This window comes from Poecilia mexicana, unplaced genomic scaffold (genome assembly GCF_051168715.1).
Source record: "Poecilia mexicana isolate PSO_F unplaced genomic scaffold, ASM5116871v1 scaffold_5, whole genome shotgun sequence".
In the NCBI taxonomy this organism is placed as follows: domain Eukaryota; kingdom Metazoa; phylum Chordata; class Actinopteri; order Cyprinodontiformes; family Poeciliidae; genus Poecilia; species Poecilia mexicana.
Genome location: NW_028263374.1, coordinates 16,971,673 through 17,043,761, shown reverse-complemented (window position 1 = coordinate 17,043,761; position 72,089 = coordinate 16,971,673). Strand labels below are relative to the sequence as shown.

General features: G+C 37.2%; 3 protein-coding genes and 1 long non-coding RNA gene across 4 annotated transcripts; 2 read left to right on the top strand and 2 right to left on the bottom strand.

Annotated features, from left to right (window-relative positions):
* The first annotated feature begins 34,291 nt into the window (after positions 1 to 34,291).
* LOC148159684 (uncharacterized) lies at positions 34,292 to 35,751 on the top strand. The gene is made up of 3 exons (XR_015762866.1): positions 34,292 to 34,582; positions 34,814 to 34,904; positions 35,238 to 35,751. It is a non-coding gene; the product is annotated as an uncharacterized LOC148159684 (long non-coding RNA).
* Positions 35,752 to 40,066: 4,315 nt separating this feature from the next.
* Positions 40,067 to 42,594, top strand: synprb (synaptoporin b). The gene is made up of 5 exons (XM_014988125.2): positions 40,067 to 40,084; positions 40,655 to 40,779; positions 41,629 to 41,827; positions 41,948 to 42,139; positions 42,223 to 42,594. The coding sequence occupies exons 1-5, from the start codon at positions 40,067 to 40,069 to the stop codon at positions 42,592 to 42,594; spliced, it is 906 nt and encodes a 301-aa protein (XP_014843611.2).
* A 4,393-nt stretch (positions 42,595 to 46,987) lies between these two features.
* On the bottom strand, positions 46,988 to 49,236 carry LOC106918407 (green-sensitive opsin). Its single transcript, XM_014988122.2, has 5 exons — positions 48,577 to 49,236; positions 48,317 to 48,485; positions 48,003 to 48,168; positions 47,664 to 47,903; positions 46,988 to 47,577 (listed from the first exon to the last, which is right to left on the bottom strand). The coding sequence occupies exons 1-5, from the start codon at positions 48,959 to 48,961 to the stop codon at positions 47,479 to 47,481; spliced, it is 1,059 nt and encodes a 352-aa protein (XP_014843608.1). The 5' UTR covers positions 48,962 to 49,236; the 3' UTR covers positions 46,988 to 47,478.
* Positions 49,237 to 60,640: 11,404 nt separating this feature from the next.
* Positions 60,641 to 66,009, bottom strand: LOC106918408 (green-sensitive opsin). Its single transcript, XM_014988124.2, has 5 exons — positions 65,496 to 66,009; positions 65,221 to 65,389; positions 63,727 to 63,892; positions 62,837 to 63,076; positions 60,641 to 61,215 (listed from the first exon to the last, which is right to left on the bottom strand). The coding sequence occupies exons 1-5, from the start codon at positions 65,857 to 65,859 to the stop codon at positions 61,117 to 61,119; spliced, it is 1,038 nt and encodes a 345-aa protein (XP_014843610.2). The 5' UTR covers positions 65,860 to 66,009; the 3' UTR covers positions 60,641 to 61,116.
* Positions 66,010 to 72,089: the final 6,080 nt, after the last annotated feature.

Below are 72,089 nucleotides of genomic sequence, written 5' to 3'. Positions count from 1 at the left end.
GTGTAGTGTACTTTTGTATTTAGCCCCACTGGGTCAATACTTTGTAGAACCACGTTTTGGTACAATTACAGCTACAAGTCTGAAATGTCTTACTACCATTATCCATCTAGACACTAGGGATGTTGTAAACAATTATTTTTCTAATTGAGTAATGTATCAATTATTTAAGCAATTAATTGAGTAGTTGAATAAAAATTTAGACAATATTTCATATCAGTGCATCACTAACAATTACTTTTCTGTTGCTTAGAAAACTTATAATAATAACAGTTCATTTTTTAAGTCTTGACCAAAATGTAATATAAAATCTGAAATTATATTAAATTTAAAAATAAAAATAATAAAGCAGCATTTTTGGGCTGCAAGAAGGTGCTGGGTTCGATTTCCCACCCCGGATCTTTCTGCGTGGAGTTTGCATGTTCTCCCTGTGGATGTGTGAGTTCTCTCCAGGTACTCCAGCTTCCTCAGACAGTTCAAAAACATGACTGTTAGCATAATGGTGCTACCACCATGTTTCACCGTGATGGCATTTAGGGTGATGTGCAGTATTAAAAATGATCAGTTGTGTGTCTCATCTAACCAGAACAAAGTCTTCCACATGTTTCACGTGCTCACCATACAAATGCTAAATCTGACTTCTTCTGGCTTTCTTTCAACAATAGCATAAAGGTTTGTTGTAATATTTACTAATTAGGTGACCGATTGCTGTTGCTTGCGCTGGATTTTACTTGGGACTGTTTAAAGTGGGTAGACACTTGCAACACTTTTCACATTCTTTTAACATAAAATCCCTACAAAATACGTTGATGTGTGTGGTTGTAATGTGACAAAATCCAAAAAACAGTTTTGCCTTGCACTGTGGGCCTGTACGATGTGCCACATGGAAAATATATAGCCTACCTGACAAGCTTGGTAAAGCAGCTGATGCTCAAACTTCTTGATGCCAAGGATATTTTGGAACATCTCATATAGCTGGTCCTTGCTCAGGATTAGCTCCGAAGCGGCGCTGGCGGTCATGCGTTGCTGAGCCTTTCGTGGATCTTCATCACCACGGTAGATGGTGTCAAATTTGGCCATCCAGGAGCTCAGCACCGTCTCCTTACTGAGGCCGTCGATCTCCGGGAGGCTTCGCACTCGTTTCTCGATGTGCCTCTTGAAGACTTCCCTGAAATCGTTGGCTGAGAAGCCGCCACTCTGCACCATCTTAGCCACGCGGTCACTCTTCAGGAAGACCTGGCATGCAAAAGACACAGTCAGACTTTAATATTTGTCTTGCTGATATATGTAAATAAATGCTGGATTGTCTCTGAAGATTATCTCTGTTGATGTTTCAATAAACTTGTAGACAACACGTCCCAAATGAAACATTTAGTGCGGAGGTCATTTGGTATGACAAAATGGACACAGTATTTTATTAGGTGATCATGTAGGCATGTGTGTGTTTGTGTGCATGTTGTGATTTAGTGGGAGGCAGAAAGCCTGTGGTAACAACAAGCTAACACGGACAGAGTCAGGCAAGACAATACTGTCACTGCATCAAGGGAAGCAGCCATCCAAGCTGACAGCATTTGTCACTGTGACAGTCACATTTTGTTCTTCACTTCCATTCTGGCTACAAAGCAGCAGCTTCTGAAACATCACAGCACAGGAGTACATTATCATTACTTTTTTTATGCATCTTTTCACTAAGCAACAAAGGTTTTCTGTGTGAAACAGATGTTAGGTCAGCTGTTTTGGTTTTCTTTGTTATTAAGGTACATTTAAAAAAAACAGAAAAAAAGTAGAAACGTTAGATTTATTTAATAATAACAGTTTATTGTTATTATTATGTTATTGGCATCATAGTGCTTATGCCACTATGATGCCATCATCATTTGTTGAGAAATGTAATTAAAGTAATCTTAATGTATGCAAACTTTTGCATTTAAAGACAGCAAAAAAAAAAAAATCTCTAATAATGATTCTGGTATTTAACAAACAAATAACTTTGGTTATGCCAACTGACATAAAACAGGATACATTTACACTAATTAATGCCATAATATCATTACTTTGAATTTTTTGATACATTGTATTTAGAAATCAGATTTTCCATGTATTGCGGGAGAGAATTATTGCACATGAAGAGTGCTACTTGTGAATACAAATGCAATTTAGTCTTTTTCAGCACCCACTTGCCCACGCCCACACCTGTAGATTAGTGGTGATTTCTAGATGTAATGGGGTACTTGTATTGTGTAAAAGTAACCAAGAAACCATTACACTGTTATAAAAAAAAAACACATTATGTTCATTATGCAATGTTCTTGCTTTTAGTTTTTTTTTGATGAAGTCGTGTTATGATCTGAAGTCAACCAGTTACGTAACTGCATGACTTTTGTTATTCAGTACATTTCAGAACTTCATGCTGATCGCTACATTTTCATTTCATTTTTATCATATTTTCCAAGAAAGTGATCTCAAGCAGTAACCATGTTCAACCATGTAAAGAAATATATTTCTCTTATAGTTTAATTTCAGGTTGATAGCGATTTACACAGTTTGCAATAAATCATATTAAACTGCGGTCGTTACATATGTCTCCTTCCTGGCTCCCTCGTCTCACAGTAACTTTAAATATTTCAGGCAGGCTCCTGTTTAGTTGTCTTCCAAAAAAAAAAGAAAAAGAAACAATAACAGTGACCAGCTCTCATCATTTAGTTTAATTCAGTGGCTTGTTTTTTCCATCTTGTCATTAGCTGTTAAGGCTTTTAATGTCGTGCTTTTCGGTGGTGCATGCAAGGCAGTAACGACTTTTGCAGATCAAATTGTGAGGCTGGAAAAAATGGCTGTGTCAACCACACGCTCTGACTCATAATCTGTGCAGTGAAAAGCTTCCGCCACCATTTTACCACACAGCCCCTCTCAATTCAGGCATTTTGACAAGGAACAGCTGAAGGATGTGGAGTTCTGTCTGACGTTTTTCATTCGACAACACTTTAACATTTACTAAGAAAATAAATCAGATATAAAATACATTAACAATGGCTTAAAATATTAGAAAATTAGGTGTTTTATTGCAAAGGTGTAGAATGTTACATCAAGGGAGATGTGTAACAACAACGTAAAAAAACACAAAAAACTCATAATAGAGCATTAAGCTCCTGTGCTTAAGTGGTTTTAAGTGGACTACTGTGTCTTCCTACCTCAGAGTAGCTCTGAATGGCGTTGATGAATGCTTCATCAGCTACAATTTGCGTCTCTCCATTAAGGAAGGCCTGGAAGCGGTCCTTGGTCTGCTGGAGCTGCTGCTTGGAGATCTTTGGAAGCAAGGAGAAAACAGAACAAAAAAAAATAATACGTCAGACATATTCTCTTTAAAGTAAAAATCCAACGTCATGTTCAGAAGTGTTTAAAAAACAGCAAGTGGTTTCGCTTTTTGTCCCCAAATGGGTTTCTATATATTAGCCTTTTACATTTCATTTTAGATGATAATCATCCAGCATTTGAATAATGAATTGCCTTCAGCTATAAAACTGTGCAAAGTTTAGGAAGCTCATTTCAGCAGATTACAACCCCAAAACTCATTTTTTTAGTAATAAAAAAACTTAATTTTTTATCCTTTGTCATTTATAAGCCAGAATCCACATATTGTCCTTTAACGTAGACAGTCATACAATCAAGTTGCCTGAAATCGTCCATATGGATGATCTCTTTAACTCTATCCTTAACTAAGCAACTCAACAGTCTAAACATAAGATCCTCAGTTGAAAACAACTCTTTTGGGGCATTTTATATCATGGTCCAATGAAGCTGAAAAAAGCCACAAACAGAAGATATGCCACCCTAACATCACCCTACTGAAAACCTCCAGGCCTCAGTTGTACTTTGACTTTCTTCTCATAAGAACTGCAATCACAGGAAGTCAAGTCATGTGCAGCAGTCTCAACAGGAGAGAGAGAGAGAAGAGCAAACACATCAAATACTTGGTGAAATTATTCTATTCCTGCTGAGCCACTTTTTTCTTCCATCCAAGTCTGATTGCGGTTTATTCAATCTACTAGTTAGTAAAACTTAAATGATAGATGAAGATTTAATGTTTAAATTCTCAGTTTTTAAATCATAATTTAATATAAACAAGTTTCTGACCCAACCTTGCCCTGTGTGAAAAGAGAAAAACAACTGGTTGTGTGTGCCACTTGGTTTGCAAAAAACTGGTAGGAGGAGGACGACTTGTTTTTTTGAAGAATTGTTTTAGTTCAGCCACATTAGAGGTTTGGAGAGTTTCCAGAAAAAACAGACTTTTACGGTCACAGCACAACATCTCAAACAGAGTTCATTTATAAATTTGATTAGGCCAGCCCAAAGCCTTCAATTGTTGCAGCCAGCCTGCTAGTGCATTCATAATTCAATAACAGTTGCAATTAAAAACAGGACCAAGTTGATTTGGGTGTAGTCAGTGGGTCCTATGCAAATGTACACATAAAGGTAAGGCTATGCTCATGAATAACTTATGACGAGACAAGCGTGTTTTCCTAGATGTAGTAGCTTTTCATCCAATTTTACAAACATGTGCACCCCTTTCAGCTAAGTAGTTCACAGGAACAGTGTGACAAATTACTATTATGTTTTGAAGTGGCCCCCAAACCTCACCTGAGACTCAGGATTTTATAGATTATCACTATATATAGATTTAGCAAGGGAGACTGGACACAAAACTAGCAAATAGGGAGGGCTGCACACATAGGCGTAGGAAGCGGGGGGGATGCGGGGGACATGTCCCCCCCAATATTGGAGAGAGCCACATTCGTCCCCCCCAATAATTTCACAACAGTTGCGAAGAATTTTAAAATCTTCCACTCGCGTGCTTTTATTTTGAAGGCGCATAACAGCGCATTCAGCAGAGCGCTTCCTGCCCCTCCCCCCTCTGAACGGCTCAGAGTAAAGGCAGCAGCAGATGGAGTCAGAAACTCCGTTTGAAGGAGGTAAATGATCTGTCAGGAATGTTGCCATGAATATCGCTCGTATGATCTTATTGTCAGTTTACTTTCATATATAGAACTAAATCTTTTAGGTTAAGCCATTTAAATTCTGGAATAATCACATGTCCAAAGTGTTACCACTAACTTTAACAGTTAGCTAGTCTAGTCACAATGATTTAGACTGAAACAGCAGCAAAATGAGCCTTTTTATTATTTAAACTAAGCAATACTCGACCACTTAACGTGTGTTTATATATTATATTATATTATATATTTAGGAGAACAGCAGTGCTAGAATGATGTTGAAGAAAGGTGAAGAAGCTCTGGTGAGGTCTTCATTTAGTTTATTGAAATATGTATTAAATGTTTTTAATTTTTAAATAACCTAAACTATTTTATTATGAGAGGAGCAGGTCAGGGAAGACATAGGAGAGCCAGTTGGCGTTTCAGGGTGTGAAGATATAAAAATTATATTAATTATAATAGAACCAGAAAGGAGAACAGGAGGAGACTAATGTCAGGTTGATTTATTTCAACGTTTAAATATTTTTTCATTATTTCCACACCATAAGGTTAATGGTTAGAAGACAATAAGAAAAGTGCTTGAGGAGAGGTTTAAAAATAAATTAGTGAAAATTTTTGCTACACAGTAAATAGAGTTGAGATGTATAATAATGTATACATCTGAAAATTAAGTTGTTTAAATTCTCATTCTGTATGATAAAAACATACTTTTTATATTTAGTTCACATTCTGACACTGTACATCACTGTAGTGTCTGTTGTAAATCCATGAATCCATGCAGGAACATCAGGCTGCAGAGAGTCAGAGGGAGGCAGAGACAGAAACACATATCTGTAGATATTTTAGTTAAATGTTTGCGGCTGAAAATGACAGGAGAAAAAAAAACATTTAGTCTTTTTGCCTCTGTTTTTCGTGGATCTTTGGTAAGTTACTGAATGCAGGGCTGGAAAGTGAGACTGAGTTAACAGTGAGGAGCTAAGGTGTCTGTTAGACGTGAAAAGTATAATTTTTATTTATTTTGTAGATCAAACTGTTGCACTGATGTAGAGAGATGTTAAAGAAGAACAAAACTTGTTTTTTTAGATTTTATTTTTGTTGGTCAAACTGCTGTATTGAGTTTAAAACTGTTGTGTCTTATTTTATGAGCTGTTTTCTACTTTGGTTTTAGAAATAAGTAGAACCTGTTCAATTGCCAGTCAATTTATATCAATGCATTTTGACCAATAAGATACATCAGAATCTGGTCGGCTCTGTGCTACCAGAGTATGTAGCTTGCTAGTTGTGAGGCAAATGCTAAAGTGAGTGTTCATCCTGGAATGACAGTCATTATACTGCATAACTTTAATCTGACTATTGGATTGTAAATAGTAACGTGTTAGAATACTTGTTACTGAAACAAGGGTCAGATTAGAGTAACGCGTTACTGATGTGTTGATGGCATAATTGTTTAACATTTATGCTCAAGCTATTTACTGATCTGTCAGGTTTCCGATATGCGTCCCCCCCAATGACAGACTCGTTCCTACGCCCTTGGCTGCACATATTAAAGCATCTGCTTGGAAATGGAATTATGAAACCCAGAGTAACCATCAGGTGCGAAAGTTTTTTGAGTAAGATACATGATTAGTCTATGAAGAAAAATGAGAAAAATCCCACATCATTTTAATAGACAATAAAACTGCATAGCTGCAACTTTAGCTCTACAGCTAGTGGACTCCTACAACCTCTATTTATATTGACCTTGTTCACATGAAGGTGAACAATAACTATAAAACCATGCGAGTCAAATCATGAAACAGATGGAAGTTTGAGTTCCGTCACTGACAGAATATATTTGCATTTTACCAGCGAGTTTTACTACGTGAGGTCAAAACTATTAATAATTCGGCTTCTGCTGACAGTTTCTCTTGACCAAACGGACTTTATGTGACAACACAGCAAGCTGTTAAGTGTGTGGCTGTGTGAATGAGAGTTCAAGCAGCACGCTGCAACGAGCCAGGTGGATACTGTGCACTTCCTCAACAAAGCACACTTCAAATGCATTAAGTATTTATGACTTTCAGCTTCAGTGCTTTTCATTTCACTGCTAATTAGAGAACTGTGGTGATTAGTAACCAAGCTGATAGATGAGGGGGAAAAAATGCCTTCATTTTCATTTGCGAAAGCCAGACTCTGAGGACACACTTTCCTGCTTTGCTCATATTGATCGACTCTCTGTAGCTCTTATCAAGATTGCAGTGTTACGAAGTGATTCATTTGTCTGCAATGAAGTAGGCAGTGACATTAATCACCCTTCACGTATCAATGGAGAAGCAATGCATATGTAGTGTAATTTCTTTTAACTTTGAACTATCATTTTCACATTAAATATTCTGCTTATATGTAGGACTTAACTTGTTAGAAATGTCATTCTAGCTAAGGCAGATGCCTTAAATTCCAGGCTTTATGGGTCTGGTGTCCTGCATCTGTTTCTGCTTCAACAAGCCTGAATTGAATATCTAACATCCTGACTGGATGTTAAGGACGTAATTCCTGTGATTCAGGTGCGCTAAACATCTAAAAGTTGCAGAACACCACCGGCCTTTTATGACAGATTGAAACCTCTGGTTGCACTTCTATGAGGAGGCCTCTGTGGCTTTGGATTAAAATGGAGATCAGTCCTGATCCATGCAGCGTGCAGGCAGAGAGTAAAAACACTATAAAAACAATCCCCTCTGACCAGTTTACCACCATGCAGGTTAAAATATTTATCTAATTCCAAGTATTGTATATGTGGAGACATTTCACCACACCATTCTACGATATTGTTTTATTTATAAAGAACTTTAAAATCAGCCAAAATGCTGTGCAATAAAACGTGGTGATGAATTATTTACTGTTTTTATTTTCTTTGTCTAGTAACATACTGTATGTATATTTTCTATTTATGTAGATATAATGTAGATGTATCAATTATATGTGAAACACACTTTAAGATGCTGCTTTTTGTTTCACTTTTTTTTATTTGAAACAGTTTTTATTATTTTTTTCTTGGAAATGTAGGTTTTCTCATTTCTATTATTCCAACTATTAGCTTTATTGGCTTTCAAATGTCCATTTTTCCAGTCGTTTATGGCTTGATTAAAATTTTTGTGATTCCCTTTTGTTGACCTTTTATTATAAACAGGCTTTATCATAAAATTTGGTTACATTAAAAAAAAAGAAAACGTATTTTCTGTTGGCGTAGACAGCATTACTGTCATATCTCACATGATGTTCTAAAGTGTTCTGGTGCAACTGCAAATCTCAGTGCATTTTATTGGGATTTTATGTGACACGTCCACACAAGTTGTCAATTGCGAGGAAAAGGATGCATGGTTTCCAACTGGTCTATTGAAGTGCCAACCCGATAAAACAGAGGTTTGTTGTTGTAACCTCATATAATGTGCAAATGAGGCGTGGATACTGTCTCAAAGCCCTGTACGGTAGAGTGTGATAAACAAAAAAAGGTGCATAGTATGCTCAACATCCCTTACCTTTTTCTACATCCCCAGTTGTGTTTAAACTGTTCTCTTCTTCATTATATTATGTTCCACATCCACAGCACTAAGCAGGGTAGCGAGGTGTTTTTACATTTCTAATAATACTTAAGTATCACTTCATAATTATTTGCTGACTATTGCCAGAATTTTTTATATATATATATATATATATATATATATATATATATATATATATATATATACAAACAGCTGCATGACTCACAGGAATAAATTCCTAAGTCTGAGGTGAGGGGTAGCTTGCTTTTGCCGTTTTTGCCTGATAAGTCCTTCATAACACTGGCATGATTCATCACTCCAGAGAGCATGTCTACGCTACACTCGAGAGTCCATCGCTAGTGTGCGAAACACCACTGCAAACTGGAAGGAAGCAGCTGCTTGCCGAGGGAAACCAACTCATTAAGCCTCTATACAGACTGCTTCCGAGCTAATATGAACGCCACATGCAATATGGTTTTTACCTTTTGACTGATTTTATATTGTTCCTGACTTTCTTTTTTTAACTTTATTACAATACCACATTTAATTGGGAAATATTTAGACGCAATGATTTCTCCCATTTTCTGTAATAGAAGTCAGATTGCTATACATTTATGCTGAAAATGCTGGTAAGCTTCAAACCACAGTGAAACAACACATTTTGGAAGCTAAAAGTACCGTATTTTCCGGACTATAGAGCGCACCATACTATAAGCTGCACTTACAATTATAAAAAAAAACCCAAAAAACTGGAAAGTACATATATAAGCCGCACCGGGTATAAGCCGCTGGTATCTCCACCGCTCTTGGTTTTCTATGTGCTGGATTTATTAAGGATCCAGCCCTCCGTCTCCAACGCCTTCAACTTAAAAGATGCATCATATGAGTTTGAAGAGATTTCTCCGCTGTGCCTGTTGCTAGCATGTTTGTTCTAAATGAAAATGAGCACTTTCTTCTTTGATTTTCAATTTTGACTTCCAGTGATTCACTTCTTGCTAAAGAGCCCCCTGGCGGTTGAAGAAAAATCCATAGAAAAGCCACACCGGGCTATAAGCCGCTTGGTTCATAGCTTAGGAAAAGAAGTAGCAGCTTATAGTCCAAAAAATACGGTAGTCATCATAGCAGTGCTGAGATAATTTTTGAATTTTGACCCATATATTATTCAAGCGGCATGCACTTCTATCACTTTATCAGATGGCTTTTTTGTGATAGTGAAATTTATGAAAAACTGAAAATCGCTTGACAGTCCACTGCAGTAACATCCATGAAAATCAGGTTTTGAGCTCACAAAATTTTAGTTTAGAGAAATTTAAACCTCAATTCTTATCATACGGATGTGAAGTATGGTGCACAGCTATACATTTCTGGATTGGTTTGTAAATTAAAATGATCAAAAGTGCTTTAAAACTTTGTTTTTCTTTCTTGGTTTTGAATCCACGTGTAATGAACCTGTGAGAAAGTGTTTTCAGCTGCCCTTGCAGTGCTGTGAAGAGTAGAGTCATTAGCTAATTGAATGCAGCGAACAGGGAGCTGTAGCAACTGCATGTTGGTGCAGTAAAGCCTCTGCTGTGCTGACTCACACTTGGGGTTCTTCTGGAATTATATAACACTAAGAGGATACGTTAAATTAGGCTGTTTTCCAAAATTAATGGTCAAGATGCTTGGGTTTGCATTGGCAAATACAGCATTGACTGACTAATAGTAAATATATATATATAAATATTCAAGGTAGAATTGGAAGTCAACCTCCACAATTTATTTAGGAGAACATTAACCATACTATCTGTATTAACATCGACCAGAGGGTATCTTACAAGCCAACTGCTCCCATTGTGTGTAAATCAGTCTGCACTGGCGGTGTTCAGCAAACATGGTGTCATTGGATCGACTACACAAACAAATAGCATTTTATTGTAGACAATAGCAGAGGCCCACATCTGATTACACACTGAGTACCAGAACAAGTGCTGCACGGCAGCTGCAAAAAGTCCACCAGCAGCCAGTCTGTTCAAACAAACGCAACAAAAACACCAGGATTGTGGAGTGACTGCTTCCGCCATCAAGTATTGTATAAATACAGATGCACAAGCTATTATCCCCAGTCAAACTAGCATTGACAAAACACAACAAACGCAATGAGAGCAAATATACCTGTCCGTTTGGTTAATAAACAGCCAGGTGTATGTTTTGAGCAAAGCTCGATACACTGCAAGCACGGATAAAACAGAGAGATGCTGGCGCTTTACGACCAGCCTTCACACTGCTGTCATCGTTGTCACTGTGGCACCGCTGTTATATCCTGGAGAACACTGTGTTCATATCAAGCAAAGCGCCGTCTTATAACAGTCATCCATAATCACACCACCGACTTGCTGCCAGGAGCTCAGCGGCTTCCTCTCTATCAGCACTCAGTGGCAGTGTGCAAAACAGAAAGAAGTTCATGGAGTTGTAGAATGAAAATCTGCAGGAAATGTTGTACAAATTTGGTTCAAAACAGTAAAATCTGTCCTTTCTGTAGCAAACGTGGCATATGCAAATGAGATGTAGCCAGAGAAATTTCTAGCACACATCCATGCACTGAGTGGTTGACTGTGTAAAATGAAATTGCTTATCTAGGTAAAACTTGTTCATTTTATATACATAGAGATGCATACTAAGTATTCATCTATGTTACTTTTGATGAATATTGCTTGCAGCTGATAAAAACCCAAAGTTTTTTTTTTTTTTTTTTTTTAAATTAGAGTATTGCATTGGACCAATTAAAAACAACTGTAAAAACTTTATGTTATGAACATTTTATAAATAACACAAAGAAAGAAGATTTAGAAGGCTGTCATCCCAGGGAAAGTGACTGAAGCTAGATAAACTGGTTGTGCAGAGAATGCTATATTGAAGCAGTTTCTGTGAAGTAATGACTGGGAATCGAACCAGTGACAGCTTCATTGTGGGCTGTAGCCTCTGTATATGATGAGCCTGATCCACCACTGAGCTGTGCAGCACCCACACTTTGCTCCACTCCTTCACCTGTTCTTTTCTTTTTTTCTTCTTTTTCTCTTTAATTCATGTGGATTTGAGGTTTCGCAGAAATGCCTGCAGATTTGAAAAGTTCAACTCCCGATATATGTAAGCAACTTTTAAAAGTGCAAGCATTACCGGCTAAATTCCCATGAGCAGCAAAGCCTCCAAGCAAACATCAGAAAATGTCTCAACATTTTGCTCCTTTGATAAAAAAGAAAAAGAGGGCAGAACATTTCAGGAGTATACCGAGCATGAAACCTCAGCAGAGCAACTGCAGGAAGCTGCCCCTCGTGCAAATATCAAGAATAAAAACAAAAACAAAGAAATAAGCACACTGTTCTTTTTTTTTTTTCCTGTGGCTCCTTCATTACAACTGAGTCAGTTCTGCCGGAAGAAAGAATTTGATCATTTTTCTGAATGCATAACATAGGAAAATTGCCTTTATTTACATTTGATGAAAAAAAGTCACAGGTGAATGAACATTTTCCTAATGGGAAAAATAAATTAAACGTATATTTGTTAGGAGGAGGCAATAGAATATATACAATTACTGAGCTGTGTCAACTTTTTGGATTTAATAACATTACTTCCTCTAGAAGAGTCTTCTTAACAGCCCCTTGAAGAGTTTGTTTAATTTTGCATGAAACAAAAAGAATGATACCAGTGATACGACTGCGTTTTTCAATAAAGCATAAAGCTGACTCTGAGTTCTTGTTTCCATCGCTACCACATTACTCCGTCCTCCCATTTTTCACTTTTCTTTAAAATACAATCGATTTTCTATCTTTCCCTTCTTGTGCTCTTTGTTTTCAGGTGTGATTATCTCTAGTAGTTGCTGGATTATTATGTGAGTATTAAGAAGTGAGAGATCTGTTGGAAAAAAAAAAAACTTCAGCATTAGACTTTTTTGGGAAACGTCTTTTATATATATATATATTGATAACAAGAACTACATACTGAAAATGTTAAGACAATTTTATCCTGTGATTTAAAAAAAAAGGCTGCAGTTTTCCACAAATATGGACTGTAAAAGTTTAGCCTCTTAAATGTTTGTGAAATCATAATCAGTGCTTGAGCTATTTCCCACTGACCACATATGGACAATATTAAGTCCCTCGCTTTATGTTTTTTTGTGATTCAGAAGTTCTTCTAATCAAACAGTTAGCAGGACATTTGTAGACAATGAACCTTTTTTTTTGGTGCATGTCTCATTTTGGGGTTTATGTAGCTATCTATTAAAGGCAATGCTGATATTTCAAAAGCAATGGTTCACAGAAACCATTACCAAAATCATAATCGCCAGCTATGATAGGGTAAAACGGCAACAAGATCTGAATAATAATTCAAGCAATAGATTTACATCTTTATTCTGTAAGAGAAATCTTCTTGATCCGATCTCTTTCTCTCTCTTCCTTTCTTCCCCGTCGTTATTCCTATGTGTTCTTGGACACGTGTTTTGGTCAATAGTATTTCCTCACCCAATGCTAGAGATCAAAGCTGTGAGTCTGAGTAAAATCAAAGTGCCTCTGAACTGGAGCACTGTTATGTTAAAAGTCTGTCAGAGGCAAGAGCGTTGCTTGGTGACTTTGTTCAGAGGAGTTGTGACACGAACATGTGAAGCTCAGGACAGATGACTCTTGCTGAGCGTCTACCTGACATTCAGCCTCGTGCCAGCTCGGCAGCCGCTCTTTGTGTTCTTCATGCCTCAGTGAGAGCCATCAGAGTGAGAGGCAGAGAGGATTGCAGTAATGGCCATGTCCCGGCTCCTCTGTCTTTAATGTGGAAAATCGCCACAACAAATCTCCCTCACAATCTCTTTCCTCTTTGTCCTCTACTTTCCATGCTTTAGCAGCTTTTCTTTTGAATCAGTGTTCCACAACACTGCCCACAATCGCAAAAAGTTATTCTTGAGCCTTTAATTTCCCCTAAAAGGCGGGCGAGATGAAATTCAACTAGAAAGAGACATAAATTCCCAACAGATTCACGACTTGTAGCCAAACGTATCCATTAAGAAACCATTTGTTGAAGGTGTTGAGCACAAGTGCTTTCCACTTTTTTTCTTTTTTTTCTTTATTATCTGGCAAGCGTCAGCTCACTGTTTTGAAATTAAATGACCTTCCTTTTGGATAGCCAGCACGTGTTGTAAAATGAGTCACTTTTGCATAAACTGAAACTCTTCCCAGAGTAGAAAATTGTTAAAAATGTCCTCTTCAAAACAGGTTCTGGCTGTTCTCTGTGTGCATGCCAAGGGTTTACTCTGGCACACAAGCATCTCTGTGGACCACTAACTTTATGACATTGCATATTTTTCAGTCTAACATTAAGTTTGATGATGGACATTGAACAATCAATTTCAATGGCTTGTACCAAGCTGTGCCTGCATGGCAGGTCCGGCAAGCATCCGAATCGACTGCAGTCTAAACAGATCTCAGCATACAGAGAAAAGGAGGAGGAAGTATGAAGAAAAATATTGAGTGCTTCATTTCTAATTTATGTCTTGGACCATTGTACATTTAAATACAGATAAAGTATTGGGTCACTTTATGTATTAGTTTAAATTTGTGCAAATGTAGTCAGCTGATGTGCTGAAAGAAGCTTAATTTTATTTTTTTTTAGGAAAGAGCATCACCCCACAATGCTTAAAATGTAGTCTTATTAAGTCACTTTTACACACACAAACACACGCGTACAATATCAGATGGTTTGTCCTTTCTAAGAAATAAAAAAATGTGAATGAGAGCAGATTAATAATGAAATCTTGAGAAAATAGAGTACATGTGCTCAGAAATATATATGAGTAACATATATGAAGTCAAACAACTGTTACAAATTTGACAGAAAGCATAATTTAAATGCAAATTAAATCAGTACAAACTGGATCCTTTTGGAGCTGTAAATAAACTGAACTGTGAACACTAATTAATTCAGTGCTAACCTGTATCACATTTTGTGAAGTTAGTTCTTGCAAAGTGTGATCTTGTGTAACAATACACACAAAGTACTGCATTCATCAGGAATGATGAAAATGAGAAACCTGTGTGTTACATTATGTAAACCAAAATACCACACTGCCCATATGAAAAGATCACATAATGTGGCCACTAGAGAAAAATTGAACATGATGCTAATTTAATTCTAATTAGCTTTTATTTGAAATACGGGTTTGCCTTTTTGTATTGAGTTTGCATGTTCTGCCTGTCCATATGTGGGTTCTCTCCAGGTTCTCTGGCTTCCTCCCAAAGTCCAAAAACATTAAGGTTGACTTTACTGGTCTCTCTAATTTGCTCTTAACTATGAATATGAGTGTGTGTGTGTATTTTTGTTTGTCCTGTATGTCTCTGTTTTTCCCCATGACTGTCCAGGGCTTTTCGCCCAGGTACCACTGGAGATAACCACCAATCACATAATGTGACCACACAAGTATAAGAGTATGGTAGTTCTGATTATTAATTTCAAGCATGCACAACTAATCATACATATAAAAAGTAGTGTCTAAAACATGAATAACATCACTCTTCTCTTCATGTGGTGAAGTCTCACCACATGAAGAGAATATCTTCTTCAAACATCCAAATTCAAACAGTTTAGTCAAAGATAAATTTACCTTAGGATACGTTTGTTGGAAAAAATGTCATTTAAACAGACAGACTAATAACAGAGATGCAAGGCTACCAAATCATTCTAAGTAGGATTCACATAACTATGAAATTTCCTGTTATGTAAACTTTGATGTGAAGCTAAATGTTTTTGTCAGACAATCACCAGCTAACAGGCAGAATCAATGTATTGCAGAATTAACTTTTCCTGCATTTAATAAACGCTCAGTTTTTTTTTTTTTTTTTTTTACTTGACTAATATAAGGTCCCATCTTTTCAATAGTCGCCATTCCCCAGCAGAGCTGTCCATTTTTCAACTGCTCACTATCAGCATCTGTTGAATCAGCAATCAAGTCTCCTCTGTGTTGTTTAAAGAGGAGTATTTTCCTTTCTCACTGTAAATCTCACTTTGGATAGGAGCCCTCAAGTACTCAATGTAATTAAAGTTGGACAGGAAAGGCGGTCAGGAAATTCCTCGGTCTTTGAGGCCTTTTCTTGCTAAGCCAAGCTGTACGTTAGATAAATGGATAGTTTCTCGTGGCTTTATCAATTGCTTTGGACTGCAGAAAATAGCAACAGGTATGGCACATTGCTTGTTGCCCATCCCAACCCAATCTGATCGTCTTGTTAAGTGTTTTTGAGATAGGTGTTTTTACAGACTTTTAATTAGTAATCAATGGCTCTTTATTCTCCAAGAGCAGAGGTCTCCAGTCCTGATCCTCATTGCCCACTGCTCTGCATGTTTTAGGGGTTCACCTGCTGCTGCACAGCAGAATTAAATGAATGGGTGATTAACAAGCTTCTGCAGCAACTGAAGACTTGTTAAGAGTGTACGCGCTTAGAGATCTCCAAAATCTCCAAATCTCCAAAGCTCACTGTCAGTGAACCAAAGCAAAGAGAGACATCTTGTGGTTACCATGTCTACATACCAACCTTTAGGCGCCTCAAAATCTCTCTTAGGACTTTAATTTAGCTATCCATTATCTAACAGTCTTATTTGAAGGGTCGCGAGGGAGGCTGGTGGCTATCTCCAGTGGTCAAGGTTACACCATCTACAGGTTGACAAGCTGACGTTAACTTGATTAAATTCAAATCTGTGCACTCCAGCTATTTAGTAACACTTAATTTAGCTGGATATGGGTGCTTTTGCCAAATGAGACCTAGATTAAGCTTCTGAGAAACCAACAATGGAGTTGTGAAATTATAAATTATGCCAACAACCAAGTAAGGTGGAGGGTCTACAATACTGTTGGCCAGTTCCTCCTCCAAAGACTCTTGGAAGCATGTTAGAGTCGATGACATCATGAATTATTTGTGCCAGAAAACTAAAAATTGGTTGTCATTTGTTCATTGGACACGATGATTAAAAGCATGTGGTTGAATAAGGCAAAACTGGTTCGCCAAAAGCAAAACTATTTCTAAACCCAAGTTCTTTTGAAAAAATGTAAGCTGAGGTGAGCAGAAGGAAGAGTAAAAGGAAATCCAGGACTAGATGGTCTAGTGTAGAGAGGTTATGCAAGACTGAATGGTCAAAAATTGTGTTGTAAAACATATGATCAACAGAAGTACCTGACAGGATTTGAACCCAGGACCTTCTTGCTGCAAGGCAACAGTACTACCAACTGCACCACTGTGCAGGCTAAGCATGTTGCATAAATCCAAAATCTCATATGCAGGCTTATGTCTCTGAGATAAAGCTTTCTAATATGTGTTATTCATTCCTAAGATTGAATGTCTTTCATTACGGAAGTGTATATCCCTAGCATGTGTTGAAGTTGTTAATGGTTTGGGATAGAAATTGGATAGAACACGGTCATAACTATCATCCGCTTCACACTTACGTGTGCAGAGTAGTCAGTGTAAAATCGATGGATGCAATTTTAGAAGGATTCGTGCTGTTTTAAAAATTTAACATCTACTTTCAAGGAACCAGCCCTCATTTTGCTTCTCTTTAGTACTGCTGTAATGTGCGGCATGGGCAGCAGATATCATACGGTTCCTCATGAGGTTGTATAACATAAAATCATAAGACACAGTAGATCTATCTGTCTCAGCCTCTGAAGGCAGCATGAAGAAAACAACAACTGTTCTCGAGAAGATAAATCTGCTTCCCTTTCAATGAGTGGTGCTCTGCAGAAACAAACTGGTGTGCAATGGTGTTTTGGTCTTTCATTTTATTTCTCACACTTGAGTAAATTTTTTTTCTGAATATATGTGCAGGATTTTAAGTAATTTCTAAACATCTCACCAGCATAGATGACTCTGGAGGAAGTATTTTTATTTTTTTGTATTTTTTGCAGGGAACTGAATTCAGGCTTTTTTAAAATCCTGATGCAACATATCATGAAGGTGTTTTTGCACTCGCTCCTAAAATTAGACTACCAATGTGAAGAGAAGTTAATTATAAAAGTGCTCTGCGAGGACACGTGCTTTGGACTATGTTAACACATTCTAATTAACACATACAATACAAATAAGTCATTATTGTTGCTTTCATCAGTAGACAAAATCCTTGCACAGTGCAACCAATACATTCCTGCACGTTAACACAAAGGCTCGCTGTAATTTTTGCCTGTCAGTAGCTATTTCTGTGATCTCTACATTGGTCAGAGAGAATCAAGTTACAACAGAATATTTTTAATTGGTCTAACGTAAATCAAATGGACCCCACATCCATTTATCTTTAAAGGAAAAGACATTAAAAATTAGATCTTGCAAGCTTTCCCTTTTTAGCTGCTTCTGAGAGAGTGAAGGATGTGTAATTTGTGAAGCTGTGATATGTTTCAGGAGACTGCACAGATTGCTGGTGAGGGGGTACTTCACCTGCTGTTTTTCAGCTGTCACCCTTTTTGAATCTACTTTCATATCTGTGGCATTGTGGAACACCTTCGCTTTTCAGTATTTATGCCATAAAAGCAACAACAAAAATAAAAAAAATGTAACAGAATCACCTGTGAAACAGTAGGGAACATTTTTCTGCACCGGTTTTCAGACGTTGACTGACGTGTTTGTTGTTAACTGAAAACCTGACTTTAACAATTCCCGGCACAGCAGGCTTGGTTGATTCATTTTTTGAGGTACAACACCATTAAGACGTCCTGTATAATAATGTAAATAATTTCAGTGTCACAATGTCCCTTGGCTGCAACAAATGGAGAACGGCCTGTTTCTGTTTCTTTTGATTTATTTCAAAACCAATTTATAAATCCATATGTGGAAAAGAGAGAGGTGATATGCATTGAGGCTGTAAAATGTCAACATATGGAGATGAATTTAGCATCATGTTTACATTACATTGGTTTTCGTAAAAAAATAAAAATAAAAATAAAAAAAACTCAAGCCCAATCAAATTAAATGAGAACATCTGAGGACATCAATTTTCAATTTCAAAATGTTGTGCTTGTAAAATGACAAATATCAGAAAGTGAGCTAATGTACGTTGCTTCACAAGGTACCACAGACATTGTAACTGAGTTATCCAGGAGACCATCCTTCCTTCCCTGTCTCTCTCTGAACTGTTGAAGTAACAAGAACAGCGTCATCTGCTTTTGTCCACCTTGTAATTTACAATTTATCTGTAAGCAGCAACTCAAAGCACTTTTTGTTCTTACTCCAGATTTCCACTTTTACAGACCAAATGGCAATTTGGAGGTGAGAAAAATGTCCATATGGACAGGTCTGTTCCAAATGCAGCAGAGTCACAGCAGAGTGCACTGCAAAGCTGTTATCGGGCTTTAGCATATTAATAAACAAAGGCCACTTTAAAGATGGAACTCACTAATTTCTCTGCCAACAGTACTAATTACATTAAGGCATTGATTCAACCTGCTGGCAGATAAGTAGGTCAAATTATATTCTGAAAATTTGCTACATTGCAATTTATAAAACAATTTGGTGTTATGGATCAGATTGAATTAATTAACAGAAGTTTCTCTTTTACAGTGTTCACTTGCAAAATTTAAATGAGGCTACGATAGCTCTACATTTGTTTTATAAATACATTACTCAAGAGAAAATCCCTAACTGCTTCAGTGGTTAGGTGTCTTCACTTAAGCACTTGAGAGATTTATAAAATAGCTTTTTACAATGGAAAAACAAAATAAACAAGACATATTTCAAGACAAAGGAGACTGTGCAAAGATTTCTAAAAACAAATTTGTGCCCATAGAAAAATGGACACAATTTAAAAAAACAACTAATAATCTCAACACAAATCTTCAGAAATAATTCAGATATTTTAAAATTCATCTCCTGTGAGTTTATTTTTTCCTACCCCTGCTTCAGCTACTTAGGGAGATTATTGTGTTTGAATAACGGCAGATTGTAGCCTCCTGCACTATCACAATGATTGCACTAACACAAATCTATACACGTGCAAAGAATCTCAATAATTTACTCGTTTTCACTGTGACGAGGGCATTAGTGTAAGTATGCCCAAAGATGGTTAGCCTTGTGTTCAAACAAGCATGCCACCAGTTAATTATGCATGAGCACTTATCCATCGCTTTTCGAACTGCTTCCTTCACGTTAAATAACAAAAACATTTTTTCCTTTGCCCTTCAAAAAGGAGGCAACAGTCTGTTCCTGCCCTCCTCCCCACTCCAAGGCTTATCCTTCCACAAGGTTATGGCAATACATTTGAAGGAGCAGCATCAGCAGAGCTAGCATGGTTTGCAGCCTGGCCTGTTTCCGTGTGATAGCCCATCGATGGTGCGGTTTGTGTGCCAGAGCTTCTAATAAAGGATTATTGTGGAGCTGCTCCACATGTTTCACTGAGGCCCTTTAAGTCTTTTCATTACATAAATTGTTTCATCATTTTTCTGTGACTAATCTATAATAACCAAAATGGTAAAAAAAAAAAAAAAGGCCACATATTAAAGTGGGCATCCAATGCAGGGAGAAATTTATATGATGAATTGTTGCATAAAGACATCTGAAGCAAGGGCGTAGGTTCGGTCTAAGTTTTGGTGGGGACCTTGACACCCCCCTGGCAGCACAGTGAAATGCCCAAGAGCACCGAACATTTTTGAGAAGGGGGGGGGGGAAACCACATTGGCTTAATAACCCCCTCCCCCCAACCATATCATACATCTTGTGTATACAACCAGATACAGTCATACTCAGCAGATCAGTTCAAGAACACTTTACTTTTTCCTTTACAAAATTCAGCAAACGTTACAAGTAAGATCAAAAGAAATATCCTCTGGATACAGCAAACACAATTGCAGATAAGAAGAAATCAATAATAAAATAAAAAAGAAAAAATATTACATAATTAACAGACCTATTCTACCTCACATTCAGTGCTGACCTTACTAAACACCGGACTTTACAACAAATGCGTTGCGTGATAGATATCTAACTTATGGGTCCACTCACTGTACTTACAGCCGACGTAGCGAAATAACTTCTAATGTCTGTCCTTTTCTTTTTTTGGTGGCGACATGGTCTCGGAGACTCAGAAGGAGACGCGTGTGCCCAGCTAGCCGCCGCCTTTTGCAGCTAATCAAAGAACGTCCGACGATTCAACTGACTCCCCCTCCCCCCATCCCCCCGACAGCACCGTTCCGACACGGTCTCGGAGGCTCATAATAAATGTCAAACTAAGAAGCTTCCGTTCCGCGCACCGCCTGTTGCTGCTAATCAAAGATCGTAGATCCACGTTCTTTGAGCCAATATGGCAAAATTGGTCGGGACTTTTTCATATCCCGTGAATATTGGTCGGGACATGTCCCTACCGTCCCTACCCAAACCTACGCCCATGATCTGAAGAGCAGTAATGCTGATTCTACAGGGTGAATGGTTGTTTTTTCTAACAATGCTGAACTGTATTATTTTTTCTCATCACAACAAGTTAAAACACAAATATCATCAAGGTATTAAAAAGACTCAGAATCAAACACTCTATGCTTCAGCTGGCCTTCGCATCTTGCTGCAAACTGCCAGTCAGCTGGCTAAAAGAAAGCTCCTCATTTCAAGACACATTTGACTGTCACAGAAAAACAGACACTTAAGGGTGTGGGAAGTGTGGACTATCATAGCTATCACTCTTATACAAGTAAGATTGGTTTAAAAATACAGTTGGCAAGCTATATAAATTGCAGGCTATCATATTCTTCAGTCGTGTCGACGTTTAAATTCTTTTTATTGAGATGGAAGAGAAAGCTATTGTTTTCTCCAACTCTATGGAGTATGCAGCAAAACGTAGAGCTGTCCCCACCCCAAGAACACATACACACACACACACACACCTACACACGCACACACACACACCCCCCCACACACACACACACACACCTGCTCCTTTTCACTGCCAGTAAGCTAGCTGAAAGAAAAAAAAACACTACAATAACCCGTCACTCAGAGAAAAGACAAATGGGGGAAATGATTCTTGTCACAAAAATTACAAATTGTGACATGATGGAAGAGTGTCACCCTTAACCCTAATAAACTTAAAGCTCCTTTAAGTTGAAAAGCCGGGAACCTTAGATTAATATTTTTCAATTTATTTACATTAAAAACTGCATTTGACGGGATTGAATTATAAATATTGTTTTAAATTTGAATCAGTCTGTATAAATGGTTTGTGATGGATTAATTTGATTTGACAATATAGTTCTGATATGATTTGGATAACCACATTAGGCAGATGTCTTTATTTTTGTCGAATGCTAAAACGTATTAGTCTTACAGACATTTCTTTGTTAGTGCCATGAAACTATTGCATTTTTCCTGGAAACTATTCCATTGTAATTCTGGTCCTGCATAGTCATAAGACGAATAAAAAACAAAGAGCCATATCTACACATTAGCTTTAAACTAAAAATGCAGACTGATAATGTGATGTAATTAACGCAAACTTTTTCTGTGAATTAAATCCTCCTTTATTAACCTCATAACTCAACTCATTTCACCTTCATTGAAAAGGTTTTCTCTCTATCTAATCATGTACAAGACTCCTCAGTTTATCTCTAAGAGCTGATTTCGCACGCCTGTTTAGAGGCAAGGAGCAGACATGTGAAGCTCTTTGATTTACCGGTCTGACATGCAGCTTCGAATTGTTACCCAGATTCTTGCTCATCCACAGCAGAGGACTGTCCGTTGGCCACCAGAAATCATAGTGCATAGTGCACAAACAAACAAATAAATGGCGACGTGGTGGTTTCTGCTTCCCACGTGCAATTGCGTGTGAGTCAGCAGAAAATCCAGACCATATGGCTCAACAGTGTCTGGAGTAAGGGAAGTATGGTCTGCTGTTTGAGTAAAAAAAAAAAAAAGGAAAAAAAAGCAGCTTCAACTGCATTTATAGTGATTTAGGATAATAAACTACGTGAGGATAGACTAAGATACCCAAAATTTTCAGGATTCATGTAGAAAATAACAGCAGTTTTTTTGCGATATAAGCCACGACACTATCATGTATGCTTTTGTATTCGGCGCAGAAACAGGCACCTATTCTGGTGTAAAAGTAAGAACAGTGACAATATATGGAAGGCTCCTCCCCTACAGTAAGGCCTGTGACTTTGACAATAAGGACAACATGACCCAAAACTGGCTCCAGCATCAATGGAGGAACTCAGCAGGAGGGTAAAACCAGGATGAGGGCTTTATCTCGTTTATCTAACTATGTTTTGCTTGGAAAACAGTATTAAAATATAATGTGTGGAGTATTTTGAGGCAAATACATGACAGGATACCTTTCAGAAGTAAGGCTAATCCATAAAGGGAGAAAGCTAGTAAGGGGGCATCCTAAGAAGGTGTGTGCCTTAAAGTCACCTTGGGAGGCCAAATTAAAGGGACAAGCAAATAGCTCCGAACTGGACGGGACATGTAGCCTCTATACGGACGCATAAGTGAGGGGAGATACAGGCCAAGTAGGACAAATGACAACGTCCTGCTGTAAATCGTCATCCAGCGAATCCTGAACGCCCTTTCTGTTAATGAGCTTGCAGGGCTGGAGGAACATGAAGTGTAGTGAGTGTGCACCTCTGCAGCACCACCAGTCCCTTCACTATCCGGGGTTTTGCTTCCATGTTCCTGTCATGCTTCGAGAATTGCAAACATATTTTTTCTTTTTTTGCGTCAAACCTCCTCCCACAAAAAAAACAACAACAAAATAACCAAAGTGTGCTTTCTTTCACTGGGACAGCGCACTATCCGATGGGCCTTGTGGCCGTACCTCCCCCTCTGTTTCCCAGCTTATCTAGGTCATCAATGACAACATCTGCGGACTGGAAGAAGTCAATTCATCACCAAGTAGTTACAAACGCCGCCTTCAGTAGCGACGGAGGGGCCTTACCTTCTGCTGTCGTCTTGCCATATCAGTCGGCTGCTTTGCATTGAAGGGGTATGCAATGCATCGCATGACAAAAACATAGAGCTGCAGCTTCTTTTTGCGCTCTTCCTCCTCTCTGTGCAGCTTCTCCAGGTCCTCTTTCTCCTCGCTGACGGCGGACGGGCTCGGGCTGGTCGGACGGGCGCTGCTGCGGCTGCTGCTGGGCGCCAGTCCACCAGAGCTCTCGCTGGTCCTGCTGGGAGAAATGCGGGACCCAGCCTGAGGTGCCATCGCCTCTTTGCTTTCTTCTTCCACTATCCCATCAGACTCCTCTTCGCTGGACGACGGATCTAACATCTTGCTCTAGAAGGGATGCGTCCCTGCTACAACCTTGCAGACTGATATCCCAGATGGCAGCTGTGTCGCTTCCTTACGATCCCTTGCCGAGATTTAAGGGGAAATGCTCCCGAAGTAGAGACAGGGATCAGGCCCCGATCGTACTTAGCTGAGAGATGTCAGCAGTACGAGTGGTTGCTGGAGGAGGTTCAGTCTGCTCCACTCTCAGCTTTCTCCGCCTGCGCCGAGCACCCGATGCTTACGCGTTTGCCCTGTTTTATTGGTCGGTCGGTGCTGCGGATGTGAGAGGGGGAGGTGAGAAGGAAGCAGCGGGGAGGGGCAGGAGGGGAGTTTAGTGTAGCTACAGATGAGGGAACTAGAGCTGCCTTTTCTCTGGTGAAAGCGGGAGATGGCCTCTCCCTCCAGAGACCGAGACTGCCGAGGAGCTGTCCGTGGTGCTGGTCCGGTGAAGAGGAGCAGAGAGGCTGCATGAAGAACGCACGGCTGGTCATGTGCTGGAGATCATGTCATTCTGCGGTGGTACACCTAAGATGGCTGCCACAGGGTTTCTCATGCACTGTCACTGATTGAATTCACTGGCTTGAATGGGGAAACGTTGTTGAACGCAAGGACAGAACAGCAGGGAAGAGCAAAGAGAGCAAAATGTCAAAAATGATCCCTGAATGTTCCTCCCATGCAGTTTGTTGTTGAGGGGTGGGGTGTGTGTGTGTGTGTGGGGGTGTGTGCGCGCGCGTGTGTGTGTGAGTCAGTTGCCAGTTGACAAAAATGCCAACTGTTGGTGCTACATTTTCCTGAAAACTGATTATCCTTAATCTGAAAACCAGCATGAGGGACGTTTACATTTCCTTTTGTCTTCAGGATATTCAATTGTTGATCAAAATTATACACGTGGATTCATAATAGTATTTGTACCTCTAGAATAAAAAAATGTTAAAATAAAATCATAACCAGAGAACACAATGCAGTACATAATGATAAAAAAGGTGAATAACAATGTATACATTTTTACATTTTTACACAAAACTCTGAAATATTTGGTGTTTGTATTCAGCACCCTGAACTGGACTGGAACTACATTTCAGAACGACATTTTTCTGCACTTATGGATTGAAGTTTTTGCATGTGTCTCTACCAGCTTCATAACTTTTAAAATTAAGAATTTTGTCATTTTTTTCTTGGTATAATTGTTTAAACATTAGCAGACTGAATGGAGAGTGTCTATGAACATTATGTTCACCCTCTGAGCTATTTCAATAGACAAATGCTTCTTTAATTTATGATCTTCCTGCCTCGACTATTACTTTTAGTGGACAACTGTATCTTGGCAGGTTTGCTGTTTGGCCATTTTCTGTACATTTTCAGATGAATTATTGAACAGTGCTCTGTGAGATGTTCAAAACTCAGGATGTTGCTTTATTTCATGGCCCTGCTTTAAACCTTTCCACAACTGCATCCCCAAACTGTCTGCTGTGCTTCTTGGCCTTCGTGACGTTTATTGCTCACTCATATTCTCTTAACTAACCTGTAAACTCATTACAGGCAGCTGCATTTAACTTACAGATTGATGACTTTATCTATTAGATGACATCTAAATGTAACTCTTTGCATTTAGATGCAAAGAGTTAGGAGTGGATTTTAATTTGAATATCAAAGTTTATTAAGATGTTCATAGTGTTGACTTTTGACAATATACACTAGTTGTTGGGTAGATTAACACTGAAGTGTATTTGATTTCAACTACTGAGTGTTGATTCAACTCTATCACAAGTAACACTTTCAAAAGTGTAACTTCTACACCATCCAGAGTGGACCAATATAGACACTTTCAAAGTGTTGAATTTAACTCTGTAAGAGTTGATGGAACACTTCCAAATTTGCTGTATGCAGAGAGAAGATAGAAAACTGGAATAGTTTCTAAAAATAAAATGTTAAAGAGCCTGACACTGTTGCTTCGAAAGGGAAAAACAGTGTTAACAGTGATTTATGAGAGTCTTGCACAATTTTTTTTTTTTTTTTAAGAATCAGTAGTAAATGTGAAGACGCATTGGTTTTCTGGAAGTAGAAAGCTCTCATCGTCTTGCTTGATGCTGGACTTTTTATGTTCTGTTTTGTTTGAGTGCTTTGTGGATTTACTTAAAATAGGGAACCAATAAAATCACATTTACTGTTGACTCTGTAAGAGCCTCGGCGTTCTCAGTGGAGAGCGGAGATGTTTCCAGAAGGACAACTGTCTCTGCAGCAGTCCACCAATCAGGCCTGTGTGGTAGAGTGGCCAGATGAAAGCCACTCCTTAATTAAATGCACATGTCAGCCCATCTGGAGTTTGCCAAAAGGCACCTGGAGGATTCTCAGACCATGAGAAACAGTTCTTTGGACTGATGAGACAAACATTGAACCTCTTGTTCAAATGCCAGGCATCATGTTTGGAGGAAACTTTGCATGGCTCTTCATTGGGCCAATATCATATATAACAGTGGCAGCATCATGCTATGGGGATTCTTTGCAGCAGCAGGATCTGATCTGACAGACTAGTCAGGATAGAGGGAAGAAATGAATGCAGCAATTTACAGAGGCATATTTGATGTAAAGAAGAATCTGCAGGAGTTTCCAAATAGCACTGACTGTACATATGAGATTGAGAGTGTAATTATATCTGGACTAAGTAGTCAAGTTAAGAGAAATAAATAATTTCTTTCAAGAAAGCATCTATCTGTGGACAACAGATACCCTGAAAATCAAAGTGATTTGGGGGCTTTTGCAACACAGATTAGGTAGATATGACCAAGTCAAGATGTGGGATGGTGATAGACTTCGACTAAAGAAGAGTTTATGCACAATGATGCAGAGAGGATGAAGAGGCCTGTATGCTTTACCTCTGAGATTAAATTGATTCTGACAAGCTGGACTGACTTGGCTGCCTCTCCAGACATTCTTTTTCACACAACCTGTTCTTGGGGATGTTTTTTTGGGGGGGGGTTTGTTTTGTTTTGTTCTGTTTTGTTTCTATGGACGAGTAGGGAGGATTTCTTTCATAAAAGTATTTTTTCAGCTCCACAAAGTGCTTCATATCCTGCACCAAGATCAAACAAACCGAACATAACAAAATAAAGCAAGGTACACAAAGGTAAAAAAAAGAAATTAAAATAAATAAATAAAATAATAAGAAAAGCTTTGAACTTTGCCTTGTGTCTCTGTAGATGTTTTCTTTGGGATAGTTTAATAGAACAATGTCTGACACTGTTCGATGAGGTGATTTGTTGATGGCATGTTTTAGTTTTTTTCAGACTCACGCCATTTAGCTCCATTGGAGAGGACAAGCACTAATCCCTGCATCAGAGCTCCTTAAACCTTTTAAACATTAATAATTGACTGATCTTCTCTGCTCCTGTGAATCTGCTCAAAGTAGATTGTGTACGCATGACATGTCAGTGCTCTCATGATTCACATTGCAGACCAACGCCCTGTAAGTCTGCGTGAGCTTGCTTTGCTTGGGAAAATACAGAGCTTGTAATGTGTAAGAACCTGTTTCATGTTTCAGTTATATGAATCCCAGCAGTTAGGACAAAATTATTTGATGCATTGCTTTCTGTTTTAACCCTCCTGTTGTCATTGGGGTTAATTATATCATAAACTAATTACGCCAAAGGAAATTAAATGTTGTCACAACTCATATCATCTATTTATCTTTAAAGACTCATCGCGGACGGTTATGCTGTGGGCAAGAAGGATGTCTGATAGCAGTCAGTAATGCAACGAATCTCAAGAGGTCTCTGACTGAAGATTATTGCTGTATGATTGTCCCATGACCGTCGCGATATGGTAACAGCTCAATTTCTGGACAGCAGAGACGATATCCCACAGTAACATGTCCTAGATGACACCATCCAGCTGTTAGCAGTCACTGCTAATCCACCTCATTTGCTTTTGTCTCCACAATTTAAATTTCTTTCTGGACATATCACTAGAAAAACTGGCCAGAGAGATGTTAGGACATTGACCTATCCACGATTCTTGCCCATTGTGGTCAATGGAACAAACAGTTATTTCCTGTTTTCTTTTTCTACTGTTTCCGGGTCTCCAGTTGGTTTTGTGTTTTGAGTCTTTCTCATGCCGTGTTATGTTTTGTGTGTGCATTGTTGTTAATTTTCTGGTCTCTGTGTGATTACCTTCTGTTCTGCCTTTCATTTATTAGATCCCCTCTGTCTCTGTTTGTTTTTTTTTGTTTGTTTTTTTTTTAGTCAGCAGCAGAAAACCCCACTGGGTGCCACTCAAGTCTGTGAAGAACCGGAAACCTGAAGCAACAACAGGCTTAACAAAAAAATGACTTGATGAGTCTCGATTTCAGCCGCAATGTAAGTACTGTACCTGCCCCTACTGCTTTACATTAATAGGTGAATCTGATTGTAGTAGTATAGTAATATACTACAGCAGGAGATTATGTTCATGGATGTACACCTGGCAAATTTGCGGCGATGCTGTCATATCAATATGGACAATAAGGAGTGTTTCTGGCATTGGACAATGTTGAATCTATGCTGTGAAGAATTAGTGCTAAATGCAGTTCAGGCTCTGGGTACCTAATAAAGTGACCAGTCAATGTGTGCAACATTTATTGGAGGGAAAAACGTAAGTGTCCAATATGTCTGCTTCAGAGGGATTTTTCTGGTAATTAGACATCACATGGGGAGCCGAAAGAAGCTTAATAACTTCTCTAGATGTATGCACAAATTTAGACATAACTGTCACATGGACTTCAGAGGAAAGAAAAAAAAAACTGCACCAGAAGAAAAATGACTTCAGAGATGAGCTAAATGCTTTGAACTTCCTTTGACCCCTGTGCTAGGAATTCATTTTTAATCACTCTGATACGCTGTCAGAAATAGCCTATCTTAAGCCGATCTGAAAGTCTTTTTGACCTGATAATGTTCTTTTCATTACACCTTAGCTAGTGGCAAAATGCAATTAAAAACCTAAGAAAAGAAATAAAAGAAAATCTTCTCTGCTGGCACAACCTATAGGGTCAATGAGACACATTTATTGATTTAACATGCGTGCTACTCCGAAGCTGTCTTAAATGCCAGAGAAATGCACCAAATAGCTGCAACATCACAGACTCTGCATAATAAGATATTCATGACTTCCCTCCATCACTTTCCCTCATTTATGAAGCCTCCTGGCTATTCTTTCTATTTACGGTTCCATGCTGGATATTTTCTCAGACTGCTGAAGCATAAGTGGGAAGGTGTGACAGAAAGGGTGCAAAGTTTTTTTTTTTTTTTTTTTTTTTTCCCCAGTCACAGATTTATCTTTTGCGCTTCAGTTCAGGCCGTTTGGATCTCCATTCCTCGTTATAGACAAGTGCTTGGTCTTCAGTCATCAGCAGTAAGCTGCAGGTTTAACTGCATTAAAGTGCTTGTCAGAAGAACAACACAGAAAGAGAGGGAGAGTGTCGGAGCCTCTCTGAAGTTTACTGGGGAGCTCTTTGAAATATTTAAATGCCGGGCGCGTTTTTAATGTGAGATTGATGGAATAGGGTCAGTGTCAGCATTGCAGCTATTATGTAGCTGTCTCAGAAAAGGACTTCCCACCCAGCCAAGGATGACGTTTAACACTTTTCACCAGGAATTTGTTTGCATCCAGAGGGATCTGATACTTTGAGATATGTAATATGGAGCTATTGTTTATTTGTAAAAGCTTCAAAATGTATGGAGCCTTAGGGAATAAAAAAAAAGACTCAGAGATGGAAATAGGTTCATGTTGTGCATGGCTTCAGGAAAAAATCTATTTTAAAGAATTTACAATCTACAAATCCTTTTATATAACCCGATGTTATACACCCACACCCAACCATTTTTAAATATATACATATATATTTATTTATTTCATCATGTTTCCTTTTTGACATTAATCTCACATTGAATTTGAGGTAAAATCCCAAAAGACTCAGCAGGTTTTTCTCTATTCATAACAAAAAAACAAAAAAAACAAAAAAACAGAACTATTTCTAAAGCCCATATGTGGGACATTCATGACTCCAGGCTACAAACATTGACTAATTGTAAACATATTCATAGCTCAACCTATTCATCTTTGTCATCTTTGGTCCTGGTTACATATTAGGACTGAGTTCAAGTCCCATAAAGCAGGAAACAGAATCTACATCGGACAGTAAGACTGATACGTGGTACCAAAGACTCTCACCATATTTATGCTCATCTCTTCCCTACCAACAGTTTTCAGGGTAGAGAGGCGAGATGATGCCAGAAAAAGATTCATTAATAATGAATGCGGCGAGATGCTGGAGCCTCACCACTTTCACATGACAAAAAAAAAAAAAAAAAAAAAATCCCCTCAGCTGTAGAAGCACAATATTCTGAGAAACTGCAGAATATGATTTATCCATAGATGGAACTCGACAGCTGGGTATTTAACTCATCCTGCATGTAGGACACTCATTTTTCAACCGTAATCTGCAGCGAGGAGAAACATCAAATGCAGTGAGAAAGAAGGAAGAGAACATAGCTGTAGATTGATTCATTTTACCATATTCAGAACAGCTCAGTACTGCCCCCTGCTGGTGGAAAAAACCCGCACTAAACTACTGCTAGAGTAATTAGGAAAGTACTGTGTTAACGTGATTCTTTGTGTGTGTACAAAGAAAAGGAAGGCCAAAATCATACATTTAGTGCAAATTATTGTCAGTTAATTTTACTGAAAGAGTTTCTGATGCCTGTCTGATAAAACATGCTTGTTCCTTATTCAGTGACGTGATTCCAAGCGGGTGGAGGAGCCACAAGGTGCGAGCGTTGGATTATTTTTAATTAAAAATATGGACGTGGAACTGAAAAGTCCATGTGAGGAGAAATCTCCTGTTTTCCCCACTGTGGATAATTAATTTATTGGGGGCCAAATGATGCAAAATATGAAATAAAACTGACATTGTTTTTATTATTTCCTTTTAGCTCCTTTTTATTGCTCCTCCTCTGAGTAAACAGTGTGGAAATAAAGCACTCCTGCAGATGGTCAACTGGACCTTGATCTTGACTTTCACTGGGTCCTTTTAATTAAAAATGAAAATTGTTAGTGGTGATGGTGGCAGGAGTTAGTCCTGTAACTGGTGGGTTGCTGGTTCTGTCGGTTTCCGTTGTTCTGTCTTTGGGGAAAACACGTCACCCATCTTGATAAACTATTGTGTAACAGAATAATAATGGTAAGATAAGTACAGCACATCTACAGCTGATTGTCAAAAATAATAGCAATGAGCTAAAATGGATGTATATGAGAGACTTACAGAAGTTTTGGACCAACCTGGTCCAAAGTCTTTGGACCAGGTTGGTTCTATGAAAATATGAATTTATTGCTGCTTGAAGAGATTCTACTTCTGTGCTTTAGCTTTTGTGCATACTTTTTTTTTTTTTTTCACAATTCAGCTTGGTTTTCTTGGATTTGGTACAAATTTCGTTGCTCTCGAGACCTCAGTTTCACAGTAGAACAACAAGAAAAATATAGCGGGGAAGAACAAAGCACAATAGGTCTGGACTTTTTTGCACACTGAAGTAAGCGAGATCTATGAAAAAAAATCACGTTAGAAAGATCCTCGTCCTGCAAAGAAGAAGATTGGATAATTCATATTTTTGGCCACACCTGGGGGTTGGTGGGGTTCATCTTTCATCTCATCAAGATTGCCACATCAGTTTAATGTCCCCGTTGGCCGCAGGCATTAAGAAAATGGGTATTTAAAGAGTTCTCATGTCATGTGCCTTCAGTTCCCCTCACTGGGTGTCTGTCAATCCCATCAAGACTTTTAAACACATTCAATATGACATGTTGATGGGTCTCAGGCCGTTCTGATTCCACAGAAAAAAACTAACCTATTTTACTTCTTCCTGGTTATTGTGCACATGGGTTTATATTTGTTTTGTATGTTATTTACCTACACTCCTTTTAGACACGTTTTGATCCAGAATAAATGTGTCAAAAGGAAGACAATGGTGGTTTGCTGGTTTGAAGCCCAGGTCTGTCTTCTGTCTCAGCCATTGCTTCCTTTGGCGCAGCACTTCTCCTGCCTCGGTCTCGTAATTTCAGTATCAGTCTGAAGGATTATTTATTACATTTTTTATTAAGTAATCCTTTTATCACATAAAAATAAGACATCTGCTGGCAAGCTTGTTCAATACTTTGGTGGTTCCTGACTTTTGATTCTGAACCTAATTAGGTACAATTAAGAAAATACTCTGGAGAGAGAATATTCAGAACACAAGTCTGAGGTTCATGGGGGAGAAATCAGAATTTTGCATAAAAACCACACACCAAAGTCTACCATATGATGCAAAAATAAAAATATAAAGAGTTCATCTGGTTTGTTTCGGCTCTAGTTGGGGAGTAATCAAAAGCGATTGATCAAAAATTTTTAATTTAAAAGCATACTTTGTTATAACTCTTTGATGTTCTTTACAGGCTTTTAGTGCTTAAAGAAATAAAAGCTAGAGGTATGTTGTTGTCAAGTTATCATAATCAGCAAAAAAGCAAGCATTGGATTAATCAGATTAATCTAGCCTGTATATAAGGTAAATAGAAAATATATGCAAGTCAAACTGATATGATCTGCCAGAGTTAAGCAGAACTAACCTCGGATTACAGCACTTCAGGTTGGAGCTCAGATTGTTGCAACAGTTTGGGATTTATAAGATTTGGTGATGACCTTTGGAGAAGAGCAGCATGTATCTTTAGCACCGTTTAATCAGGTTCAGTTATTGTGATGTGTCTTAAAGTTGCGAGCTCTTCGCCCTGATGTGTTCTTTTGTAACCTTTTCTGGGCTGATTAGCAGTAACGTTCCCTGTTTTTCAGAGTTCCTGCCACAAACACCTCCACAGATCCATTTGCTTTAAATAGCAGCGGGCATCCAGTCACATGTAATTACCATCACAGCGATTGAAAACAATAAACCTAAATTTCATCTGTAAATAGCCTGCTGATCCTGATACTTACGTAACTTCATCCGTTCAAGTCTTTTGTCTCAGGACATTCCTGTTTTATGCAAGTTAGTAAAATGTAGAAGGATTAAAAGAATTTTTACCACATCTATATTTCTCTGTTATTGATTTCTGGTGATGCAGGGCGAGGAGGTAAGGGCTGGATAGAGCTGGATATGTCTTTAAAGGCGTTTTTTTTCCCGTTTTTAATCAAATCCTGTGGTAATACTTGTAATTACTTTACCTTCACACTGGCACCTGTGATTAGATCAAATCAAACTGTTGAAGCTTCTGCCCTTACCTCCTCACCCTGCATCACCAGAAATCAATCACAGAGAAATATAGATTGAAGTCATGAACATCAAAAGCACTTTGTACACTGAAAAAATGAGAATTGAGGGGTTTTTGAATTTGCACAAACTAAATAAGTTAATACTACACAATTCAGTCATCTTTCTTGTATTTACACAATTGAATTAAGAACAATTTACTTAATAACCAACAATAATGAAACTACACATTTTTCATATGTTGATTTAACGTGATTAAATTAGATTACTAAAACCATTGTAATCATGTTTCATCATTACCGGAAATGATGCAATATAACAAAGACAAGGATTAAATATGATTGGACAATAATAAGAGCGGGCTTTTGAATCTTAACCAATAAGAAGTGAAACAAGATAATTTTAAAGATATCGCGATTGCCGCGCAGTTTCTTCTGACTATTCAGCCACAAGACCACAAGACAAGTCTTTGGAGGTGGACCGATTAGGTAAGTGATTTAAATATTATTTTTTGTAGTTGGGAATGTTTCCACAAAAATATCATTCTGTATGAGAAGTCATTTGTAAACCGTCTGCATGTTCTTTGGTTTTCACTTTGCTAGCTACCGTTATTAGCACCGGGGCTTAGTTCTAGTACAGATCAGTACATCATCGTTTATCAAAGTAGTTCACAAAAAACAGTTGTTACTGATTAAATTTGTAAGTAACTGACTCAGTAGCAATGAGGAAAAAAGCAACATGAACACTTTGCAAGCTAGTGGCTTTTCACTAGCTTATCGAGCTATCAAAACTGCCTCGTTACTTTCTCCCAAGCACACTAACAGAACCATTGTCTGTTGTTATGGTAACGGGTCTGCATTTAGCGTCGCTTACTGAGCGACAAAAATACGAATAAGAGGGATTTTGAGTACTTCGACTGTTTTCTGCGTTATTTTTCCTTATCTGTGGTGCACTGCGCTACGTTAATACTTCTCTCCATCTCCATGTTTCGTTTTGCTGATGTAATGGTTCTACCGCGGCAGCGGCGCTATGTGGAGGGCAAGGCTCAATGCTCCAGCGCGCTGGGATGGAGCACAGTATGGAGTATAAATTCAGAATCTTATTTGAATCCAAATGTCTTCCAGATGCTCAAGTCTTGTGTAAAGTGCCCTCTGTAAATATCTACTAAAAAGTGTTGATGGTGACGTATGTTTTTTTAAACAATGTTATATATATATATATATATATATATATATATATATATATATATATATATATATATATATATATATAATTTTTTTTTTTTTTTTGATGTAATGTTAATCTAAGATGTCTAGGCACATTTACCTGACTGTTCACTTCTGCAGCAGTGATTGTTGGGCTCTTACAAGTGTTGAACATTTGAAGCTCATTACTTTGTGCTCTTTTTTTCAGATAAACTCTTGAGTTTAAGAGAATTACCACCATACCACTTCAGTCAAAGTTCTTGTCTCAGCTGGATCTCCATTTTGACAACCTGATGAAGATGTTCAAAAGAAGAGGAGGACAGCTTGGACAAATGCTAGGACAAGTTGTTGCACAAATGGAGGAGGTAAGTGATGTAGCCACAACACAACTATCAATCTTTTTGGATAAACTTTTTTAATGCAGACAATTACATTTTTCTTGTGTTAAATGTTCTCACCTTTAACTTTTACACCTGCTTGTTTTCACTTCAAACTTTACTGTATGTCTTCACTTTAAAAATAGTTGTGTAAAGTAAATTGTTAAACTTCAAGCATAAGGCTTGAAAAAAGATTCTAATTCCATTAATTTCCTTCAGTGTGAAGATGTTGATGCTGCATGGGAGTGTCATTAAGGAAGTCTGCATGTATATGGGAGAAGATCCAGCCAAGCTCATCCAGGAGTATATGGTATGTATCTATATGTGTATTTACACAACTAGAGATAGATATATATATCTAAACATAAAGAAAGATTTAGATCTGTACATACATAATTATTTCTATCTAGATTTAGATTTCTCTAGATATGTATATCTCTTTCTACATGGATAGATACATTCATCTATGTCTATCTCTACATTTAGATATACTTGAGATATATCTATATTCATCGAAATTTACATTGATCTGTCCAACCTTTTAGAGATAGCTCTTATAGAGAAATGTCTGTCTATCTATCTATATATATAGATGCATCTAGGTCTAGAGAAAGAGAGATTAACTTGTCATCACTTCACATAGGGTGTGGATGAAGCTACCATTGAAGAGACTATTGGAACCACCACCACCGGCGTTTTTCATCTGAAAGACTTCATCACATGAAGACATCAGGATCGTCCATGAAGGCATCAGGGTGGTGTCCAATTTGAATAGTGTGCCAACAGCTGTTGTAATACTTGTTGGACTGATATATGGGCTAACTAATGTTCACTTTTCGTGTTTTCTGTTGTTGTATTCCTCATTGCAGGACACAAATTTATTATTTTTTAATGACTAACTGCAGAAATATGTTCAAGGTCAACTATTAAGTTGCAGTATGTGATATTTATAAGCAATAGGTTTTTCACATATTTGTTTAAACTGTCACTATGATATTGCATAGTAAACAGTAAAACATGAGACTGATGATATAAAAAATAAGCTGTGTTATACAGACTTGACATAATTTTAACAAATATGTACAAAAGAATTGTCACAAAAGTTACATTTTGCAGCATGTACATGTTCAATAAAGTTGATAGAAACCTATCATAAACCTGGCATAGCATCTGTCAGGAACAGGAAGGAGTCTTTACTAATGTCTATGACTGCTATGAAGTGTCATTTGGTAAATAATGACACTTTAATGCAAAGTTGGCACTTTTAATGCAACTTTTGGAGCAACTTTGCATTAAAAGTGTCATTATTTACCAAATGACACTTCATAACAACATTCATAGACATTTATAAAGACTCTTTTATGTTCATGACAGTGTCATGTCAGTCTTGTGCACCCCCGTCAAATAAAGTCTTAGCCAGATTTCTACAAACTGTTTGAACATGTATTAATATGAAATTAATGCTGCAGTACGTAACTTTTATAACTTTCTTTTTACATATTAGTTAGGACTATCAGTACGTTGTGTCTGTATAAGACGAGGCTCAGTTTTTTTCACCTATTTTCTGTCTGATGTTTTATTGTTTGTAATGTAATAATATAGTGATAGTTTAAACAAAAAAAAAACTTTTTTCTCAGTGAAACATACAGCAGCTTAAAGGTTGACCTTTTATCTATAAAAGATAAAATGATTTAGAAAATTATCAGCATCATACATGTTGAACTTTTTTGAGCATGTATGCTGCCAAATGTAACTTATTTAAAAAATTATTTTACATATTATCTCATGTCAGATGTGCACCCTGTCAAATAGTGTTATTGAAATCTGACTTACTTTTCTACATAATCTTGTATATCTCTTGTACAAATATGTTCCAGATTAACTTTTAAACCTGCAGTGTGTAACTTATAAAAATTAAGTTCTTTAAAAACAGTTGTATAAAATTTCACTCGTCTTTTACGAGGGAAAGCAAGACAATCTGTGGAAGAAATCCAGCGCTGTCTTCCACTGACATGACATTGTTATAATGTTGACAAACATGTAAAAAAAAAAACAATTTGCTTACTTGCATACTGCAGCTTTAATGTCATGTTACATGTTCAAAAACATTGTTAAAATCTGAAATACTATTCTATACCATGTTAAATATTTTTTATAAAGCTTAACTATTATATTTTCTTATCCATGTTATATCTTAAATATTAATATACCAAAACTTGATATCATTTCATATCTTAAATAACATGTTTGTTCATAAAAATTGTATTTCAGGTAAGACTCGATTTAAAAAGGTTATGTGTCTTAAATGTAAAAAATGTTAAATACAAAATGGTGTGATTTAGAAATGTTCATTTAAATAAAGTTCAATTGTTCAGCAGCACTTGCACTCTTTGTCTTTCTTGTCAAAGATCTGTTTCTTTTTTATTTAATTTTTTACATTAGAAAGGTATATAGATAACTTGAAAAAATTAAGTAGGATTTAAAGCTGTAACATGTGTTCCATTAACATGATAGAATTGTGTTCGCCCAACACAATTTCATTGAGTAATACTGGCAATGAAAAATAAGCTGGTGTTATTCATTATAATAGTGTTGCTAAGACATAAAAAAAGTTATTGATAATACATAATATATTTACATTATGGTAAGAGATAAAATGTTTGTAGTTTCAACTTAATATTTTCAAGTAATCTAATGTAAATAAAATATGTTGATTTGACAAGCTTTAAGTATTTGAGGGAAAGAGGGAAAATATGTCTGTTCTACTTATTTGCATTGTGTGGGACGGATGTACACAATAAAATTAAGTAAACTGAACAGCTTTTTTCTTTCAGTGTAGATGTTGAAACTCCATTAAGAAAAACCGCCAGATATTTTAGATCTTATGAATAGTCACATTTAATCTTAAAATTATTCAGACTTTGATTTCAAATTATTTTCTTTAAATCGATGTTAGAAAATGAGACCAACATTTCTCAAAAGATAATAAAGCAATGCAAAGAGGACATGAATTTTGAAACACTTGTTACGGCATTGACTAGTTTTTTGAACGGCATGATAAATAATCATCTTTCATAGCTCATCTTTAGCGATGAGCTGCAAGCCTTTGAGGATAGAAGGTACCATAACTCTAATCTTTAGCTAACTCCACAGATTCTCCGTCAGCTTCGAGGTTGTTCCATTTGAGACGTCCGTCTTTTTACTAGTCAGAAAATGTTGGAAAAATTAAGAGAATTCCAAATGTGCCAGCAGTAAGAATTTTGGCCATAAATGTAAAACAATGAATTAAGTTTAGCAGATCATTACAGAGATTCAAAATGTGTTTGATCTTTCTGACTGAAAGCTTCCAGCTTCCTCATCCAGTCCAAAAACATAACTGTTGATTAGACTCTTTAAATTATCCTTAGGTGTGAAAGCCCATGGTTATTTGTGCTGTGCATCTCTGTGTTACCCTCTTGCCCATTTGCCCCTGGAGGAGAGGTGGTGACTCTGCATGAACAAGTGGATACAGGTGAAAATGTAATAAAATGAAATGTATTTATTCATTTTATTTTATTAGTAAAACCCTACTTTGATATAGTCTCATTTGCAGGGGTTGACCTGGCCAAGACTACCATCATTGCACAAAGTTTTATTAAAAAAGACAACATATTTAACTCTAAAAGTGAACTGTAGTTGGTTTAATCTTCAGAATTAAAAAATGAAACTCGTAGGCCTATATGACCCACGGACTCTCTGCATACAACCTTCTGGTTTTGTTGTGCAGCTAGAAAGATTTTTACTTCTTCACAGTTGTTAAGATGTGCAACCATGCAACAGGGTATTGTTTTTACAACTGAGAGATGCTGATTAGCATCTCAGAAGCTCAAATAATGTATGAACTATTCCAGAGGAGTTCAAAGAGATACTTCATGGATGCAGAGCAGAACCAAAGAGCAGAGGGGGGCGGAGGAGGTTCAAATCATCTCCTCCGTCCATCCTAATGGGGAAGAATCATATCCCAGACTCCAGTGTCTCTTTGTCCAACCGTATAGTCGGCCAGACAGAGATTTAAAGATTAGATGAGGTGGATTGCCAACACTTAATGGTGCCATGACATATTGTGAAATATTGGCTCTGCTGATCGGAAATATCATGTCCTGATATTTGTGAGACTCTCTAGGGCAGCAGTACTCTGACTGCTACTGGTTATACTTCCTGCCCACAACATGACCACCCAAAACCACATCTTTGAACATATGAGTCACAATCACATTTAACTTTTTCTTTGGGAAAAAACTAAATATTTCTTTTGGTCTTGAACTGTTTTGAAGTTGAACAGTATATCGTTCACCTGAAAAAAAAAAGTCCTGTGCTTTTAAATCTTTTAAAATGCACTTAAATGCATTCATTGAGACCTATTTATTATTCTTAGGTCGATTTGTGGTTTATTTTTAAAAGAGGGAGGTTTGAAATGGTTTCTCACATAGATTTGTCCTGACTTTAGGTAATGATATTAAAAAATATACCTGGCAGCAAAGCGATTACCCTTTGATAGAAAAGGGAAAGTGGAAATGGACGGAGCAAATAGACTTGTGAATTACTAAACATCATGTTCAGGCGTCTTGGCTTAAGCTTTGGTTGAAATGCAGGCAAAAGCTCAAACATGAATGTGTAATACAGATTTTTCACCAAAAGAGGTCAGCAAGATACTTTTTGACAGACAATGCTGTTAACATGAACTAATCATTATACTAGTACACCAAGACATTTTCTAGGAAAACATAGAGGAAACATTTCTGAAATTTACAAAAAAAATGGATGTAGGTTCATATGTGATATGCAGTGACAAACTGTGTTTAAAAAAACATAAAACTGCATTAAGCAACTTATAAAGGGCTCCCAATTAAAACTTGAGTCAACTTAATGCTAAATCTGACAACAAAACCATTTGTTTTGCATAAAAAATCACCATGAATTAATTGCAGATACAAAAGCATAACTGTTTTGATTATGAATGTCAAATATAGATCTAATGTTCACTGATGTCTATTTACACCCATCAGTTCTGTGCAGCCTGCAATAACTCTGTGACCACCCAAATTATTTATATGATCAAAATCTGTCCCAGATCCTCGATTTGTTTCATGTTGTAAATATAGCCTCTTTTTTTTCTAGACCAATTTTGCAACAGAGCTTCAAAAAAGACGATTTTTGGTTCTTTTGTAGTCCAGATCAAAACAAAATAACAAAACAAAAAAACATTATATTTCACAAATATTTGCCTTAAGTTGCATTTAGGAGCATTGATGATTGAATGCAGAGTTTGACCTCATCTCCAGCTCCTCCTCGGGGGGAGACAACCCCTGTCAGCCCACCCCTCTCTGCTGGAAGAGTGGCTTTGGTTTTCCTGTCTGCATCAGTTACATCTCAGCCTGATGACTACAGCTGCCGGCGCTGCATGGAGTAAGGCTCTTTGGTCTTTAAATGTGTATGGTTATATTTGCTCCGGTAAGTTCCCCTTTCTTTATCACTTTTCAAGTTTGTTCTGATTATTGACTGTAAATCTAATTATTTTTCCTTAGGTTGCAAATTGCAAGACTTTCACATGATAATATTCTTTTTTCCTTTTTTTGTATCTGAGAGTGTGGCATAGATGATGGAAGGCATTTTTCTTGTGCTAAAAGTAAAAAAAAAAAAAAAAAGTTGTTGACTCAGTAAAGCTGTCTTTGGTTTCATCTTTACGTCAGAAATGTTGTAAATGTGAAGACAAATCAATGATAGAGTCCAGACTTGGTGCTACGTGAACAAACAGATTCTGACTCTACCGCTGTGGGCTCCCTCTAGGGCACAGTACGCGGCTCTGTTAATTATCTTCCTTCCTTTAAATTATTCAGGCTTTGTTTTCAAACTCATTTTGAACCGCGATAATCTCTCACCTGATTTATTGATGTGCATTCATTATGCAGCGAGCTCACACAATCAATTGGTGCTTCAGAAGAATTCATTCAAAGAAATCACCAACAGACAGATGGTTACACTTTCAAAAACTTTTTTTTTTTAATTTTTTATTTTTGATAGATTTTTGCCATTTGTGCATTTGCCACCTGCAGAGGATACCATGGCTATCTTCAGGTTAAAGTGGACTGCTCCGCCCGGAGACCGAACAACCTCAGCATCAATATTGAGTTTGGCTATCCTTTCAGGTAAATCAGGATTTTTTTTTTTTTTTTTTTGTGACTCTTAAAAAAAGAGATTCATCTTGAAAACAGAGGATCTTAAAGTCAAGGAGACACAAAATTATTAACTGTAGAACAAACTAAACTGTCTTAGATTAAATCAACCAAAAGCTTCAAATATTTATATACTCTTAAGAATTTGGAGCAACAGTGTCTAACTATAAAGTCTTGTGAAGAGACTAAAATTTAGTTGTCCAGTTTAGCAGAGCTGCTCTCTGTTGAAGCTCACCCAGTTTTAAACCAGGCTGAATGGGGATGCCGACCCACTTTAACATCTCTAGGTCTTCAGCGTTTCTTATATAACTGTGCTCGCAGTAAAAACGGTCCCCTCAGCTGGTCCCTCGTGCACATTTTTAAGCACGTTGCCATTTTAATGCAAGAATTTTAGGCAGTGGAAGATGGAAACTGAAGTAATGCTTTGACAACACAAGCTACATCAATAAATAACTGACGGCAGCAGGGGGCAGAAGTTTGTTTTATTTTATAAAGCTAAGGTGATCAGGATTTTGGTGTTTTTTTTGTTGTTTTTTTTGTGGGGGAGGGGGTCAGGGGTGCATTTTTTTAATCATATTTTATCTCAAATGTCACATTTCAAAACAGTCACTGTTGCACATGCACTGTCTCCATTCTCCTCGCCTTTTATGAGAGGTTGGAATGTGACTGAGTTGCATTCAAACATAATGGGTTGATCTAAATACCTGTGACTTGCTGATTCATTATTCTGGTATATAATGAATATTCTGGTATTCATTATTATTACAGAGTTAATGACAACCTTTACTTGTTGCTCTCAACCCGCCTCTCTGTGTCTTGCAGATTGCAGCAGATCCACTTCAAAGCTCCCTTATGCGACGCAAGCAGAGAAGAAGTTATTTTCCTCAATGGCGATTTCTCTGCTGCAGCTCAGTTTTTCGTAACTGTGGGCGTTTTGGCATTTCTGTACTCCTTCTTTGCAACAATTGTCTACGTCTTCTACCAGAACAAGTATCTGAAGAACAACAGAGGCCCTCTAGTGGTCAGTGACGTTTGATTTCAACGATCAGTTAAATCAGGAGCGTTGTGTTAAAGTGACACTAATAAGTGACTTTTGTGACTTTCTTCTACATGTGTGTTTCTGTCCTGAACAATGCAACAGGATTTTCTTGTCACTGTTACCTTTTCTCTAATGTGGCTGCTCAGCAGCTGCTGTTGGGCTAAAAGCCTCACTGATATCAAGGCAGCCACGAACCCAACAGAGGTCCTCCTTCTCATTGCTTCCTGTAGAGAGAAGGAAAATAGATGTGCAACCACGCAGGAACCTCTCTGGTCTCGCCTAAACACTTCCACTGTAGGTATATAATCAAAAATGAAACCGTCTGGACGTGATAATTCACTTACAACGGTTCCTTTTTTTTTTTTTTTCCCCCCCAGGTTTTTGGTTTTCTTAATGCAATCCTCTGGTCTGGAAACATTTGGTTTGTCTTTAAAGAGACAGGCTGGTACAAGACTGGCCAGAGATACCCAAGTAGGACTTCTTCCAGGAAACGATCCAGTGAGATGCGAGAGCGACTCTACAGCGAGTCCAGCTTTGACCAGCCAGATGACGGTTTTGGCCCCTTCAGACAGGACAGCTTCACCGAGTCAAGAGGGAACTACGACAAACAGTTGGAGAGACAAGCTAGCATCAACCAGTCGCAAGTAAACTTCAGCTTACCAGAGACATATCTGGGCAAAGCAGTGATTTATGAGAGAGAGAATAAAGTAGCTTCTCAAGGACCTGCCATTTTTGTTAATGAGATGTGACCTTAACATAATGTGAGCTAAAATAGTGCTGTATTCTTATATTACTACTCACAAAGGTAATTAGAAATCAGCAAAGTTTACAGATGTAGGAGTTAAAATTTGTGTAATACAAAAATATGCTTGGAAAAATGCTAAGTTTAACGGTTATCCGATTTCAAGGACAAGGTAAGGTCAGTAAGGACTGGGCTACAGAGCTGTTTCTCTCTGCTTTAGTAAAAATCCATTAATACAGTAAACCCCTCCAGGTAATAGAAAGATAAAACCAAACTAAAAAGAATTAAAGCTCATCTCCATTACTCTTTAAAACAAAATATCTCATTAACTTTTTTTTTTTTGCATACACAATGTCATGAGACGATTTTATGTACAAGATATCTGAGAAAGCAATCAACAACTCTCCAAAAAATTCTAACACTTCAAAATAAATGAAAAATGATAGCAGACCTGTCACTTTACAGTCTTTATTGTCTTATATTAGGGATTAGCACCATTAGCTTGGTTAGAACTACTGATTGTAAGCATATGTCCCATGTATTTTCTCTATATAGAAAAACTCTAATATTTCCTAATAAAAGTCCCAGATGGAATTACAATCTTCCAGAAGATTGTAATTCCATCTATATATGGTGATCATTGTGGTGGTAAAAATCTGAAATAAATCATAATTTAAACAAAAAGATAAAATACCCCAATTATACTTAAAATAGCTCAAAGAAGCTTTCTGAGACTTCCACAATGAAGGGCGTTATTATTGACTATTATTATTTTAAATTTTATGGGACATTCACTCAAAAATAAGATAGTTTTAATGTTTGGTTTGGCTGGCAAGTGAAAGATTGTGTTAGTTTATCCCTAGTTAGCAGATTTGCTGTCTAATGAAACAAAATATTTTTTAATGCTAACTTTTTACTGAACTTGCAATAAAACTTTTTAACATTGTTTTCTTTTACAGACCTTCAAATTAAAACTTCCAATTAATCCAGTTGTTTCAGATTTCTTTGAGTGTTTTCCAAAATCTTTAAATCTACCCTAGGTGTCATGTCTGCAAAGTTTCCCCTCAATGTGTTTTGCTTTTTGGGGGATTTTCTGAAGGGATCTTGATTTATACTTTTCAGGACTTCTAAAAGGTAGTTCAGATTTGTGGTTTGAACCTTTTAGATTTTTTTCTCTTTTTTTTTTTTTTTTTTTTTTTACCACTGATTCTTAGTTCAGTTTATGTGAAATAATTTTATTCTTCAAATGTTGCATTTTGGAGCCTATAAATGCCTGAATGGTTTATGTCAAACTCCAAAATATTCCCCTCGGTAGAGAAAAGGAATACAAAGCTAGAAAGGACTTTGAACAGACTATCAGAAAGTCTAATGAAATATTGATAAAGACTGGTTTTAAAAATTGTAAGACTATCGCTCTGAGATTGAAAATACAAAGGAATTACTGATCTTTGTTTCATCACATAATCTTTAGAATTGTGTTTTAAAAGTTAATATTCCTGGATGTTACGTTTGTATTTTGGGTCAGGTGATATGGTTTGTGCATGAAAATTGGAGTTTCAGTAGAAAAAAAGAGTTTAATGTGTGATTGATGTCTATGATTTGGCATTGAAGTTTTGTTACATGGTTTTGTGTATTGGTGGATTTCTTAATATTTTAATTTGTATATCTCCTCTGCGTCCTCATTTGGAGATCTGAAATATTGTAGTTCTCTTGATTGCAAATCCTGTAGCTATTTTATTTTTTTATTGTTTAAGTTAATTGAAGGTCAGAATTAAAAAGATAAACCCTTGTATAGTAACAACAAGTCAGGACTTTTGTCTTTAAAAAAGACTGCAGTTTTTCATTTATTTGAAAAAATTAAGAATAATTGTTATTTTATCTTGTTTTACATACTCATTAAATACTGATTAACATTTAGATTCTAATTATACTTTGAATCAGGTGTTAATGGTTGTTTTCTTATTTGCTTTTATGTGAGAATGCATTGTTGCTCTTTACTTCTGTAGTAAATGAATCAAGGAGATTTGATGTAAAGTCTTAAACAATAAATGTGAGAAGTTTACATTTGAAAGCCATAATGGACACTTATTTTCTCGGAGACGCCAACTTTTGTCAAAGGGTGTATTGCTGCAGAGTGTATTAGCATTTTCTCGACTGCAAGGCCAGCGGGATAATCCCACCTTGAATCTATGTTATCCTCGTTAAGTACGTTAAAATAATACGGGCCAAATACCTGAGACCGCTTAGCCCCTTACTGTCACAGATCTAAATCTTTAAATGTGACAATGCACAAAATTCACTCTGAATGGGTTTTGGTTGAACTTCAAGATATGAAAATGATGGCTAAACCGATCAAGCAGTCACAGACTACTCCCATAGTAACAGCTTTTCTATATAGAAGGTCATGAAATAAACGGCCCAATGACTTGTTTCCTCTGTAGTGACTGATCCCTACCACAAATATAAGACACAAAGAGATTCTTAACTTCTCTCAAAAATAAAATGTATTCAATTAAGATTCCTGACATTCTTTGCCAAATGCTTTCCTCCTCTCTCCTAACTCACTTGCCTGTTTGACAACTGTAAAACAAAGGCCACTAGAGCTGAGAAAACCTTAAAAAGGTCAGATAATCAACTGCACAAACACAGCAAAACAAAAATTCAAACACAACTTTCACTTCGGATTTCTAGAGGTGCAGAGTTCTCTAACTAAGAAATTAACTTTAAAATTATTACCTAAGCTGATAAAGTTGAACTTTTATCAATTTTTTTGCGCTCTCTCTGGAGTTTAAAGAAAAGCCTTTGCATTTAATGTGGAGTTACAAATGTCTAACTATAATGCAAGACCATATCAAAAGCTGTGAGGTTTTGCTGTGAGGGGAAAGCAGCAAATCTCTGGAAAGACTTCAAAAGGGAAAAGCATCTACTATCGTCCATTGAGCATGCAATGTATCCATTTTTCTACCACCTTTATTTTCTATTTTAAAACTGTAAGAAAAACTTTATTGTCACATAAAAGCAATATCCTCAACTTAAATGCTTTTTGAAATAAGGAGACTTTGACCCACTGAGCACTTTGTTTTCTTAAATTGACTTGTTTGGAGATGTGCCCAAACTTGTAATTTCTGCCTACGATTATAAAATAATAACAATAAAAATGTTCTTAATGTGTGTCCTCAACATAAAATTAATATGGCACATTTAATTATTTATCAGACCAACTTAACCCAAGACTACTTTTTCTTTAGAACCACAAGAAATTTGAACCTCTCCAAATTTATAGTTACATAACCGCTCCGCTCCTAAAACACGGCAAACCACAGAAAAACGTTGTAGCTACCAGAACAGTGATTTTCTTCTATCCTGCCTCACATTGCTGATTTTGCCTAGGGATTTTCCTCCATGCATCCCAGAGTTTGTTATTATGGCCTCTGCATGCAGCCCATTCTGTCTGATCCAAGCAATTAGAACAAAGAAAGGCGACACTCGCCTCTGCCAGCCCCCTGACAGAGAGACTAAGCACACACAGGTGTCCAGAGCAGGCTCTTTGAAGAAAATTACAGTGCATGTGGCCACAGCATGACAATTAGTATCGGGTTATCAGCTGGAAATAAAGGGGTACATCAAGATATAGATGGTTCGCTGGGTAAGAAAGAAGTGTGTGTTTGAAAATAATTAAACCCTTTAGATCTGTTTCTCGGTGTAGACTGGTGCATAAATTGTGTAGATAGTTGCTGCAGAGCATGAAGCAGCCATTACTGTTACTTTCAGATGTTCCACAATGTGAAACATATTCCCCACAGTAGTTCTGCCAAAGGACATGTTTTCAGTTTTGGTGGGAACCTCCAGGGGGCACCATCTGGTTGATATACAAGCTGAAAGACTCCAACAGACATCGCACTGGTAAAGTTACAAGTTATGTAATTCTGTCTATTTATTTAGTTGTAAAACCATGCCTCGTTTTTTTTTTAATATTAATTTTATGTTGTTTATGATGTCATATTGCAAAGGTTTTATGTCTCCGTATAGCTGCACATCAACAGCTCAACCTCAGGGGGGCAACATAGCACAGCATCAGATGGAAAACACATAAGCCTGTTGGTACTTCAGGTCTCTCACAGCAAATTATCAATTAAAATAGCGAATTTATTTTAGAGCATCCCATAGGCCTTTCTTCTAAATCCTCTCTTGTTCTTAATATCTCACCAGACGTTAACCACAAAGGAAATGTTTATAAACTGAAACTTAATGAGACATTGATTCAGAATTTATAGGCAGAGACTTAAATTGAACTAGATTTAAATAACCTTTATTTTCTGAAACGTGTTTATGGTTTAGCTTAATAATGTTTTCTATTGTAAGAACCTCCAAAATTAGATTTCAATAAACACACCACGATGTTTATTTTGATGCATGTATTTATTATCTACTCAAGACTATGTATTTTTTTGGTTTGTTTTTCCACAAAATGCATAAAAATAATTCCACTGGTGCTCCAGTAAAACATGTTCCCTCATATAATTACAAGAAAACGCCCCACACACTTGCTTGAACATTCAGCAACGAAGGGTTTTCAGCGGTTCACAGCCTGTGTTTCTGTAGTTGAGGTGTGCAGAGAGATCCCAGTTCAGCCATGCATACTCACACATACGTGCTCACATATCATACACACATTCACACAGCTGCTGTACAAGATAAACGGCAAGGTAAAATTTACACTTGGTGCTTTACACGCGTAACCAGATGAGACAGAATTCCTTTGTCCACAGTTGTTAAATCCATAAATTTATTTGGGAAAAGTCTCTCCCTTTTGAGTGGACTATCGAAATCGGAAAGCAATTATTCAGGAACTTGTCCACAGACTTGAAGACGTGATTAAGACACATGGTCCTTAAGCAGCAGTCGAGACTTCTGTCTTGCTCGTTGAAACTGAGGTCTCATCCTCCACCATGCCGCCCATTCCAATAGTGCTGAGCATGCAGTTACGGAACTGAAAGTCAGAGAAAGGAGAATATTTAAGTACTTGCATATAAATACATAAAAACATGGGTTGCGGTGTCTGTAGAATATGCCAACCTGTTTATTCATCAGGACATAGATAACAGGATTGTAAAGGGCTGAGCTCTTTGCAAAGAAAGCAGGCAGGGCTGCAGTCAGAGCCGTGAAAGCCGCTCCTTTGTTCAAAAAGATCCAGCCAGCGAAGGTTGCGTATGGAGTCCAAGCTACCAGGAAGCCCAGCACCATCAAGACACACATACGTGTTACTTCCTTCTCGGCTTTCTGTGTGGAAGCCGAGTCCTGCTGCTGAGCTGCGGCCTACGGAGTTCAGTAAGGCAAGAGGTAAGAAAACACTTGTGCAACTCTTTCAGTGAGTTCATACGAAGTTGGAAGAAAACCTGTGTAAACGTCACTTACAGCTTTGACTGTCATGACGAGGCTTCCATAGGTGAAGAAAATCAGGAAAACAGGAATGAAGAAATGAACGACAAACATGTAGATGACATAAGATTCATTGTTGAATCCTGGAGCAAGGGTGTAGTAGTCAGGTCCACAGGAGCACTGCATGCCTTCTGGAAGGTACCTGCACAACATATGAAACAATAAAATTAGGTTTTTATTTGAAAAAGATGGTAGTTAATATGTTCATTTATGGTAATTCACTTCATTTGTAGTAAATTAAGAGCTGCAGAAATCTCGATTAAATCATTTTGAATCCAGCAGAGGTTTACCTTGACCATCCGAAAAGTGGAGGTGCTGCACAAGCAAGAGCCATGATCCATGTGGAGGTAACTCCAGCAGCAGCATGAGTTCCAGTGAATTTGAAGCTGCCCATAGGTTTGCACACAACAATATATCTCTCAATAGCCAGAACAACCAGAGACCAGAGAGCAACTTCACCTTCAAAGACAAAAAAAAACCATGTTGTTACTAACTGTAGACAAACCACTGAAGCATGATTCCTGACAATTTTTAGTTGCTTTCATCCTACCTCCGAGTGTTGCCATGAATCCCTCAATAGCACAGAAGGTGGGTCCAAGAATGAAGTAACCATTAAGAGCAGATGTGATGGTGATGGTGAAACCGAAGGCGCACATGATGAGTCCGGCCACTGCCAAGTTCACCAGGATGTAGTTGAGAGGCTGGCGCAGCTTTTTGTTCTGAGCTGTTACAAACAGCGTCAGGCCATTGATGGGAGTTCCAGTGCAGATCAGGAAGAACATGTAGAAGGCTAGGAGCTTGTAGATCATTGGGTCCACCATGTAGTATTGCGGGTATTCGAAGGGACTTCTGACGATGCCGGTTTTGTTGGACATCGGGATGTAGAAGTTTTTTCCCTCCGTGCCATTGGGCTCGTATCCGCCATCCCAAGCCATCTCTAGTTTCCTTGTGAGTGGGAGATTTCACTGCTCAAAGTGCCAAAAGCTGCGGAGTGGTAAATGCCAACCCTACACTGGTAGTTAAGGTGGACGTGGATGTTTTATACCTCCTCCGAGTTATCCCCACATTAGTCAAATTAGATTACAGGAGGATTGTGAGGAAGTGACCAGCTCAAATCTGACGGATAATTGACTTTAAGGAAGCACCGCAGGGTAATGACCTTAGGGTTAAAAGTCTCCCTTCTGCTTGACATACAGTCCACATTTCCTGATAAATTGCTGCCCTTCTTCTGTCATTCTTGGAAGTTGTTGCTTTGCAATGCATACCTTATTTTGAAGAACCAGAAATTACATTTAAAAATGTAAATTAAAAATGCCACATAGACATGTTCTTTATTGATTTCATTTACACATGAATTTAAAATATGGCACATATATCTTTATAGGCTTACTATGAAGTTTGCTGTAAAATTCTTAAAAATGAAGCATGACTGATAAAAGTTTGATCTGTTGACATACTTTGCAGAAAAGTTTATTGAACTTGGAAATTTTACTGTCTTGCCGTATAAGTCGTGTTCTTTGAGAGACAGTATTTTTTGGACAGTAAAGGTTTGTCTGAGTTGTTCAGCTGAGCTAAGCAGCCATGGCTTCACATTTTTAATCCCCAGTGAGCACAAATGCAGGAAAGACTGAGGGATCAGACAAAGTCCAGCTTCACCCAAACATTCGCTCCTCATCCAGTAATGAAGGACGAGGACGTTTTGTCCAATGGTTTTATAAACTGTGAGCTACTTGCGTCTTATAACTAAGAAGATGTGATACATGCACATATTTATATAAGGGATTGTGTATTGACAGATGTCATCGACCTACATTTGTGCTTTATTGTCATATAATATAGAACTGTAATTAAATCTTTAATTTTAGGAGTGTTGAGTTCTCCACGTTTAACAATTTCTTTTGGTTAATTTGTTACCTTTCAGAGGCAGAAGGAGGCCAAAGCATATCCTAGCTACAGTGCGATGAAAAAGTGCCCCTGTACAGGTTTCTTCTGTTGTACTTTCATGTCATATGTAAATGTTTCACATCTTCAAACTAAGTTCAATTTCAATCAAGATCTTCTTTACTCAAACCAACCTGGCTTTCGTGACAAACTATTTTTCATCCTTTGGAATCACATCCATTGCTTGGATTATAATAAAATCTAAAAAAAAAAAAGTAGAGATTACTTGTATGTTGTACCCTATATTTAAACAACAGTGGTATGATTACATGCACATCCAAGTTATCCTCTTTACCACAGCATTAAAGAAATTACATTTAAAAATGTAATTTTTAAATACACAACACACAAACAGCAAGAAAGACTTCATATTGTTTTTTGTGTTTTCCCTGTACACAAGAAAACAAATAAACATGGGTACAAATAATCACCATCAATAACTAATAACTAAATAAATAAATATCAAGTTCAGTCAACTGGATGATGCTATGAAAAAATGACAAAAGAAATCTCAAAGTGACATCTGTAGAATAAGTAGCTTTGAGCTTTGCGTATTGCAAATGCTGGACGGCAATTTGTTTGTTACATAGGGCTGGGTTGGTATGAATAGGTTTTTTTCCCCCCCCATAGTACATGTATCATTATTTTAAAACTGCATTTCAAATTTACTTTGAAATTAAAATTGGTTTGACAATCTTAAGTACTTAGACGTAACCAAAAAGACCCGAAGAGATAGTCAGATTATTTGATCTCAACCAATAGCGTACAAGAGAGTCCTGCATGCTAATGCCTAATCACATTTGTTTACGAAATACTTTAGCAGCTGTTTCCCTTAAATCTGTTATATTCCCAGCATTTAGACTCACTAAATACAACTACTAAAACTACTAAATACAGGGAAATATTCTCTGTTTCTCTTTATGAAATGGGAAATAGATCATTTAATCCAGAATTTGAGGCCTAAAACACCTTCTTCTGTTTTCCATTCTCTCTATTTTACAAGCTTACACTTATAAAATAGAGAGAATGACTATTTCTCTTCTGTACAAGGATTGAACAGAAGATATCCCCAGAAAAAAACAATATAAAGCCCAGAGGACTACTCAGCAAAATCACTTTAAACTTTTGAAAGATTAGTGGTCCGTCTGCTTTCAAAAAAGAAGAAGAAGAAAAAAACAATAAATAAAGTATGAAGAAATTAGAGGTAGCTTTGTCTGTTTATATATATATATATATATATATATATATATATATATATATATATATATATATATATATATATATATATATATATATATATATATATAAATATGAATTTGACTTTGTAATTTCACATCTTACTTCAGAAAGTCATCACACCATCGCTCCACAATGTTTTTATCAGCGTTGCACTGAGAAGTAGCTTGTATAACGAGCTCAGCAGATGCATAGTTCCACCAGGTGTTTGTTTATTGCTGCTAGCTAGTCTGAAAAAAACTGAATGGAAAGCTTGGAGACTGGTGGCGCTGGGTTCACCCAGGCATTTCACACAGCTGAATGGCTGCCCTGGCAGATTAAAGGATTTCTCAAACATGCATGAACCAACCATTAGTTCATTGTCTATACCCGCCTTTCCCTGCAGCTGTTGCGGGAAATCTGGTGTCTATCTCCAGCGGTTATCTTGTGATAGGTGACTGATCGCCAATCGATCACTGGACAACACAGAAGTACACAAGACAAACAATGCCAGGACTCAACTGGAGTAACAATTTTACCGCTGCTGTTTTGGGACTGTGTAAGGATGTCACAGAGGACTCATGCATATATGGGTCAAACATGCAAACTCGGAGGCGCACAGGGCAAATAACCATATACGCACACACTGACACCTAGGTACAATTCAGAATGACCAATTAACCTACAGGCTTGCTTCAGCTCCATGAGAGGAAGCCAGAACCAAGAGAGAAGCCAGAAATGAAAAGAGAAATGCAGAAAGATTTACAGCCAAGATTTGAATCCAGGGCCTTCTTACTGCAAGGCAATTATGCTACCAACTGCACCATTGTTCAGTTTTATTATTTGCTCAAATAATTTTTTTCGGGGGGAAAAAAAACAATTATGCTTTCATCTAGAGGTGAACACAAAAGCACAGACAGTTTTACCAAATGAACCCTGCACTTTACTTGCCAAAGCAGTAAATTACTCAGACTCAGCGTTACCAAACTGATCTCACAGTCTCTTTTCTCATTAAACACAGGGTGACCAGGTAATGGGTGTTCTTAACCACTGGTGTGTTGATGTGAAAAACAAACTGCCCACTTCTTACAGTAAGCTTTTGATACATCATGGCAAGGCCATTGCAGGACAAGGAGATACTAAGGTTAATCCAATCAGGTCAGTGGCAGTTATAGTTTCTTCAAGCAGTGATGGAGACCGAGAGTGTGAATGGTTGGAAAAAGACCTAACATAAGATCATTACTAAATGACTGTATAAATAAATACTCTTCTACAAACTTCTCACCTTAAATGACAATCTAATGATTTTTATTTGAAAAGAAAAAGAAGGTATTGATCGCTAATTAACCAGTCAATATATTTACATGACAAATCATTCCAGCAGTCTGAAATGGTGAACCTTTGTCTTCAGCATCACATCTTCTTAGAACAGCAAATCGACCATAACTGTTCCCGTCTCTTCAAATTTCTTCATCATCATCATCATCATTGTACAGTTGCACACGTTAGTAAAAATTTATGTTACATTATTTTTAACAAGTACTTACATATCTAATAAAATGTACCTATTGAACTCGTTTGACGATTGTTAATAACACTGAAATCTGCACATTAATTCCAGTAGTTGATGTACAAATGTTCAATACTTTGACTCATAAATACAATTTCTTAGATATTATCTACACATACAGGAAAATATAGCATTTTCTACTGCTTTATTACCTCTTCTGGGCATGAAATTTCTTTTGTAAATGTAATGGAAGTAAGCTATGAAGTAACTAACTCAATAAGTTGCATTTCCATATAAACCAGGGATTGGTGTGACAGTTCAAATATTTCAGTTTGTGGCTTGGAGCTCTTGTAAGCCAGTGCATTCACAATTTAATGCAAAGTACTTACATGTCTCCTCTGCTGTTAAGTGGTAGAGCTATTTTTTCCTGCAACAAAAATAGTAATTACATAGTCTGGTTTCAAACACAAAGAGCGAACTGTTGCAATTAACTCTGTACTCTGGGTTAGCTGTAACATACCCCAAGGTGACGTGTAGCACAATACAGTAAGGATACTGACCATTCAGGTGCCACGTTCATCTGTTGAAAGATTTTGAGGCACACATAACCCGAATCGAGAATGTTCAACCTTCACCGTTCAGGATGGAGACGAATTTCTGGGTACAACTGGGCAAAATGTTTTGTGCATCAGCTCCAGAACGAAAGCAAAAGACCTTGAGAAGATGCTGGTGGAAGCTGGTAAGAGAGTTTTCAACCTCGAAACAAATCTTGTCGTCCAAACCTACGTATAAATATTTGCGAGTGCAAACAGAAACAGATGTGTTGTTTTATGTTTTCAGCACCACATGACTGAATTGTTTGTTAAAACAACGGTGAGTCCATTTCAAGTAGCTGCTGACGAGCTAAATGAACTAAAGTGCTGCGATGCAAATAATGACTTTCTCATTAATGACCACTGCAGCTGCAAAGGCGGGTAAAGTTGTCTGCATTTCAGTTCTTTATTCACTTCTTAAATACTCTTTAGTCATGTTGTTGTGTTGTCAACAGGGAAATGGTCATGGTACCATAAGAGCCGATAACCTAAAAAAGTAAAAAAGCTAACTATAAAAAAAGCTGTAACTAAGGCTTAAATCCCTTTTTGTCCAATTCAGATTGATCAGAATTTATTTTTAAAGTAACTCAAAATGTCTGTTTTTCATGAAGAATTTAATCTATGTACCTGTGCTTCTACTTGTAATCTCTCTCTCAGCACGATATTTAAGGTACTCCAGTAAATATTTTGATGTTAAAAAAAAACATGTTTTTGCATCTGACCAGCAGGGGGTGTCACTTCCCACACAACATACTCCAGAATTAGACCATCTGCTCAACAAGTCTGAACGCAAACCTGAGAAATCTAAAGCTAGATCAAGATAATCCACTTATTGCAGGTGTAAGATGTGGGATGTGGGTGTAAGATGTGGGATCTTACTGGAATCCCACATGAGACAAACATTCCTTGGACTAGGTGCGGGCAACTCCAGGCCTCGATCTCCTGCAACGTTTAGAGGTGTCTCTACTTCAGCACACATGAGTCAAATAATGAGGTCGTTAGCAGGACTCTGGAGAACCTGACTGCACTTAGGAGGTGATTCAGCTGTTGGATTCAAGCGTGTTGGACCAGGGAGACGTCTAAGAGTTGCAGGACACCGGCCCTCCAGGACCAGGATTGCCTTAGACAACTTTGCTTAGTTATTTTTTGAGTATTTTACTGAGGGTTAGTCAACGTCATGTGGTGGAAACTTTTGACAATACAGAACAGGGTTGTCATAACAAGTAATCATAAATAAAATCTGAAATTTTGAAGATAATTTTTCCCCAAATCTACTTTATCTACTCAGAAGGGTGTGTACGAGGCACATCCACTAATATCATGATGTCTTTTTGAAACATGACAAACTTTAGTCAAAAATATTTCTTGTCATATTCACAATGGCAGTCAATATAGCACTCTGTTTTAGACATGAGGATGTGGTTACAGATTGTAAATCAAAGCAGCTTTCGTTTCGGAATCGACCTCAGCCACCCATCCTGCTTTGGTCCAACAGACTGAAGCTCCATGAAGACATGACAGGCCCATCTGGAGAGGCGATAACTTCAGCTACCAGCGATGCAACAAGTGCTTTTCTAACCTTCTAAAAGGAAAGTAGAAGCTTAGCCACATAATAACTTTAGGGGGGAAATAATTAATGGTTTTAGATCATATTCAAATCTGTGATGATGTTGCTTAAAAATAATAGTATGCCAGGCCTGAAACTGGCGTACCAAAGTAAAGCCAGAAAATGACGGCGTTTTGCCATAAATCATCTTGAGAAAATCAATAACCTCTCCATAATATGTAGATTAAATAATGACAAAAAAAAACAAAAACTGGAGGTTTGCTCTGTCTTGCCTTCATCCATATTTGGGCTCCTTTCAATTTAAAAGGAAGAAAAACTAAAAGTCTAGTCCGCCGCTTACGTTTGTGAATTTCACCTTAGACCGACGTTGCTGGGATCAGGCACAGACGATGTGTGGAGGTTTGCTAGTTCCTAGCAAGAAGGTACGTTCAAGGAACACATGTAAACAGAAGCATTCAATTACATCTCGGAAATATCAGTACTGCAGATTAAGGCAGGAGATAGAAATAAAAATCTAGGTTCTGAATGTACTAACGAACTATGAAAAATGAACTCATCATAAAAAACAAAACAAATTGGGTGGGGTACCTGTGAACAATAAAATACAAACGGTAACAATATATTCATATGTGACCTGACCGTAAATTCAGTGTCTCTCACACAGAGACCTTTGCAATCACCACTCCAGTCTTTTACAACGACAAGTGTGTGTGACATGCACTCCTGCTTGCTGCAACGGGCAAAAAACGTGATACCAGGGTTCATTTGGTTGAATATTTTTATGACTACACCTATGGTAAATGCATCCAATATACCAGTAATACTTTAGGTGACTTGTTATCAACCATATATTGTACATTCACCTGGAATCACAGAGCTTTACACGTGACAGCGTAGCTCAACTAAATTTAAATCCCCGTCACTTTTAATATTCATAATCCGATTCATGTCTATTTGAACAGGCAAAAATATGCTTGAAACTTTTTTGGTTAGTGTGAAATACCCGATTTATTTCTTTAGCACTGATTTTATTTTTGGAGACTTGTGAAAGAATTCTTCTTGTTCTTCTCAGCCAGCAGCAGGTGCTGCAACCAGCTCTTCCACTGCAAATGATCTATTTGTCAAGCAACAGTCACTCATATCTGCAAATTAAGAGCACAAGACTGAAGCAGCAAGGTTTCCGGAGTGCCAGCTTGACAGACAGCATCACATAAACCAACAAGAATGTTGTTTGCTTTCTGCTCTAAAATACTTTTAGACCTCATAGTTTTTTTGTTTGTTTGTTTGTTTTTAATGGGTTTGCCTTTTCTCTATCCCTCTGTATCAGATGTGCACATTTAAATTGTATGTCTTACTGATGAGAGAGAAAGATAACAGCCTTGTACAGGCCAAAGACACTTAGGCTAATGCCAAAATCCTTTAGTTTTGCAGCTTTAGCTTTTCCAAAGTGCTCTAAAAAATAGTATTAGAAGAGAAAAGGGAAGCAGATGTGTATGACAACTTGACTGTACGGTGGAGGCATGCATCTATGTAGGAGGGTAATTGTGGTGTTAAATGTTCAGTGTGACTTAAAGATAAATCCAATTAGCAGGAGTAATAAGTCTATTAGACTGAGAACATGATAGACCATTGAGGCTCTTAAGACAGGCTTGCAGAAAGAATAAAACGAACTGTGGAAAAAAAAAAAAAAGGAACACTTTGTTACAGTCTAGTAAAACGTAAATTAGGGTAGTAAATTTAATTGTGCTATTTTAATTTTGATCCTGTTTAGGAACATACATAACTAAGCTAAAGCACAAGAAGGATCATAGATGAATCAAAGTTTACAGCATGTAGATTTAAACTGAACTCTAAAAATAAAGAACAGAAAAAATCATTAAAATACATCTAAGCTTGTTAATAATCTGCATATATGTATCTAGATCTGCATTTGGGCTAAAAGATCTTTTACAGTTCCAAGAAATATAGATGTGTCATTATCTAAAATTCGTGAAGAAATGGGGGAAAGTTTGAAGCATAAAGCATTTCAAAATAACACAATGTCTTTAAGTTTTGGATTTAGTCATAGTACAAAGAAAGCTTTCCTCTTTATATTTTCAATTGGTTGTCTTAACTTGTCTGTTTTTAAGATTTTACTTTGCAATGGTAGAATTTCTGATATGTATTTTGCACACTTGAAGATATAGTCAAATATTTCAAACTTGATGTCTGTACACCAACATCCGAGCCTGGATGGATAGAAGGAAGGGTGGACGGACAGACGGACCGATGAGAAATGAAGTCACTGACATCTATCAGTGACAAAGATTATTATTTGTCAAACTTTCTAAAGACTTTCTCTCTGTGAGTCTTTCCAGGTTTAAGTGGTATACTTTCAGGAAAGTGACGTAATGGACTTGCTTGACTGCACACTGACAAGCAAGTCCTGTTTTTTTGTTGTCCATTATGTAATGATTGATTGGCAGAGTTCCCATTCTTGGTTGCCAGTTGTGCTGTCTAAAGTTAATATTTGCTTTTGTTTCATATTCTAAATGTTTTGGCATAAATAGTGCCTTTTGCTAACAAAATGATTCATTTTGACCATGATTGTCACTGTTTAGGCATTTGTGTTAACTGTTTTGAAATTGTGGAGTTTGAGTTGACAAGTGCATCGAAGCGATCAAGAAAAAAAAAGGGTAATTTTTGTACATGTCTTTACATGCAAATGCTTGAACACGTTGTTATAATATGTCAAGAATATTTCTATAAATTTACAGTAGTCTGTTTTTCTAAATCTGTCATGAATTGGTAAATTGGTTCAGTTGAATCCTGATTTTCTCCACTGAAGGCCAATGTGTGAAACATCAGATCAACCAATGGTCAACTCGTTTTTTTTAAACGGCTCAAAGGTGTATGTCATAAACTATTAACTGGCATGTATATAGTGTATGTAACTAGAGCACAACCTGATGTTACATTTCTAACAATGTGTTGAGGAAAAAAAACTATTTTACTATTTTGGTTCATGTGAGCTGAGCAGTGTAGGTCTCACAGAGATGGCAGTGGCTAATAGAGCATTCTCCATAAAAATATTTAAAAAAAGAGGAGTAAGGAATGGTCTCACCACCAATCCTGAGGAAACTTTATGTGCTTCCACAGAACAAATAACCTGAAATTAATGAGAAAATAATAAAAAAGCACACAAGTAGCTAGTTTTCATGCTTCAATTAGTGCTACCAGTGCAGAAGTTTTAACAGAAAAGTTTTTTTGAGCATAGAACCAAAGACAGATGTTTTATGCAAAAAGCAAACAAGGTTAGATCCAATAGCATGGTCACATGATGCAGAGCCAGCAACAAATTGCATCAGGTTTGGTTTAGTCAGAAGATTTCACTTAGTGAAGGTCAGAGTATACTGTGTAAAGGCTGAAGTCAATTTAAATCTAGTTTGAAGGTTGAATTTAGGTTGATTTAAGTTTTTGTCTAAAAATAATGCAAAGTAGTCTCATTTGGCTAAAATGTATTCATACTTTTAAGGATTTGCAGGATTTTGTAAAAATCCAATCATGGTTAGAAACATTTCAGCAAACAGAACATTTAAAGTTTATTAATCGTTATCTACGCTGTAAATTGTAACAACATATTTATTCAAGATAGATGTGTGAATCAACTGAATTTAATCATGTTTTTTATAGCACTCTAATTAAAGGAAGTCTATTAAAGATTTAAGTGTATTGTAAAGTCCAATTTAGAGTTTAGTTTAAAAAAGTAAGTGGATTTCACATCTTTTACTAGACCAGTAGTTAAAGTTAGTGCTTGCGTCAGATAAGCTCAGTCTTTTTAAGTAAACCTTTTCTTAATTAATTGAATCAATTTAAAATATTGTGTAACATATTATGCGACACTGGGGATTGGCCAGCAAAGCATCCCATGATGCATGCTTTCAAAAGGTTCTTTACACTTCCAAAACAACCTCTGTTCCGATGTTACTTCATATTGTGCATTGTTTCATAACAGAAGTCATTTGGTGTTTTCATTAAGTGATTTCCAAAGAAAGAAGTTAAAGTGCTTAGGAAGCTCTGAGGTTGTTTGTTTTGGTTTTTAAGTAAAGAGAAAGATTGGAAATCTACAGTATAGTTAAAATTTTGCACTGGTTTCCTTAACGGTGTTATACATCATTATGAACATTAATAAAAAAAAAAATCCTTATTATTCTACAAAGTAAAGAAAATATTTTAAAAATATTATATCCAAGGACGTTCATCGACGTCCTCAGATGTCCAGTCGAGGGATCCGGGTCGCGGCACCAAATTATTGTGGAGAAAAGCTATTTTACCAAGTGCTGTCAGGTGAAATCACTCAATCAGGTTTATTCATATATTGTGCACAACACAGAGAGTTTGTAGGACAATCAATAATGAAGCAGGTCTGGGTGAAAAGCTCTCTCAGGCAGAGACACCACATGAGTTTTTATACCAAGGATAAGGAATTCAAAACAAGGGGCGAGACAGTCTGGTTCTGATGCAGCTGTAGAAAACAACTTCCAACCTTGCACATGTAACCCAAATAGTTATTTTGGTGAGAGTTCACAAGCATTTAAAATAACATGATCACCAGATGTTAACTTGTAGTAATTTTCCACCACACAATGGAAAGACAGAATTTGAAGGGGTCAACCACCATTGAGAAGAAGATGATGAAGAGGAGTGAGGCCATGTGGGAGAGGAATTAGGAGACAAACAGATGCAGAGGCAGAGATTGAGGATGTACACCAGTTTCCATCGCTCCAACATCATCAGGCAATGCTTAGCGACCCACAACAGGATGCTGCTGGACTTCCTCTCAACCTACTATTTGATCTTTTCTGACCTCATTGAGGAAATTTTGTCCTCATGGAGATAAAAAAGCATCACCAGCCACATACACAGATTGTCCTACTATGTGCCAGGGTGCAGAGGGTGATCAATTCACAGCAGATGCCTGCACAGGCTGGAAAGGCACAGAGAGATTGGTTTTACACCATATCACAAAAGAAGATATTTGTTGTGATATGAATGAGAGTTTGTGGGCCAACAGGTAGGAAAGCCAGGAAGTGTAGGAAGACTGCACTGTAATTCCTACAGCACTGCATGGACAGTTTCCTTAAGGAGATTGTCTTATGTTCCCATTTCTACTTTTTTTTGTGCTCTGAAGTGCTGTCTTTTCCTTTCTGAAACACAATGAGATGGTCTGTCAACAAATTGCAGTAAAAAGAGTAAATGCGAATCTTGTCCAATCTCTTGCCATTGATCTCCTCCCACAATTACAATTTACAAAACATGTAATCAAAACTTTAGCCAGAGTTTACAACAGAACACCCCTCAAGAGTTCACCATTATATTAACATGTCAGATTAATTCGACTGTCTTATCCATACAGTGACACAATGACTTGTCATAGTGTTTTTAAGAGATGAATTAAGGATTTTGAGAGAGACTGACTTTTGCATGCTAAATTATATATTTTTCCCTCAAAGCTGACACTATTTTTATAGTGTTTGAAGTTATGCCTCTCTTCTTTAATATCTGAAAGACGGTTCTTAGTTGAATAAAAATTATTAGACATTTAAATCTAAAAATATTATGCATACTATGTCGGGGCAGCCATACTGACGAGTACAAAACTGGACAAGAAAAAAATTATTGAAAGAAAACGTAGTTTTACTGCTGGGTATGATGCAAGTGGGAATGATCTAATTTCCAATTTACCTGCTCCTTCAATAATTTTTTTCATCTTTCAATTGCATAGACAACAAGGAAGCACAAACCAATATATCTTTTCATGCATGCATTTAATCTGTATCTCTATACTTTTTTTTTTTTTTAGAAAATATTTACAGGCTATTACGACAGAGGCTGAAACAAATGCAAAATTTCACATTTCACAAATATACATAGGTGAATCTCACCCACTCACCATCTGAACATTTCACAAGCAGATGTTACCAACACAGTTGAGCAAGGAAACACACATCAGGCTGTGTCTCATCTTAAAGTCCTTTTTTTATTTTATTTATTTATTTTTTGCTTATTTATTTGTTTTTATTGTTTTTTTAATCATTTTTCCCAGATGTAGATAATACTCATAAATGTGTGCAGCAAAACGTCACAGGCCAGTATTCAGAGATTAAAGTCCTTATGTTGCAGCAAAGTTTGCCTTGAATCCATTTCTTTATTTCCATGTCCGTAACACGCAGAATTAGGAAAACATAAGGAAGGAGGTTGTCTGAAGATATGTAGCTGTAATCATTAAGCTGCAGTGGAGACTTCCGTCTTGCTCGTTGACACTGAGGTCTCATCCTCAACCATGCCACCCATTCCAATTGTTGCCAGCATGCAGTTACGGAACTGAAAAGCAAACATGAAGAAATATTTGAAACATCACTCAAGTTTTGGATCACATTTAACTATATTATTAAAATATTGTGTGTTTCTTCTCCATAGCAATAGTATTTAATCTTTTTGGAAGACACAAATGCTCTTCACTTTGAACTGTTGTTGCTGAAATGTGCTATACAAATAAACTCATCATTTTAAAATGAAATTATTACTTGACTTCATGTTAAAAAACAAAAAACAACGTATACTAAAGAATGGGGCTGTACAATTAAATTGATTCTATAATATGTATCGATATTTTCCCCCCTTGGAAGGTATCGATTGTTCATCTGATTTGTGACGGCGTAGCAGCAAGATTCCGCCTCCCCCAGTCTCACTTTCAACTTGTGATTAAAGAACACATTATACATAACACACCAGTTTTTAAATTGTGTCAATAGACCAAATAAAACTGGAGTTGTGCTAAAATAAGTAAACCACATTTTTTCCAAATGACAGAGAAATGTCAAAAACCGGCTTTTCCGGTTATGTGAAAGAGAATGAAACGCAACATTAGATTCCTTTGTTTTTAGAAATCTCAAATCTTCAACAAATAATGATGGGCTGTATTTTGTTGCTAATAAACGAAGAAAAGTCACGCAAGTAACCATGAAAGAGAAGCGGAACGGAGTAGCGGCAAATACAGTGAGATCGCGAAATTAATGCAAAATTTGGATATTGAAACCACTGGTGGCATCCACTTCGTAATCTGTTTTTAGTTTAGTGGTTTCTGTTCTGTATAAAAAGAATCAACGCGCAGACGGCAGCGGCGCTCTGTTTTGAGCTGGAAGACGAAAAGGGGAAACCCGCAGCTGGAGTCTGGGCACAGCGAGGATTGCCATGATGACGATGGCTGATCGATCATTGCCTTCGTCGATCGATCATTTTTATTAGTAACTGACAAAGACTATCAGAGACTGAGAGTACGATGAGATTCTGGCAGTCTGAGAGGCAGGCAGCTATTCAGAGATCCAAGCAGGGGAATGGCGGAGCTGCGCAGCTGCAAGGAGTCGATCACTATGGGGTGAGGCAGAGCCACTCCCCCAGCAGCTAGTAGTAAACAGCTTACAGCCACGGCTAACTCCGGGAGCCAAGGCAGAAAAGTCTTATTCCCATAGTCCAAAAGACTTTATTTTACCTCCAACCCCAATCAGAGCCAGGTATTGTGTAGTTGATGCTTTTAATCAGTTTTCAGTTAATTAAATTAAATCCAACTGAAAACTGATTAAATTCAAGTCTATGGAACACAAAATGTCACCAAAATCACTCTGTCCCTCTAAAATCTTTCAGAAAATCATAAAAGTGTATTGAAGCGTATTGTTCGCTGAATATCGTGATATATATTGTATTGTGAGCAGAATATTGTGTATCGTATCGTGAGATTATTGTATCACGACACCCCTACTAAAGAAACACATTTTATGTTGGTCTAAAAGGACATACCACAAACTAATTATTTAACATTTCCACTGAAAAATTATAAACTGCAACTGAATTTCAAGGAAAATAAAATATGCATAGATTTTTCTGACCTTTTTCAGATACAACATTCTACACATAATCACTGTAAAAAAAAAAAAAAAAAACTCACCTGTTTGTTCATCAGAATGTAGATAATAGGGTTAAATAATGCTGAGGTCTTGGAGAAAAAGGCAGGAATGGCCATGGCTGTAGCTGAGAAGGCAGCTCCTTTGTTAAAGAAAATCCACGCAGCGAAGGAAGCGTACGGGACCCAAGCAAGAAGGAAGCCGACAACCATCAGGACGCACATACGCGTCACTTCCCTCTCAGCTTTCTGAGTGGAAGCCGAGTCCTGCTGCTGGGCTGCGGCCTGGAAATGAGTTCAACAGGTCATGTCAGTGTTTGACTGTTTTAGACATTTTATTATAGAGTAAGATCAAGATTGCAGTTAGGAAAAAGGATGTTTGTAATTTAGATAGACGTTCCCCCTAACAGACATGACAGAGAAAGCAACAATTTTAATGTGAAGTATGAGTCATGTTTCAATTACTTGAATTTAATGAATTGCATTAGACATACAAGGCAGCTTGTGAGCTACGAACTCATGAAAGTGAGATGTTGAAATATTTAAAAGAAACTTCAAAACATTAATACCTCTGATCAGAGATAAATTGTGATTGCTTTTCTTAAATAACTTACTGTTTAGCGTTTTTCATTAACCATTGTCACGGCATTAAATTTGAAGTTTTCATGGAACATGCCTTTCAATTTGCACCCTATGCTGTTGAAGGATCTTGAATCCAAGCATTCCAGCAATTATTTTTAAACAAATCTCAAAACAAAGTTTGAGTAAAAATACATTTGTTCAAAAATACTGCATCATGCACATGCTTCATGCAATTTGGACTGGTTGGTGTATAAATGAATCTGTTAGCTGTCAGTTTGCAATATTCTGTAGTAACACAACATTAAAAACATGAAATTTATATTAATGACTATATTTTAAACGTCAACACTTACAGCTTTGACTGTCATCACAAGGCTCCCATATGTGAAGAAGATTGTGAAGACGGGGAAACAGAAGTGGCAGGTGAACAAGTACATCACGTAGGATTCGTTGTTGAAACCTGGGGCCAAGGTGTAATAGTCAGGTCCACAGGATACCTGAAGACCCTCAGGAATATACCTATGGACAGAAGACAAAATGTAAGCAACTGGTTGTCTCGGCTTACATTGTTCTAAGTTGGTGTTCATGTATGAACTTTCTTGGACAGAAAAGACTTGATCTTAAAATAAAAATTATTTTAAAAAGCAATTACAAGGTGCTGAGGCTAATGTGAAGTTGTGAGTGAGTAAGCCATTTTTAAATCAATAGTTTAAGAACTAAAACAATGCCTAAGCTGCATTTCAGTGCGTCATCTCACTTTGGTATTTAATCAGTTTTGCCTTCCTTGTTTGTTTTGAAAGGTGAACCAGGCCTTTCTGTGAAAGTCTGAAATCTCTTCAGAAATTCACTGACTTCCCTTAGTCTCATTACAAGATAGCTAAATCATATTATGCTGAAAACAATTACTTTTTTATCTAAAATTCCTCCATTTCAGAATCACAACCTTTCCCTCTAAGGTCTTGGAGGGACCTTGATTATTTACAAATACATTGATTATTTACCTGAATTCATGTTAAAATATATTTATCCCAGACAAGGTTGTCTGGGATAAATATATTTTAACATGAATTCAGGTAAATAATCAATGTATTTTCCATATATATATATGTGTGTGTGTGTGTGTGTGTGTGTATATGTGTGTGTGTGTGTGTGTGTGTGTGTGTGTGTGTGCGCGTGTGTGTGTGAAGACCACAGTGGTGCCTGTGGTCATCGGGGCAGTCACCCCCAAACTGGAGCAGTGGCTAAAACAGATCCCAGGAACAACATCAGACATCTCAGTCCAGAAATGTGCAGTTCTAGGCACAGCCAAGATACTGGAGGAACCCTCAAGCTCCCAGGCCTCTGGTAGAGGACCCGAGCTCAGAGGATGAAAGAGACCACCCGCGGAGGGTGAGAAGGGAATTCTTATATATACATATATTCTTTTTTTTGCCAAATGCAAAAGTTCTCATTTTCCTTGCCAGTCTGCTGAATGAGTGCATCTGTAAATAAATAATATTCTCCTTGGTTGTGTACATCTATGATTATGATCAGGAACTTTAAAGAGAACAAATCCCTAGTTAGAGTAATGGTCGTCTGCAATGCACAAAAAGTATGATTCCCTAGGTTTGCTTGCATGTTACAGAAGCAACCCAGCTAAAAGGAAATAAACTTTTTTGCTCGAACAGCAGCTTTTGTGGTTACTCGTCAGCAAAATAACAAACAGGAAATTTTAAAATCCACATTCTAACACCCAGATTTGAAGGGGAAAAAAGGTACAAAGAATCACAAGAGGGAACGTTTCATTTTTGCTTCACTGCCCTACAGACGTGGGTATGCTATTGGATCCATTATTGTAAATTTCTCACCTTGACCAGCCCACCAAAGGAGGACCCGCACAGGAGAGAGCCATGACCCAGGTAAATCCACAGCCAATTGCAGAATGGGTGGCAGTAAATTTAAAACTACCCATTGGTTTACAGACTACTATGTATCTCTCAATAGCTAAGACCACAAGAGACCATAGTGATACTTGACCTGTTGTAGACAAAGAACAAAACGAGCTGTGATGTGAAACCAGTCAAAGGGTAATTGAGGTAACAATAATTTGCACAGGAAAGATTAGCATATTTCTAAACTTTACCTCCAACCGTAGCAAAGAAACCTTCCATATCACAGGCTATGGGTCCCAGAGAAAAATAGCCCACCATAGAAGAGTAAATGGTGGTCGTGAATCCAAAGATGACCATGATCAATCCTGCTACCGCCAAGTTCACCAGAATATAGTTGAGAGGCTGCCGGAGCTTCTTGTTCTGAGCTGTGACCACCAGTGTCAGACCGTTGATTGGGAAGCCGGTAATGATCAGGAAGAACATGTACGCAGCTAATAATTTGAATTGCCATGGATCTGCCAAATAGTACTGTGGATACTCAAAGGGACTCCTCACCAGCCCCGTCCTGTTGTTCATGGGGATGTAGAAGTTCTTGCCTTCTGTGCCATTCTCCATCTTCTCAGGCTGTGATTTGAATTAGCAGAATAGAGTAAAACCTAAAGCTCTGTCTTTGCAGCTGTCTCTGCTCTCTTACTTCTTACATGGAGCCATGGTTATATACCCCTTAGGCACGTTATAAGAAGATGAGCTAAGAGGATCTGGGAATTCAGCCCATAATCTCTTGGTATAATCACTCGTTAATCAGTGATCTCTTTTTTTCAAGTTTTTAGGGCACGTTTTGGAACCAATGAGGTCACAGAATCGATTCCTAATATTGGGTTGAGGATAGAAAGATCTATCAGGTTTTTTCTTTTCTGTTTTTCTAGTCTGTTCTGTCTGGTTTGATTTGGATCAGCAGCGGTAAACAAATTTTCCCCGGAAATATGTGTACATACCAACTTAGTTAACTAATTCTGGTTTCGGTTGCTTCGCCCAACCTCGGACATGAGGTTTGTAAACAATTTAAATCGAACAAAGCAAAACAACTTGTTGGTTATAACTTAAATGGAATTAAAGGTGAACCCTGTTTGACAACCCTGGGTCACTATCCATTTAGACGGGTTACAAGCTAACAATTCCCAAATAGGATTTCACAGTACGGCTCTGTGTCCACTGTAAATCTGAATCTCTGAGTTGGTTTCCTTGAGGAACTAGAAGGCTAAGAAACAAGTTTTATATTAACATCCAAAGTGACGAAGTCCAAAAGTAAGTAAAGTAAAAAAAAAAAAAAAAAAGGGTATTAAATCATAACACAATTTCTATAGTAAGTGGAGAAAAATATCAACTTGAGATGTAAGACAGAATATGAAAAAAGAAGCAAACAAGCTTTAATGTCTGCTTTATCAGTAGGTCTAGAATTAGGCTACAGGAAGGAAGCATCCCAGAAAGGCTCGCTCAACAAACTGCTAAAGTATAAACCAATCACTAAAGACAGATTTTGGAACTGTTACTGTGTCAGACATGGGATTGTTGGCATTAGGTGATATGCATGCCAGGTTTTCTAAGACCTACTTCTGCTTTTGTCCTTCACTTAGTCAAAGGATGACCCAGGACTCTGAAGTAACTGGCATCCAGTCTCCATTTAGTACTTTATCCCAGTGAAACATGCAGCGTCAGCAGGGGACGGTGGTTCCAAACAGCTGAGAAGCAGGAATACTGTTACAGATTTGTCCTGATTTTCCCTCTTCAACAGGTGTTGTTGTATTAAACTACAAACAAACAAACCAATCTTAATTCCAACAGATATGATACAAATTGTACTATTTTAGTTTTTTATGCCTTGCAGGCTTCTATTCCTCATTGCAACACCTTGTGACATAAAAAGTCAAAAGTGGTACATGTTCATCACTAACATGGCCTTCCCCTGAACAACCTGGGGAAGAACTCGTACATCTTGACATAAACCACTTACGGTGGTGTAAAGCCTCCATCACGAGCATCCATCATCGGTCTGATCTCAGCACCCTACACTGAAAGTCATCAATTCAGGAATGACAATTAAAAACGTCTAAAGAGCTCTGCTCAGACACTGTGCATCAAGCACATTATGTCAAATACCTAAATCAGTCTGTTAACTTTAAAGAAGATGTCCATTTGCCTCCTAATTAAGCTCAGAGGATTATGGTGTGCTGGAAGATAAGGGACAGACAAAGACATTCAAAAATTCAGCAATCAGTGCTGTGTGTGAACATTTTATTTATGAAATTTTATACATAGCCAGAGCACAAACCATGATTACAATCAAACAATACAATTTAACATTTGATCTCTCATCAACATAAAGAGAATACTCATAAAAGAGCCTGTAAGTACATTATATTTGCCCCAGTAATTGAATTAAGTTCTAATCAATTCCATTGCCATTGGTATAAAAAATACTTTACCCATAGATGGAGACATCTTCTACAAAAATGACTTCATATTCTTTTCAGTCTGATATATGTCAGCAATGTTATTTCTAATCTGTTTATTTTATTTCCTTTAAATCCCACAATGATGAGTTGCTTTTTGAGCTCTCTTAGCCTAGTTGATACTGTCAGGCAGATTGATGAACTGATTTTAGGTCTTACATTCTGACAGTAATGAGACCTGCAGACTGAAATGCAACATTTTTTTATTAATCTGGAATGAACTGATTTTTCCCTTAAGTGACTAAATCATGAAAGAAACAATATTTACTCAGGTTATCACTGTGTGATTTTGTTTGAAATGTGTCAAAAAAAAGTAGAAAAAGAAGAAATCTGCAAGTCTGCTTATTATCCTTACATGTCCCCTACTAAAACTGGTTAAAATTTACAACACTCTGGATAGGTGCACATTTATGCATCACTGAACTCAATTTGCAGAAGTTTTAATAAATACTTACTAAATAAAATATCCTAAGTAGAAATTTCGATCAAGATATAAACAAAATTTAATTTTACACACATATTTAAAGCTACAGCTATCATAGGATGTGAAAAATCTAATTTATGGAAGTTGCAGAGAGCTGTGAAATGTCTGGGCTCATTGTAACTGGCTGTCATTAAAACGAGCATCTCTAGCCAATGGCCAGCTAATGCTTACCTTGAGCAGATGCAATTTGCAAATCAATCAACAAGAAAGTAGATTTCTGGTTTGTCTAATTGAATAAGAACATGATCCCCGTTTTCTGGCCCGAGGCAAACAGCTGAGCCGCTCCGGATCCTCTTGACTAGCATCAATTGGTTTACCATTAAGAGACGTAATGTACAAGCCAACAGTCAAATGTAATGGGATCCGGCTGCTTTAAACAAAGTGGAATTACGGACTTAAAAGGCCTGCTTCTAGTTTCCAGAAAAAATCATGCACATTTGTCTACACCCCTGGTAAAGATGTTCAAGAAGCTTTAAAATAGTTTAATGGAAGTGGAAGCCTTATTTTATGCTAAAAGTTTTTGAAAAATTAAATTATTCATTGAAATATATGCATGCAGTGTTGAAAAACACTTATGTTATTTGGTTTTTTCATTAAATACTCTATTTTAACCTAGCATACATGTATTTTGATTGTGGAAGAAAACTGGTGAAAAACCCACACATACATAGGGAGAACAAGCATGAAAACACAATGCCTCCATTATCACTGCAAAACCTTTATACCACAACCAGTGAGTCTAACATTGTCAAACATTACCTAAACCCAATAAGGTAAGATAAAAATTCAATTAGACAAACCAGAAATCTACTTTCTTGTTGATTGAATTGCAAATTGCATCTGCTCAAGGTAAGCATTGGCAATTGGCTAGAGATGCTCGTTTTAATGACAGCCAGTTACAATGAGCCCGGACATTTCACAGCTCTCTGCAACTCCCATAAATTAGATTTTTCACATCCTATGAAGACATAATCCACCTGTCAATCAATCATTCCAGGGTGACCAATCGGCGGTCGCAATTTGTCCCAAAGCACACGGCCCCAATCTGGAGGAAGCGTACTTCCGTCAACATTGCTGGAGTTTATCATTGCTATGCTAACAAGATGCGGTCATAGACAATTTGAGGAAAATAATAGTAAGCTATATATAGTCCAGTGTTGTCAGTGGGGAACATGCAATCCCGACAGTCATTATCTAGAGCGTGTAGACGGCGGAATACAATTTATTACATTTCTAAAACCCAAACGGAGTCTGGAATAACGCAAGAAACGGAGCAAGGCCTGCAGCCAACCTCATGTCCATGCCAGCTGAATGAAACTGTGACAGACAGCAACCATCACACGTTCGACTGCAGAAGGTAAGCATCCCTTTTTTGTCATAAGGGCACTTATTGACGGTAAAATTAAAGATCAATAAGTGAAGCTAATAATGTTTGATTGGTTTTATGTGTGTAAATTCCAATGGTAGTAAATGCGATATTTACATTTAAGCAACTTTTTATGCTACGGTTTTTTTTAATGCATTTTCCTAAAGGCAGTTTTTTACAAGCCGGTATTATTTAAGTCATTACTCACTCATTTTATATGGGCGAAATGCGTCCAACACAGGTTTCACACTTGCATCCAATGAGACTTTGTGCCCCTCTGGCTGGAAAGACTTGGGCTTTAACATCAATTTCTCCGTTGTTTCCCGCAAATAACCTTAAAGACCTGATGTAGGACTTGTTGGATAATTTTCTTGCTTGTCGTCTTTGCCTCACTGTTGGCTGATAAGGCAAAAATGACTCAAATGTCGTGGGGGTAACACATTGCGTTTCACTACCACCGCCGCTGCTCTACTTTCGCGTGGACGGAAGTAGAGGGTTCAACTACCGGAAGTAACTGATTCCCATAGATTTTAAACCTAGTATTTAGTGAGCTGAGTTGCACAAATGAATTTTAAAAATGGAAAGGACCTCATAGTTTATTAAATATTTATATACATCGTTATGTCTTTGTATTAATTCTGAGCATCACAGAAATACACCTATGAATACCAATAAAAACTCACAAGTGCCCTAAAATTGTGCTATTTCTGTTTGCTTCCCTTGGGATCGTCATTTAAATTTGTCTGACTGGAAAACGAATGCAATATTTTCAATACAGCTATTAGAGCAACACAATGTGTGCCAGAAATCCATTAGCTAAAGCTTCTAATAGAATGCAGAATAAATATATCCATTTCAATATTTTCTTGAAATACATAAAAAAATCTATTCAGAGCATTCAGCCAACAAACTTGTAACAGAAACTGTTTGAGTTTCTAATACCTATTTAAATAACTAGATTACTGCCTGGGGTTACCCGACCCGTCTCACGATGAATAAAGTTTGGGAGCACCTGAGGTAATCCCTTTACATGCAAGTCCTGTCTGTGGACATGTAATCTTACACCATTTGATGCTCAAAATCCCATTAAATCGTTACATTTTAAGAAAAATAAATACTGACTGGAACACTTTGGTTCTGCTTAACTCTATAAGTGATTAAGATTTTAAATAATTAATTTATTATCAACTAAACATAAGGTTTTACATCTGTAGGTCTTTAAGTGCCCTTCATTTCGTCAAATAACATTAAGCAAGTCCTGACTTTTGGAGGCAAAGATTAAAGTTTATATTTATTATACCATGTGGATCTACATTTTTTTACACTGTACAAAATTGGAAAAATTACTTTAAGCCATCTCTATGAGCCCCTTGCTTTAAAAGAAACCAGCACTTTAGACATTCACTGAAGCAGGAGTATTTATATGCACTTAAAAAATTATTTTGTATAAAAGTACATATATTTGAAACCACATATTGATGTGCTGCTGTGTGCTAAATTAAAATTTGTTAAAGAGCTGATTTAGCCAATGGCAAAAAGTTTACTTCTGGGCTGGTGCTGCCAGTTACTTAGCATTAACCTCCCAAAAGAAAATAAGCAGTTTTCTAACAATTTAAAAGAAAGAAGCCTCGGATCAATTAAAAAATGTTGAGCAAATACATTTCAGGACTTAGTTTTCATTATTTGTTAAATTTATTGAATAAATGTTTACAGACTTGAAGTATAGATACTAAGCCCCTGTTCTTTGCAAAAGACCTTAAATTCAGTTTTCTTATGAAGGAAAATGATGCTGAAACCAACATTTAAATGAAAAAATGTGTACTGAGCTGGATTTTAATGAGATGTTGGCAACAATTTCCACGGAATCAACAAGATGTGTTCTAATAAAGAGGAGCTGACCTGATCATTGACTAATTGCCAGTACTAATTTATAATTAGTACCTAGCTTCTTAAATGCTTCTTATGTAACAGATATATATATATTTTAAGTGTTCAACAAAACATAATCGGGAATTTGGCAGAATATGATGATTCAGTAATGATGGTCAATTCTAGCTCATGGTTAATCATTGCCTAATCAGTGGCTGAAGTAAGAAAACATCAGAATGAAATGGGATTTAGATTAAATTACAAAATTAAAATGTACATAACTATTGACTTTTGACAAAACACAATCAGAAGTTTATCACTACACAATTGTTTGTTCATTGTACATGGAGATACATTTAGTGAATGACCCAAGTTTCTTTTACCAAGTTACCAGATGCCTTTCATTTCTGCACAAACTGGATGTTTATATAAACAATAATGATAATTAGTGAATTTTCATAGCAATAATGTTACTGTAGAGAAAATAGAAACATCAAAACCACTGTAGTGACAATGAATGCCCAGAAAATTTCATTTGACAGCATTGTTTTATAACTAGCATTGGGATGACCTTAAATTTAATTGTTTATTGACTGGATTCTATTTGATTGATTTT

Bases quoted from the DNA above. Each gene is read 5' to 3' on its own strand.
- synprb (XM_014988125.2), top strand. The intron at 40,780-41,628 runs GTAAATCAGGAT...TGTGTCTTGCAG, and splicing joins GAGTTTGGCTATCCTTTCAG to ATTGCAGCAGATCCACTTCA. The intron at 42,140-42,222 runs GTAGGTATATAA...TTTCCCCCCCAG, and splicing joins CTCGCCTAAACACTTCCACT to GTTTTTGGTTTTCTTAATGC.
- LOC106918407 (XM_014988122.2), bottom strand. From the start codon at position 48,961: ATGGCTTGGGATGGCGGATACGAGCCCAATGGCACGGAGGGAAAAAAC. The intron at 48,169-48,316 runs GTAAACCTCTGC...TATGTTGTGCAG, and splicing joins CCACTTTTCGGATGGTCAAG to GTACCTTCCAGAAGGCATGC. The intron at 47,904-48,002 runs GTAAGTGACGTT...TGAACTCCGTAG, and splicing joins TCGTCATGACAGTCAAAGCT to GCCGCAGCTCAGCAGCAGGA.
- LOC106918408 (XM_014988124.2), bottom strand. From the start codon at position 65,859: ATGGAGAATGGCACAGAAGGCAAGAACTTCTACATCCCCATGAACAAC. The intron at 63,893-65,220 runs GTGAGAAATTTA...TTCTGTCCATAG, and splicing joins CCTTTGGTGGGCTGGTCAAG to GTATATTCCTGAGGGTCTTC. The intron at 61,216-62,836 runs GTGAGTTTTTTT...TTTGCTTTTCAG, and splicing joins ACATTCTGATGAACAAACAG to TTCCGTAACTGCATGCTGGC.